Consider the following 72,089-nt stretch of genomic DNA (forward strand, 5'->3'; position numbering starts at 1 on the left):
TTATAAAGTGATGTGCATGACAATCCATCTACACACCTATCTTTGTACACGTGAACTCAAAGCATGATTTGTTCTTGACTACTTCGTTAGAATACAACTAGAATCGTTAGTCAAACAAACTTGGCGTATATCGCCCTTCAAGGTTCCTGGCTTCATGAAGCATTATCTTATATTACTCTTATGTCTATTGCCTTAAGGTTCCACCATAGGCATCGTTGGGTAGGTAGAACAACATCACTTTGTTTTCCCCAACTTGTTCATGCAACAAATAATTCACCAAAAGCGCATGCTCACAGACTAATTTCATAGTCAATTACAACACTTTACTTAGATAGAACATATTCTCTAAATCTTTCTTCTTTGGACCCTACCCAGTATCAAGGACTTTGCTGGGTAGGGTATTACAACTCTCTCCCTAAAGGCATACCATTACGAAAGCAACTCGACCAGTACTCGTCCAATGACCTTGTCATAAGTGTGTTACCCTCATAAGATATCTTTAATATCTTTGGGATAAATTTTTTCACCCAAAATGATCCTATTTTATCTCAATATAACCATTAATCTTCCTTTATGAAAAATCAATTACTATCAAGTAGTTATCAACTCATTCATCACAAAGAAAAATGACTCATTGCCACGTTTACTTTTCGTCAACCATGTAATTCTAATGAGAGTATAATTTACCCATATCACAGGCTATGAGTTCCACTATTGTGGATGACTCTATATATTGCAGAGTTGTATATCTAATGTGTAAACTAATACTAAGTGATATTACGTGGTCAAATCATAACATGGAAAGGCAAATTATATTAATAGACAAACCTAAACATATCTTTAGTCTAATCAGAAATAAGGAAATCGATGAAAGACTAATATGTTATCTATCAAGTCTAGTTGGGGAGATGTTTTGTCTTGGGCATCAGAGCAGATGACTCCCAGAAGATAGAGACATAGATGTGACTGGCTTGATAGACAATACATCAGATTCGACCCAAGAAGAATAGATACTGAATCCATTTATGAATTTATTCACTCGTGACATTCATAGTGTGGCATACTTAAATCCTAAGTGGACGACAGACTATGTATACGTGACTCGTATACTTTGAAGTAAGTAAAAACCTTAGTTCAAATAGATAAGGAACATAAAGCTGGTGCGTTGGATATATGACTTCTGCAGTCTATAGTGTCATCCACAATAGCAGAATTCATAACCCAAGACATGGGTAACTGATATCCTCTAATTGGGATTACATGGTTGATGAAAAGTAAATGTGGTCACGGGTCGTTTATCTTTGTGATGAATGACTTGATTACTATTTGATACTAATTGACTTTTCATGAAGGAAGATGTGCTGATTACCTTGAGATAAAATAGGAACACATTTGGAGAATGAATATTATTCCAAAGAGATTAATAATATCCTATAAAGGTAACACACTTATGACAAGGTCATTGGAGAAGCACTGATCAAGTTGCTTTCGTAATGGTATGCCGTTAGGGAGAGCTCAATCAATATACTATAGTGGAATGACTATGTGACTAAATGAGTTTATAATTAATAGGTGAAAAATTGGAACTTAATTATAAATCATTTGATCCCAAATCACATATGTCCAATTGGTCAATCTGCTAGCTCCTTGAAACTAGAAATGAATTGCATGTTGAATCAAATGAGAAAAAATAAATAAAAATAGTGAAAATGGAGAAATGGAAAACATTTGGAAATGAATGTGTTTTCTCCAAATTGCAAATGAAAATGACCTTGAAATAAATTTATGTTTTTCAAATTAAATGAAGTTCGAAAATGGAAATAAATCATTTGGTAATAATGAACCGTTGAATATAGAAATATTAAATATATTTTCTCATAGATTCTTTTATGGTAAAGTTGTCATGATTTTAGTGGAATTAGAATTGGGTTGAGAAGATTATTTAATTGAAAAAATATTGAGATAATTATTTTGGAAAATAGAATAAAAAAATATCGGGTTGGATTGAATTATAAAGTATTGAGTTAAAAGTCCAGGAAATACTTTTAATTGGACCCGATATAGGAGAAGCCCAAAAGCCCCTCATGTTAATAAGGGGGACGACAAGCCCTAGTATTATTAATTTGGGTTGCCGCCCACTATAAGCCTAGATAAATTAGGAGTTCATTTTTCTAGTTGAAATAAACATATACAATTCAACAAGGGTCCTACTTCCTCTTCGTATAAATAGATGATATCGATAGAGCAAAATTCACAACTTTAAGATATTGTTACTCTACCCAAAAATAGAGAGAATTTATTCTCAACTATTAAATCTATTTTTCAGAATAACAATTTTGCTTGTTTTCCATTTGAGAAGAGAATTTTCGTTTCCACACTAAAAGTTAAGAAAACTATTTCTGGTTTTATGTTTGATTCGGATCATTCGTGTAACAACTCATTTTTAGTGGTACTAGAAATGGTGGTTTCAGAACCCCATTTTACAACGACCGAGTCAGTAAATATTAATTATTAATATTTATGAGTCTATTATAGCGTTATATTAAATTAGAAAAAAATTTCAATTAATCAACCTAAAGTCAATTACTCTTACTCTTGAAAGAGATATTAGCATAACTTAGGGATTTTTACATACCCAATTACTAAGTAAAGAAATTGCGTAATTTAGATTGATAGTGACTGATGAAATCTAGGTGAATTCTTTCCTAGGTACTATTTCGCTTCTTAGTTGTTACTTGATTATTTTTGTGTTTTGTTCTTTATCATGTTCGTTAGTAATTAATTTAGTTAATTTTAGTTTTTAATCAATAACTCGATTTATTCAGTTAAATAATAGAAAGACAGTAATTTCTAGTCTTCATGGGAATGATATCTTTGCTCACCGTAGCTATGCTATTAATTGACAAGAGCACTTTCCTTAGTCAAAATTTTAGTTAGTTTACGACACATCAATTGTATATATGTGTATATGATAATTTTCAAATGATTGAATGGTATGGAAATAAATTGAGGCCTGTATGAACTTAGTGAATGACTAGGATACAAATGACATGTCATTAGGGTTTATAAGATACATGGTGTTGGTCTTGGATGTTTTACTGATGGCTAAGGTTTGGCATGTGTTGCGAATCCTTCACAGCTCATGTGAGCAAATCGAGTAAAGTTATCATCCCGACCCACAACTCATATGAGCAGGCCCATATTCATAGCTTGTATGAGCAACTCTATCTTGAGTATCCAAGGTTAATTCACTATAGTTCTTCGGGTGAAAAAATTGTTTATGAAATGGAAATGGTATTAAAATTTAATTATAAAGTGAATGGTATTATATGAACCAAGTATTTTTGCATTTTATTTGATAGAAAATCATTTAATATGTTCTATGTTTAATTGTGAAGGAAGTAATCTTGTTGGGTTTGTGGATTTTCATAGGGTATCAGAGAATACCATGTTTCATATCTATATATATGTGTTCAATTCTTAAGTTGTGTTAATGTTTGGTAAGTTATGTTAAATTCCATATGAACTTACTAAGCATTGTGTATGCTTACTTCTACTTTGTTTGATTTCTTGTAGATTATCAAAAACTGCACAATCAGATGGAAATCAAGTCAGAGCTCACACTATCCATTTAATGACTCGGTAGATTTTTAATCATTTTGGCTAGGTTATAAGTGGCAAGTAGATAGGAATAAATGGTTTATCTATGTAAGTTTAAGATTGAAATTGTGTTTGGTTGTTCTTGGTATAAATATATGTGAAATGTATACAATGTTGGTGATGGCTGTGAGACTTGTCTTTTGGTCTTAATATGTTTTGAAATGCTAAAGGGGTGGTTTGATGTCTAAATGGTTAAAGTAAATGACAAGTATGCATTTGATGTGGTGTATGAATTTAGGTAAGGTTGCTTGATTGAAATAAAAGTAGAATGGTAGTTAGATATGTTTGATGTGGTGGCATGAATGAGACTTGAATTGGTATATTGAAATAGAAGTGCTGATAATGTTTTGTGTTGGTATCGAATGTAAGTGCAATGAATGAAAAGTTTTGATGTTGAAAAGGTGCCAATGAGGCATATTGGTTAGAATTTTAGGCAATTTTTTAAAGTGTATTTTGATATTTTGAATAGGTAAACCATTGAGTATAAGCATTGGCATGTGTTTGGAATGTTTGAGTTAGGTAACTTGCATGTAAAGTCACTTTATGCTGCACACGGTCACTTTATGCTGCACACGGTCTGGCACACAGCCTTGTGTCTCCATACAGGCTGGTGACATGGTCATGTGACCACTAAAGGAGATAAAATTTTGTTCAACACGGTCTCATTTAGATACACGGCCTAGCCACACGACCGTATGAAATTTTGTGAATTGTTATATTTTAATCCACATGGCTTTAGTGAGATACACAACTTGGATACACGGTTGTGTAACTCAGGCACACGCGGTCACAGTTTGTCACACATCAGTGTCACCCTTATTTACTAAAATTTCCATCTTTTTGTTAAGTTTAAAATTAAGTCCTTACATGTTCTCGAATTGATTTAAGGGCTTTCTTAATTCCATTTGAGACCTGGTTAGACTATAAATGGTATGAAACATGATGTTATGAAATTTTTGCAAGTAATCTTTTAATTTTTAAAGTGTTTACGATTGTTATATGTCCTGTTATTTGTTGTGGCATCCTATAGCTTGGGTTTCGTGACCGAACTAGTTTAAGCGAAGTTACTTGAACACCCTATACTCAATCCGATTGTCGAACCCAAGCTATAAGATGTTACGATAGTTACAACAACTATCATCTTATGAATTCAACTTAATATTCAATCAAATATTAAAGCATTCAATAATATAAGTATAATATGTTTTATAACCAAAACCAAATCTCAATCGAGCTTACAAAGCTTTTAAACCAACTTGGAATCAATTCAGGACTAGTTTGAAACTTCTACTAAAAGATAGGTAAAAAGGCAAAATAGGGGTCACACGGTAGTGTGGTCAGGCCATGTGATAGGTTAATGCCGTGTGGAGCTAGAAAACATGACTATGTACCTAAATCATTCAACAAACTGAATCCGTGTATAACAAGTGCACACGACCATGTTTCCAGGCCATGTAACAGACTGAAGTTGTGTGGACCTAAATTCAAAATTACTAACAAAAGTCACATGACCGTGTCTTGGATCGTGTAATAGATTGAGGCCATGTAAGTTGGAGTCACATGGCCATGTATTCAAACCGTGTAACTCACTGAGGTTGTGTACACCAATCATCACTCAGATCATACAGACCACACGACCGTACCACATGCCCATGTGTGGCACACGACCGTGTATCAGATCATGTATACCAAAATGAACCTTTCAAAGCACGTCATATAGCCTTAAGTTCATTTAAGCCACAAGAAAGCATCACACCAACTCTCAACCTATTCAAAAACATCAATACAAGGAAAAAACACCACTTATATCATCCATCCTAAGTGTCTAACCAATATGCCACAACTGACACTTCAAATCAAGAATTTACAACCAACCATTCATCATCATACATAGCACAATTTCATCCTTAAACATTCACACATAACCATCATTTCAAATGCTAATGTATCATCAAGCAAATTTCACCAAATGATCCAAAATATAAATGCCAATCCATGCCACAACAAACCATAAGAACTATTAAGGCTTACATCCATACAAATAGTTCACATCAAGATGATATAAAACATAATTCAACTACTTATTCACACATTGCTATTAACCTATTTACATGCCACTTATAATCAGGCCAAAACGAGTAAAAGTCTACCAAAAGGGGTTGATGGATAGTGTGAGCTCCGAAAATGATCCAATAGACAGTGCGTTTTCTGTCAATCTACAAAAGAAAAACTAAACAAAGTTAAGCTTGCTTAAAGCTTAGTAAGTTCGTATAAATTTAAACACAACATACCTGTCAATTACGTATCTTAATATTTGCAAATAACACAATTGAACTTAGCATTCCTTGTCATTTTACACATTCATGCCATACCAAAAATGGTTAGTTTGTGATCATATAATGAAAATCTATACATATAGATAGCATAATGAACATAAGATTCACATTCATTTCATGAATAACATCTTATACCATAGGCTTTCATTTCGATTCATTTCCATATCTTGTTTTGCCTAGAGAACTATAGTAAATGAACTTCGGATACTTGGGATTATTTTTTTCACTCAAGTTGTAAATTGGGACATTAACCATTACCCGATGTTGCTCACATAATCTATAGAGAATCCGCAACAAATGCTAGATCTCGGCCATTGATATGGTTTCCACCACCAGTACATAGTACCAGATAAATATAACACCGGAACATAGTGCTCGATACAACTTGAACACCAATACATAATATCTGATAATATGATCACCGGTACATAGTACCTAATAAAATAGTTATCGGTACATAGTATCTAATAAATATAATCACCAACACATAGTGCTTGATAAACCCTAATAACATGTCATTTGCATCCTAATCATTCACTAATTTCTCACAAGCCTAAATTCAATTCCCATATTCTTTCCATCAAGGTAAGATAGTCACATATACAATATGACTATTTAACATTTCGTATCATCTATAAATTCATTTCAAACACATATAATTACCATACTTTACAATGCAGTCCTTCAATCTCAATTTCAATATTTGTTTCAAACAATCATGCCAACACATTTATACATAATGCAAGCATAAATAAGTATTAATAAAAATGAACCTAATACGAACTTACCTAAACAAAACAACAATGAACACAACACCGAGGACTATTCAGAATTTTTTTCCTTTTCTGCGTTTATCGACTGGTTGATTTGTTTCTTGATCTATATAATAATTTAAATCAATTAACAATTCCAAATACCTTATAATCTATAAACATATGCATATGGCCTAAGTCCTTTTATTTAATTAAATTTTACCTTTTATAACATTTCACTTAACTTTTACCTTTTATTCAATTTAGTCCTTAAAATCAAAACTTACATATTTTCACATTTAAGCCCAAGTCCTTTAATCTGACTTCAATATCATCCCTTAACAACTCCCAATCAACTAAATTTATAGGAAATTCATACCAATTTCAACATATTAACATTTTAGTCCCTAAACTCAAAACTAACCAAATTCACTTTACAAAATAGCCCTATTTCAACACCAAGCATCAAAATCAACCATTAACATTCAAAAAGCTTGAAGAAAAACAATGCAAACTTTTCAAAACTTTGACAGTATTACAAATAGTCCATGGTTCAGCTAGATTAAGCTACAACGATCACAAAAATATAAAATTTACTAAAAATGGACTTGAAAATCACTTACATGAAAGGGACTAGAGTTTGCCGAACTTCCAAGCTTTCCAAAATGGTGAAAATGGGTGGGAGTGAAACAAGAAAGAAGAAGTTGTTTTGTTTATGTTTTAATTAATATTATTATTAACATTATTTTAGATATAATTTAAATCAAAATTACACCTAATAATCATCAACTATAAGTAAATATGGCATAATTTCCATTTAAAACCATTCAATTATTCTTTTAGACCCATTTAGCCCATATAAACTAATAGCGATTAACTTTTACAATTTTTACGATTTAATCCTTTTTCCTTATTTGACTAGCCAAACGTCAAAATACCGAACCAAAATTTAATACTAGACTTTAATAACTTCCTAAATATTAAATAAATAATATCTATAGACTCACACGTCAGAATTGTAGTCTTAAAACCACTATTTTCAACACCACTGAAATCAGATTGTTACAACTATCCCCCCTAAAGGAAATTTTCGTCCTAAAAAATCTTAATAGAGAAAAGGTTCGGATACTGTAGTATCACAGTTTCCTCCAATTCTAGATGGCTTCCTCGATACCATGAATCTTCCAAAGATATTTTACTAATGCTATTCATTTATTTCTCAACTATTTAATTTCTTGAGCCAAAATTTTTATCGATTCCTCGCTATACTTCATATCAAGATATAATTCTATTTCAATCGAATAAATCACATGGGAAGGATCAGATTTGTATCATTGCAACATTGATACATGAAATACATTATGAATTTTGTCAAGTTTTAATGACAAAGCCAAACGATAGGCTACCTTCTCTCGAGAACCTTGTATAGACCAATGAACCTCGGACTGCGTTTCCCTTTTTGGCCAAAATGAAGAATTTTGTTTCAAGGTGATACTTTCAAGAATACCTTCACCTCCAATACCTTGAAAATTACCACAGTAAGAAAGTAAGATAATATCCTTGAAATAGTAAAATAAGGAAATAAAGTGATAAAAAGGGTAATATTGAGTTGTGTCAACATTGGGAAGTATACTATGACATATTAATTCAAGAAAGGATTAAATTGAAAAAGTAAGAAAAAGTTTTGTTGCCTAAGAGTAATACTCAAAATTTGAGGGGTTAAAGTGTAAATACAAAAAAGTTGAAGGACCAATAATGTAAATATTTTAAGGGTGGAATAATCTAGAAACTAAGGAAAATGGATGAATTAGAACCAAATTGAAAAGGTGAAGAATTTTGAAAGACTAAATTGCACTTTTACCAAATTAAGTGATGACTCGAGGCTGGAATTTCAAAAGATTATAAAGGTTAAAATGGTCAAATAGAGAGAGAGAGAATTCTATAAGGTAATGATGATGTTTGTAATATTTTTAATTAATTAATTAGATAAATGTTATTTAATTAACATTTTATTATGATTTTTAATATTATTTTATTATTAAATGATTAATATAAAAGGGAGGAAAGATGATGAAAAATCATCATCTTTCCATGCAACCAACGTTAGAAGAGAAGAGAAGAAAGAAAGTTTTGCTTTCTCTACAATTTGGTCCTTTCACCAAAAATTCACTATTTTCACCTAGAAATCAAAAGAATTTCCATAGATTCAAAGAGAGAAAAATAATAAGGAGATAATGGGGAGATAGAATGTCAAGTTAGATTCAAGAAATACAAGCTGGAGGAGAGAAAAAATCAAGTTAAAGATTGAAATCAATAGCACAAGGTAAGAACATCAAGGTTTCAATATATTTTTAAGTTTGTTATTGTTGAAAAAAGCATGAAAATGATGTTATAGTAGAGTTATATTAAATAAATTCTTATGTTATTGATATATTAGTGAAGGAAATAAGTAAAAATGATGCGAAATATTATAGAGAAAGGGAGTTAGGGAGTTATAAACTTAGTAATCAGCATCTTACACTAAAACAGTTTTGAACAGCAGCAGTAGGTTAAATTTGAAAAATCACCATAAATTATGGAAATCGAATTAGAGGATAAAAAAATATGGAATTAAATCTTATAAAGTCTAGTTTCTCATAAAAGAAACGGTGTAAGTAATGGAATTGTAAATCATGAGATATAATAAATTTTGTGAGACAAGGTCAGAATGAATTCGGGTTCCCCTATTCTGACTTTGGAAAATCATCAAAAATTGAATAAAAATAATTATGAGTTATAATTTATATGCTTAGAATCATTATTGAGTAAAAGGAAACAAACAGAAATATCATCTGAATTCTGTACAATGAGATAATTAATTTTTAGTGAAGAAGGGTCGAAACTGTCAAACAGTGAAATAGGGGAAACTTTAAAGATTAAACTGTACTTATTGGCTAAATCAAAAATTTTGAAAATCTTATGGTAAAAATATATGTGAGTCTAGTTTCATATGAATTTAGCGGATCTTAATTTGGAGTTCTGTAGCTCAAGATATAAACAATTTAGTGACTATGACCAAGTGGACAACTTTGAATTAATATATAAATAAATGGTGGAATTATGGATAATGTTACATATAAGCATATTATACATTAAGAATGTGGAATGGAGAGGAGGAGGAGGAAAATAAATGATTATTCAACTAGCATGAGTTCTCATTAAAAAGACCAATTTGCATGTTTTAGGTTCAAGGACTAAATTGAATAAAAGTAATATTTTAAGGGTAAATTGGTAAAAATGTCAAAAAGTGACCAAATTGCATGAAATGAATTTTTATTATTATTTAAATTAATAAATTGAATGAAATATTAATTTATATCAAGATTGGGAGGAAATTCAAGGAAAATAGAATGTTACCAAAATGTCCTTGAATTTTGGTATTTCAAATTTAGCCTAGTAAGTTCATGTAACTTGAATTATATTCTTAGATGATTGAAATATATATATTAGATTGAAAAATTGATTTGAATTGTGAGCATGAGAAATTATGAATTGAATGAAATGGAAATGAAGCTTTGAATTATATGAGTAAATATCGGGTCTCGTAGGCCCTATTTATTATGAATATAATATTTCGAGGATATGTTGTAAAGAATTATAAAAGCACGTTAATAATTTAAAAGTTTTAATTTGAATGAAATTTTGTAACTCTGTTTAATACGTATGCAAATGTATGTCTTCTAGTAATGCCTCGTACCCTATTCCGGCGTCGAATACGGGTAAGGGGTGTTACAATGTGACATCGCCAGATTCGGTCATAACGTTTAGACCAGCTATGGGGTGTTACATTTAGTGGTATCAGAGCTATGGTTTAGTCGGTTCTCGGACTAACATAGCGTATGTGAGTTTAGCTATACATGTCATTTTATTACTCGTGATAATGTAATATCTTCCGACTCCAATGAAATTGTTTTGTAAGACGGAGATGAGTTTTAACCGAGTTGTTTCCAATAATGCTAAAAAAAATTATGTTGAGGTGATTGAAATGTGTTTATGATGAAACAAAATTTAGAAAGGTGTGAATAGAAAATTCATGATAAGTATGTGTTAACGTATGAAGTAAGACAACCATGAGTTGAGAAATGTAGAAATGTAGAATAAAATAAAAGTTTATATGGTGATATGCTCATCCGCGTTTGCTTGGCGCGCATATGATGTTATGTGCTCAACATATTTGATTAAGTAACTATGGTAAGTAAATATACACAAATAGATGGAATGTATGTTTATGTACACTTTCTTGAATAAGAGTAATCATTATGTTTATATGATAGAATCTTATGTTTAATTGTTAAATTAAAAATAATATGATTTTTGTTTTATGTCTTTGCTATTGAACCATGAATATTATAATAGTATGAAAATTGAATTCAAAGATCAAATTGAGTAGAACACAAGAATGAGTACTTTCGTTCAGTGATATGTGATGAATTGACGGAAAAGACCATGGTTGGACCGTGGCAACATGTGATATGTGATTTCTGTATAAGATCATATTTGGGATATGGCATCGGCGTGCGATCTCGTATAAGACCATGTTTGGGACATGGCATCAACATCGATATCTGAGCCAGTATAAGACCATGTTTGGGACATGGCACTGGCACCGAGATGAGAGGTCCCATGTAAGGCCATGTCTGGGACATGGCGTTGGCACCGAGATGAGAGGTCCCATATAAGACCATGCCTGGGACATGGCATGGGCACCGATATGAGAACTCCCATGTAAGACTATATCTGGGATATGACTTTGGCAGTACAGGAAACATCCCATGTAAGACTATGTCTAGGACATAGATTTGACATGTTATATTCAGATAAGAGACCTGAGTATCCTTAGTATTCCAAGTAATTCAACGGGCTAGTAAAGAAATTATGTTACATGAAAGTTCAGGTAAAAGTACGATAAATAGTTTCAGGTGAGTATAAGGATTAAGAATATTTCAGTTATCAGTTGAGAAAATAATTTCAATAAGGAATGAGTAAGTTATAATCATGAATTGTTTAAGCAAGCAAGTAAGTAAACAAGTAAGAGAGTAAACAAAGAAGAAGTTAAATTTGATGAGACAAAATATTCAGGTATGATACCTAAAAGAATATATGTATTAATTGGAAGTTTTTTTTAGTGAATGGAATAAAGTGAGGTTCGTGATAACAAAATTAGTCAGAGAAATGATAATTATGTGGTAAAGATGTCTGTGTGTGAAGGTTACAGTCAAAATGAACATGATGATCTTTTTTGGATATTATATATATTCTTTTATTCTCAGAGATATGTATGTGTAATTGTTCAGTTCTGATAGAGTTCTTATGTTGTGAGAATGTTAGCTAATTATAATGTTAGACGAAAGCCCTGTTGGTCTGGTCGGTTTATGACCGGTTATTGTTCTGTTTTGCATGCATATTTAGAAAGTGTATTGTTTTGCTATAAGAAATATTGGGTTGATGACTAAATTACAAAACATGTAAACGTGATATGTGAAGTACATGATATGGATTATTAGTAAATTACGGATGAATAATGAATTTTGAAATATAATTGTAATACCCGAAAATTACTACAGAAGAAAGTAAGATAATATCCTAGATATAGTAAAATATGGAAATAAAGTGATAAAAGGGTAATATTGAGTTATGTCAACATTGGGAAGTATATTATGACATATTAATTTAAGAAAGGATTAAATTGCAAAAGTGAGAAAAGTGTTGTTGCCCAAGAGTAAATACTCAAAATTTAAGGGGTTAAAGTGTAAATACGAAAAGTTGAAGGACCAATAGTGTAAATATTTAAGGGTGGAATAATCTAGAAACTAAGAAAAATGGATGAATTAGGACCAAATTGAAAATGTGAAGAATTTTAAGGGACTAAATTACAAATTTACCAAATTAAGTGATGACTCAAGGCTAGAATTTCAAAAGATTATAAAGGGCAAAATGGTCAAATAAAGAGAGAGAATTCTAGAAGGTAATGATGATGTTTGTGATATTTTTAATTAATTAATTAGATAAATGTTATTTAATTAATATTTTTAGTATTATTTTATTATTAAATGATTAATATAAAAGGGAGGAAAGATGATGAAAAATCATCATCTTTCCATGCAACCAACGTTAGAAGAGAAGAGAAGAAAAAAAGTTTTGCTTTCTTTACAATTTGGTCATTTCACCAAAAATTCACTATTTTCACCTAGAAATCAAAAGAATTTCCATAGATTCCAAGAGAGAAAAATAATGAGACAATGCGGAGCTAGAATGTCAAGTTAGATTCAAGAAATAGAAGCTGGAGGAGAGAGAAGATCAAGTTAAAGATTGAAATCAATAGCATAAGGTAAGAACATCAAGGTTTCAATATATTTTTAAGTTTGTTATTGTTGAAAAAGTATGGAAATGATGTTATAGTAGAGTTTTCTTAAATAAAGTCATATGTTCTTGATATATTAGTGTAGGGAAATAAGTGAAAATGATGGGAAATATTATAGAGAAAGGGAGTAAGGAGTTATAAATTTAGTAATCAACATCTTGTACTAAAATAGTTTTGGACAAAGAGCAGAGGTTAACTTTGAAAAATCACCATAAATTTTGGAAATTAAATTAGAGGATGAAAAAAATATGGAATTAAATCTTATTAAGTCTAGTTTCTCACAAAAGAAACAGTGTAAGGAATGAAATTGTAAATCATGAGATATAATAAATTTTGTGAGACAAGGTCAGAATGAATCTGGGTTCCCCTATTCTGACTTTGGAAAATCATAAAAAATTAATTAAAAATAATTATGAGCTATAATTTATATGCTTAAAATCCTTATTGGGTCTATTTTCAAAGAAAACAAACAGAAATATCATCAAAATTTTGTAGAAGGAGATAATTAATGTAGTGAAGAGGGGTCGGAACTGTCAAAAAGTGAAATAGGGGAAACTTTAAAGAATAATCTCGAATGTAAGTGCAATGAATGAAAAGTTTTGATGTTGAAATGGTGTCAATGAGGCATATTGGTTAGAAGTTTAGGCATGTTTTAAAGTGTATTTTGACATTTTGAATAGGTACATCATTAAGTATAAGCATTGGCATGTGTTTGGAATGTTTTAGATAGTAACTTGCTTGTAAAGTCACTTTATGCTGCACACGGTCTGGCACACAGTTTTATGTCTCCAAAAGGGCTGGTGACATGGCCGTGTGACCACTAAAGGAGATAAAATTTTGTTCAACATGGTATCATTTAGATACATAGCCTAGCCATACGGCCGTGTGAAATTTTGTTGAATTGTTATATTTTAATCCACACGGCTTTAGTGAGATACACAGCCTAGATACTCGGTCGTGTAACTCAAGCACACGCAGTCACAGTCTATCACACGATTGTGTCACCCTTATTTACTGAAATGTTCATACTTTTTTCTCAATTTAAAATTAAGTCCTTACGTGTTCCCAAATTGATTTAAGAGCTTTCTTAAGTCCGTTTGAGAACCGATTTGACTATAAATGGTATGAAACATGATGTTATGAAATATTTGCATGTAATCTTTTAATTTTAAAAGTGTTTACGAATGTTATATGTCCTATTATTTGTTGTGGCTTCCTATAGCTTGGGTCCGATGATCGAACTGGTTTAAGGGATGTTACTTGAACACCCTACACTTGATCCGGTCGTCGGACCCAAGCTATAAGATGTTACGACAATTACAACAACTATCATCTTATGAATTCAACTTAATACTAAATCAAATAGTAAAGCATTCAAAAATATAAGTATAATATGTCTTATAACCAAAACCGAATCTCAATCGAGCTTACAAATCTCTTAAACCAACTTGGAATCAATTCAGGACTAGTTTGAAACTTTTACAAAAAGATAGGTAAAAAGGCAAAATAGGGGTCACACGGTAGTGTGGTTAGGCAATGTGACAGGCTAATTCCTTGTGGAGCTAGATAACATGGTTGTGTACCTAAATCAAGCAACAAACTGAATCTGTGTATAACAGGTATATACGACCATGTCACCGGGCCATGTAACAAACTGAAGCTGTGTGGACCTAAATTGAAAATTACTAACGAAAGTCACACGGCTGTGTCTTGGATCATGTAACAGATTAAGGCCATGTAAGTTGGAGTCACATGGCAGTGTATCCTGACCGTGTAACTCACTGAGGCCATTTACACCAATCATCACTCAAATCATACAAACTACATGATCATACCATATGCCCATGTGTGGCACACGGTCGTGTGTTAGACCGTGTATACCAAAATGAACCTTTCAAAGCAAGTAATATAGCCTTAAGTTCATTTAAGCCACCAGAAAGCATCACACCATTTCTCAACCTATTCAAAAACATCAATACAAGCCAAAAACACCACTTATATCATCCATCCTAAGTGCCTAACCAATATGCCACAACTGACACTTCAATTCAACAATTTACAACCAACCATTCAACATCATACATACCACAATTTCATCCTTAAACATTCATACATAACCATCATTCCAAATGCTAATGTAACACCCCTTACCCGAGACCATTGTCAGAGTCGAGCTCGAGGCATTACTTTACTTAACTTAAAAATTCGGGGCATAAAATTTTACTTTTGAAATTAATTTCACTATTCACAACAAAGCTGTCCACCTACGCAGTAGTTATTAATTTAGTTATAACTCGAGCTACAAAATTTTAAAATTAAATCTGTAAATTTTACCTAAAACTAGACTCATAGTTCTTCTTATCATAAATTTTTCAAAATTTTTGGTTCAGCCAATTAGTATAGTTTATCAGTTAAAGTCTCCCCTATTTCACCACTCGACTATCTTGACCTCTTGTCACTAAAAATAAGCTTTCTCATTGTAGCGTTTTCATATGGTGTTCTCATTTGTTTCTACAGAAAATAGACTCAATAAGGAATCTATAAATATAAAATAAAACTCATAACCATTTTTTTACAATTTTTAATGATTTTCTAAACTCAAAACAGAGGACTCAAAAAATAGTTCTGACCCTGTCTCACTAAAATTCACATATCTTAAAATATAAAATTAATTTTTCTACACCATTATTTTTCTATGAAAGTATACTCAATAATATTTAATTATATATATCATTCACCTTCTAATTCATTTTATACTATCCTAAGTGATTTTTCAAAGTCATGTCACTGTTGTTGCTTGAAATCTGTTTCTCTGCAAATTTTACCCTTTCATGATTTCTATGCATGATTTATCACCTAAACATTTGTAACAACAAACACCTTCATACTTAGCCATTTTAACAACCATTCATCATCAAATACTTACATATCATTCTTTAGCAAAATCATAAATACAAACATTCAAAATAACTACGTCCCTATACATGCCATAACCCAAACATGGTTCATCATAAAATACCGAGTTGTTGTCGTTGATAGTGTGGACGATCTCCGACGTCTTTAAGTTCCCGAATGTCAAGATCTCTAGTTTACTAGCAAATAAATAACAACATTTAACACAAATAAATAAACTCAAATGTCAAGATCTCTAGTTTACTCTTTATTTAATCTCATTCTCGTTCTCTTGTTGGTTTACTTAGTTAACTCATAATCGTAACTTATTCTTCTCTTGCTGAAACATTGAGTATCAATTGATAATATAGTAAGTTCTGAACTCTTATAACTCATCTGAGCTTTCCATTTAAGCTTTTAAATGAACTTTCATTAACATGATTCGTTTACTAGCCCGTTGAGCCACGTTGGAATAATAAGGATACTTGGGTCTTTTATGATAATAACATGCCAAAGCCATGTCCCAGACATGGTCTTACATGGGATGTTCTCATATCGGTGCCCATGCCATGTCCCAGACATGGTCTTACATGGGATGTTCTCATATCGGTGCCCATGCCATGTCCCAGACATGGTCTTACGGGGGACCTCTCATGTCGGTGCCAACGCCATGTCCCAGACATGGTCTTACATGAGACCTCTCATCTCAGTGCCAACGCCATGTCTCAGACATGGTCTTAAATGGGACCTCTCATCTTGGTGTCAACGCCATGTCCCAAACATGGTCTTACATGGGACCTTTTTACCCAAATGTCATGACATTTGTATCCGATACATTCCTCATGTTTCAACGGGGCTTTTTAACACCAATTCTTTGTCATCTCATACTTGAGTCAACATTAAATAAATTCAAACAATAAATGCATAATTGTTGGAAAATAACAATATTAATAATAATTATTGAAATATTGTATTTATTTACCGTAAACTTACCTCGGTACAAAATATAGCCAAATTCACCAACTTAGCCTTCAACTTTTTTCTTTCCTTTGTCTAACCTCGAATTCCGTTCTTCTTGATCCATAATCGCAAATTTAACTTATTTAATACTCACATTCATTAAAACAGCCCTCGACTCTATCTTTGGAAAAATTACAATTTTGCCCCTAAACTTTTACATAATCACACTTTTTCCCCAAAGCTCAGAAATTAAACTTCTCTCTTATTCTTATGTCTTACAACATGCTGAACATTTTTCTCTTCTATGACAACATCAAATTCTCACTTAACATCTACTTATGAACATTAGGTATTTTACCGATTATGGAGTTTTACTCGTTTTCGCTTAAAATCTTCTAGCAAAAGTTGTTTAACATAATTTCTAGCTTCATATTATACCTTAAAACATCAAAATAAACACTTTTCACCTATGGGTATTTTTCCAAATATAAATCCTAGGTTAAATTATTGCTAGAATAAGCTAAATTAAGCTACTGGGATCTCAAAAATGTAAAGAACATTAAAAACGGGGCTTGGAATCACTTACTATGAGCTTGAGAAAGTGTGAAAACCCTAGCTATGGTGTCCTTCAAATTTTGCCAGCAAGCTTTTTGGAGAAGATATTTTTGCCATCTTTTTCCCTTTTTATTCTTTTTATTATTCAATGACTAAAATACATTTCATTAAAATTTTAGTTATTTTTATCTATGCATGCCTATTTTTGTCCATGGAAATTTTATGGTCTAATTACTATTTAAGGACCTCTACTCTGATTATACACTTCAAATAAATCCTTTATCATCTAAAACTCATATTTACCCACTTTTGCAATTAAGTCCTAATAGGTAATTTAGGCATGCAATCAATAAAATTTCTTATCAATACTCTAATACTTATATCTAATCACTCGATAAATCATAAAAATTAATAATAATTTCTCTTTAAATTGTATTTGTGGTTACGAAACCACTATTCTGATAACCTTAAATTTGGGCCATTACAACTAATGTATCACCAAGCAAGTTTCACCAAATGATCTAAAATATTAATTCCAATCCATGCCACAACAAGCCATAACAATGATTAAGGCTTATATCCATGCAGATAGTTCACATTAAGATGATACAAAACATAATTCAACTACTTATTTACACATTGTCGTTAACCTATTTACATGCCCTTTATAATAGGGCAAAAACAAGTAAAATTTGACCAAAAGGGGTTGATGGATAGTGTGAGCTCCAGAAACGATCCAATTGACAACATGTTTTCTATCAATCTACAAAGAAGAAAAACGAAACAAAGGTAAGCTTGCTTAAAGCTTAGTAAGTTCGTATAAATTTAAACACAACACACTTGCCAAGTACATATCTTAATATCTGCAAATAACACAATTAAACTTAGCATTTCTTGTCACCTTACACATTCATGCCATACCAAAAATGGTTAGTTTATGATCATATAATGAACATCTACACATATAGATAGCATAATGCACATAACATTCACATTCATTTCATGAATAACATCTGATACCATTGGCTTTCATTTTAATTCATTTCCATATATTGTTTTCCCCAGAGAATTATAGTAAATTAACTTCGGGTAATTGGGATAAATTTTCTCACTCGAGCTCTAAATTGGGACATTAACCATTACTCAATGTTGCTCACAAAAGTTATAGAGAATCCACAAAAGATGTTGGATCTCAACCATTAATATGGTTTCCACCACCAGTACATAGTACCTAATAAATAAAGCACCGGCACATAGTGTCGGATACAACTTGAACACTAATACAAACTATCTGATAATATGATCACCGGTACATAGTACCTGATAAAATACTCATTGGTATGTAGTATCTGATAAATATAATCACCGATACCTAGTGCCTGATAAAACCTAAGGACATGTCATTTGCATCCTAATCATTTACTAAGTTCTCAAGGGCCTAAAATCAATTCCTATATTCTTTCCATCAAGGTAAGATAGTCACATATGAAATATGACTATTTAACATTCTGTATCATCTCTCAATTCATTTCAAACACATATAATTACCATACTTTATAATGTAGTCCTTCAATCTCAATTGCAATATTTATTTCAAACAATCATGCCAACACATATATACATAATACAAGGATAAATAAGCATTAATCAAAATGAACCTAATTTGAACTTACCTAAAAAAAACAACATCAAACAGAACACCGGGGACTATTCAGAATTTTTTTCCTTTTCCACGTTTATCGATTGGTTGATCTATTTCTTGATCTATATAATAATTTAAATCAATTAACAATTCCGAATACCTTATAATTTATAAACATATGCATATGGCCCTTTAATAACATTTTAAAATATTTCCCTAAACTTTTACCTTTTATTCAATTTAGTCTCTAAAATCAAAACTTACATATTTTCACATTTAAGCCCAAGACCTTTAAGCTGACTTCAATATCATCCCTTAACAACTCCCAAACAACTAAATTTATAGGAAATTCATATCAATTTCAACATATTAACATTTTAGTCCTTAAACCCAAAACTAACCAAATTCACTTTACAAAATAGCTTTATTTCAACACCAAGCATCAAAATCAACCATTAACATTCAAAAAGCTTTAAGAACAACAATGTTAACAGCAAATCCATTGATATGTGAAAGACATTATGAAATTTTTCAAGTTTGTATTATTGCAACATTGATGTGACAGACATTATGAAATTTTTCAAGTTTTAACTACAAATCCAAACGATAGGCTACCTTCTCTCGAGAACCTTGTATGGACCAATGAACCTTGGACTGAGTTTCCCTTTTCGGCTAAAACCAAGAATTTTCTTCCCAGGTGATACTTTCAAGAATACCTTATCACCAACATGAAATTCAATGTCATTTTGTTTTAAGTTGACATACAATTTTTGACGATCCGACGCAACTTTCAAAAAGTCTTGAATTATGCCAACTTCGTCTTCAGTTTCTCTGATAAATACTATTCTGACTAACTTTCTTTCACTCAATTTTGACCAGTAGAACAGAGTTATGCACTTTTGTTCGTATAAAGCTTCCAATAATGCAATTTTAATACCCGACTAGTAACTATTATTATTAGCAAATTCATATAATTAGAGAAACTTTTCTCAACTACCTCAAATTCAAGAATACAACACCGAGGCATATCTGCGAGTACCTTGATTAATCTCTCAGACTGACAGCCTATTTGTGGGTGGAAGGCCATACTAAAATTCAACTTCGTGCCTACAGCTTCATATAACTTACCCAAAAATCTAGAGGTAAATCTTGAATTGTGATCATAAATGATTAACAACAACACAACATGCAATCTGACAATCTCCGAGACATACAATTTTGCCAACTTCTCAAGTGAGTAATCTCTCCGTACAGGGATAAAATGTGTAGATTTATTTAATCGATCACCTACAACCCAAATCACATCTTTCTTTCTCAGCAATAGTGCCAATTGACCTACCGTCAAATGTAATAGTCAATTCAGATCAATTCCACACTTAAGGAGTCTGTTTTCTGAGCAACATAGTTTTTTATATTTCGTTTTAAGTATTTCAGTACTAGAATTAAATATTTAAAAAATAAGTATTTTTAACACATTTTAGTATTTTTAACACATTTTGTAAGTGTTGCGACCTAATAGGCCGACACGAGCCTTAGGTTGTGCTAATATGTTTAATTGAGTGTGAAGGATGAAGACATAAAGGCCCAATTGATGTGGAAGCAAGGGACGAGTGATGCAAAAGCTTCCTGAGATGTCAAAGCACCAAATGAACAACCAATGTAGATTTAGGTATCAAGTTGCAACATGCAAGGGGTGTGGCGTGACACATATTGACGTGTTTCCCAAGTTTATCGGGGTTATTTTCGTATGTATAATCAAACTTATACAAAGATCTAGGACGTGCCAAAGACCTAATTTAGGCTGCCAACACTTTTATAAATAGGACATTAGGGGATTGATGTAACTAAGCCGTCCTAGATGCCTTCAAAAACCCTAATAATTGAGAAGTAGATTTAGATTATTTTCTTTCGGGTTTTGAATACTCTTTTGTATTCCTCTTGAAATCAGTTTTTATTCAAGAGTTTATTTATATTATTAAAGTATTTCAATTTATGTTCTATCACATTCATTTTATTTCTTTATTCCAATCGAGCGTTTTGATACTCTGTTTACATTCATGATTATTGAATTCTCTTTTCTCTTCTAAATTGATCATGTTCTTCACATGATTTATTCAATTGAGATTTAGAGTATGAAAAACATGAGTGGCTAAATCCATTTGGAGAGACTAAAGAGTGGATAGGGGTATGATTAACGAAGGATTTAGGGTTTCTCGAGAGGGATTAGTTGGTATAAATTACGTTTGCTTAAACCACTAGGCTTGAAAACCCTAGAAAGTTATAATAGTCAAAATGAGGTTGGGAGATAAGTTGAACCGAGTAAATGGCAATTTATCCTTGTTGAGAAAGTGAGGTCAGGAGATAAGCGAGCATCAATCAATTGATTAGTTAATTAGAGGCCAGGAGGTAATAATTTGTTAATTGATAGCTAATCCACTCTAAAACCCTAATCCAAAGTTAGTTACAAACCGTGAAGCGAGTTAATCTTCCTGATTGGTTTTTTTATTTTTTTTGTTTATTTTTTTGTTTATTTCTTTTGTTTATTTATTTATTTTTATTCTCTTGATCTATTTTATGGTTCATTATAATATAGGAAAGAGTTAGTGCTACTTAGACTTGTTATTGTAAAAGTGTTTCCATAGTTTATTCTATCCTCCCTTGGGTATGATCCTCACAATACCTCCAAGGTATTTTGTTGTACCAAACTATATTATAATTTAACTTGTGCACTTACGGACACCCCCGATTTTAATTCTTATATTTTTGGTGTAATATTTTATTATAAACGACAGATCATTTATAGGCGGTCAAGTTGTTGGCGCCATTGCTAAGGAGGTTTTGGGAATAAATTTTGAAAGTATTCTTTTTTTTTTACAATTAATAATATAAGTAGGAACATTGAAGCCTACATATACAATGTTTTTAATTTTATTGTTAGTATATTTAGAGGAGGAAAATTATGGCAACTCTAATTGGGAAAAATATATTCAATACAAATTGGCTAAAACCCAACATTGCCTGACCTGTAATGAACACAATTCCATTTGAGATTAATCCTTCCTTATTAACATGGTTATCAACTAATATCCAGTTTAACAATGAGTCAACCATGGAACTAGTGGCTTTTCTTAGACGGTTTAAACAAATATGTGGCACTATAAGCTATGCTAGAGTTTCAGAAGAAGCAATCAAATTGCTATTGATCTCGTTTGCCCTAAGAGGCCAGATATAAGAATGGTTAGAAGTGTTACCTCTGGGAACCATTACAATATAAGAAGATTTTGTGTAATGGTTCCTACAAAGGATCATACCCATGCCCGTATGGTTAAAGAAAAATGAGGAATTGTTATACAGTTCAAATAGAGCTTGGAAATCAAGTTGCATATCATTTATCATGATTGGAATTAGAAATTGAAGGAAAGAAGGAAATGGAAATAAATGAGACCTTCATGAATGAGAAGTTATTCCAACAAAAAACAAGCTCGAGAACACCTTGGTATGCAAACATTGTCAATTACTTAGCCCAAGGTATTTTCCCAGTGGATGCAACATAGGCATAGAAAAAGAAGACTAAGTATGACGCTGGAAAATATACATTGGAAGAACCATATATTTTCTAGAAATGTGCCGATCAGTTAATTCAGCGTTGTGTAGTTTAAGAAGAGGTTGAAGATATTCTAATGGGATTCCATACATCTCCATATGGAGGCCACTTCAAAAGCAAGAGAATGACATAAAAGGTACTACAATCCAGATTCTATTGGCTAACTATAAACAAAGACGCTTATGAATTTGTACAAAGATGTGATAGATGTAAAAGAATAGGGAACATTTCGATAAGGGATGATATCCCGCAAAATGGGATTTTAGAAGTAGAGATCTTTGACGTCTGGGGCATAGACTGTTGGAAAAATCATGATTTGAAAACAATTTTCTTGCACAGTGAAAAATTAAAATTTTGAAAATCGACCTGATTTGTGATATTTATAGAAAGAAACCTTAACCAAATTCATTCCTCTGTTTTAGGCTTAGTGGACATTCGTCGTTCCCAGCTTTCAACCAAATGATCTTCTCCATTATTCTTGTACCACGAACTACTTTGAGTGTAGGCTTGAACCAATTAAATTGAAACATAGAACTAGAAAAAGTTTTCTCCTTTTAGGGTAAAATGAAAATTCTCTCTTTTTAATAGAGATGGCTAGAATTATTATTCCAGAAAAATATATGTACTAGTTGAAAATAAATCATCTCTATTTTTTAGCAAAATAACAATCTCTCAAAGTTGTCTTAATAGCTTTACCGATACCATCTATTTATAGGAAGAGAAGGTAGAACCTTTGTTGAGTTGTAGTGGTTTATTTCAAATAGAAAAACAACATATTACTTTGAACATGACCAGGGTGGATGACACACTCTAGTATTCCTACTAAGGGTGTCGCCCCCTTCATGTCCATCAGGGGATTTTTAGCCTCTCGCACATCGAGTCCAATTACGAGTACTTCCTAGGCCCTTTTGACCAAATACTTTGTAATGTGATCCATCCTGATTTAGTTTTTCTATTTACCAAAATAAAAATAAATATTTATATACAAAACAATTTTCTCACACCTATTTTACCCCTAAAAATATTTTGACGATTTTTCCCTTGATAAAATTTTGAGAAAATATGTTCAATATTTCATAACTTAACATGTTCACTATTGATGAATAGTTTATTTTCATTTTCGGGCTTCAAAACAGTTCGAAATATAAACTCATTCTTCCGATTATTTTTAAGTAATTCATATAAGATTACAAATTGATCATTTTCATTTTCATTTTTAGAAACCTACATTCATTTCCAAATGATTCCATTTCTCCATTTCATAGCCATAATAATTCCTGATTGTTTCCCATTTCTCTTTTCCTATTCATTCCATCCATTTCTATTCAAACACAATTCATTTCTAGTTTAAACGAGCTAGCGAAGGGACCGATTGGAGATATGTAGTTGAGGCAGAAATGATTTATAATTAAGTTCTTACTTTTTGCCTATTAATTATAAACTCATTCAGTCACGAAGTCATTCCATTATAGTATCGTGACTGAGCTCTCCCCAACAACATAACATTATAAAAGAACCTACTTAGTGCTCATCCAAAGACCTTGTCATAAGTGTGTTACCTTCATAGGATATCCTTGATCTCTTTGGGATAATACCCATTCAACAAAAATGATCCTATTTTATCTCATGGTAACCATTATGTTTTCTATTTTTAGTGAAATTGGAACAATGGTTTTGGGACAACAAATTCGAAGTTGAAAAATTTATTTTACTATTATTTTATGGTCTACAGCATGATAGTATTACCGTATAAAAATTTTGTTAAGAAATTTGACCATTTACATGTTCAATTTGATAAAGGGGACTAAATCGCGTAAAGTGCAAAAGTTGAGTTCTATTAGCTAAAGGTATTAAATAGCCATAAAACTTTAAAGTAAAGGTCCTTATATTGTAATTAGCCCATTAATGAGTTATTGGATGACAATGGCTTGGCATTTAGTGTAATTATTAAATGTTTTAAAGGTTAATTTTGGAAATTAGTGAATAAAGGTTAATTAAAATAAAACTAAAAATTTCATCATCTTCTATTATCTATTTCGCAATCAAAAATTCAAGGGAGGAAGCCATTTTTGAATGCTTCATTCAGCCATCTCATTTCTTCATTTAGGTATGAAATTTTAATCCGTTTTTGATAATTTCTATGTTTCCAGGATCGTTGTAGCTTAATCTAGCTAGCCCGGGGACTAATTTGTGAAACTGTTTAGGTATTTGAGTTTTACCATTGATGAACATGTTAGGGTTTTGAAGTTTAATGATAGAAAATAAATGGTTTTTGTTAGATAAGCAACTTTTGTAAAGGAATTTTTGATGAAATTATCAATTAGGGATTAAATTAAAAAATGTGATAAATTGTGTGGTAAAATTTTGAATGTGTGAATATATGGGTTGCTATAAATATGTTTATAATTCGGCTAGGCTTGGGTAGGGATAAAATTGAATGAATTTCATTTTTCGAGCGTAGGGGCTAAATTAAGAAGAATGAAAAATATAGGGGAAAATGGTAATTGTGTGAAAAATGTTTGTTGGACTGAATTGAATATGAATTATATTTAATTGAGCTAAGTTCATTCGTATAGATCCAGTTAGACCTCGTACGGAGTTAGATCGAGGCAAAGAGAAAATCTCGAATTAGTCACCTCCGTATCTACGAACACTCGTTGAGGTAAGTTCGTGTAATTAAATTATGTAATTATATGATTTAATTGAATTATAAGTATGTAATTTGCATTATTGTCATATATGAATACCAATCACATATCCGATGATGTACGATGATTACAGAGCCCCGTTTGAACCTTAAGAATTCATAGGATATAAATGACATGTCATTAGGGTTACCGATTTCAGCTTGTATGAGCTTATCGATACTCAGCTCGCATGAGCTTACTGTTATTCAGCTAGGAGGAGCTTACTGTTATTCAACTCAAAGGAGCTTACCGTTTATAGCTAGTAAGAGCATACCGATTTAGAGCTCGTATGAGCATACATGTATAGGAATTGACGGATTATAGTTTAGTACACCTGGTGTGTACTACCCGCGAATCCAATGATATTCTAAATGGTTCAACGGGCATAGTTATGTTATGAGATTATATGAGTTCGATATGAACTATTACAAGTATTTACATGAAACACATGAAAGTGATGTTAAATGAACATTGATATATTAAATGGATAATACATGTATATGAAATTTGATTACTTGTTGAATTCATCCATGGGTATTTGATTATGTATGTGATTTACATGGCTAATATGTTGGTGAAATGTGTTTAGGCTTTTTGCCAAATTGGTTGGGATATGCTATGTTTACTTACCTAAATTGTGGTTAAATGGTAAGTTAAATTCAATGTTATACGAACATACTAAGCTTAAATGCTTACTCTGTGTTATTTTCTGTGTTTTATAGTTATTCGGAAGCTCGTTCAGGTTGGAAGCTTGTCAGAGCTATACCACACTATCCATTGGTTATAATAGCATGTATAGGTTATTTGGGCTAATATTATCCATATGTTTGGTTATTAGAATTGGTCACTTGATGTGGTTGAGTTTTTGGTATCTTAATAATATAATGGTTTATTTTGGTATGAATATAAGTTGCCTTATATGATAGATGAATGTCTTGATTTTTGATGGAATAATGAAAGGTGAATAAGTAGTATAATTGGTACCAAATTGTATGTTTTGGATTGTAAGTGAATTGGCATGAAGCGATGCAAAATGGCTTGGTATATTATTGTCTTAATTGATTTAATGGTGTACATGATTATACATGTTTGTATATTGTCATTTGAGGTGCCTAAGGGCATATTGGTTTTATGTGAATATACTACCTGTTTAAAGCTTGATTTTACTTGTTTTGGATGATTGATTATAGCTTGTGTATATGTGCATTTTTGGATGTAGGTGAATGCAAATTTGGGTGAGAAAAACGGCTTCTAAAATGACCTATTTTCATCCACATGTGCAGAGAAAGGGGTGTGTGTCTCAGCTGTGTGTGACACACGGTCTAGTGACGCGACCGTGTGTCCCTTGAAGCTCCCAAAGGGTTGCAAGTCAAGATGTTACACGGCCTGGCACATGGGCATTTGAGGTTACTTCAAAGGGTACACGGCTTGGCACACGGGCTGTGTGACCCAAATCAGTAAGTTACATAGGAATGGACACGGGCTGGGACACGGTCGTGTGTCCCTATTTCGAATGCCCACAAGGCCTAAGACACGGGCGTGTCTCTTGGCCGTGTGACCCCTGCAGTTTTGAAAATTTTATAAGTTTCTGAATAATTCTCTAAATTTTTTATTTAGTCCTGAATTGTTTCTAAAGCCTATTTTGGGCTTTAAGGGATCGTATTAGGGACAATATGCATGACTATGATTGGTTTCTGACATGAATTCTATAAGTTATGAAATGTTTGAATTTTATGTCCGTCTAAATTGTAAACTTTGGTAATACTTCGTAACCCTATCTTGGTGACAAATTTAGGTTAAGGGTGTTAGATTTACTGGTATTAGAGCTACGATTTAGTTGATTCTCAGACTGAACGTAGCGTGTACGAGTCTAGCTATACATGCCATTATATAACCTGTGATAGTGTGATATCTCCTAACCATTTTAAAACATGTTTTCATATAGCAATGACATCCAACTGAGCTGATTCTGATGAAGTAGAGAGTAACTCTCAAGCCTCCATTGACCAAGTAGCTTCGAGTGGTATGAGGCCCGTATTTGAGGGCTGGGAAGGAGAGGCTAAGGAAACCTTCTTCTAGATGATGAATGATTGGTTCACCGAGTTCATACGGACGAACCTGGCTGCTCGACAACCTCCACCCCCTTCTGTTCCTCAACTGGTTCCCGTTATTCCTCAAGGTACGTAACCTATCTAAGTTAGTAAGCTTCTGTTGATAAGATCCGTAAGTACGGGGCTGAAGAATTTTGAGCTATAGCTGAGGATGATCCCGAGAGATCTGAGTTCTGGTTAGAGAATACCATCAGATTTCTTGATGAATTATCTTGTTCACCGATTAAATGTCTTAAGTGTGCAGTATCTCTATTAAAAGATTCGGCTTATTAGTGGTGGAATACATTGATTTCTATTGTATCGAGAGATCGGGTCACTTGGGAATTCTTTCAAACCGAGTTCTGAAAAATTATATTAGTCAGAGGTTTCTGGATCAGAAACATAAAGAATTTCTGGAGCTTAAACAGGGTCGTATGACAGTGTCTGAATATGAACGGGAATTTGTTTGATTGAGAAAATATGCTTGAAAGTGTATTCCAACTGAAACTGCAATGTGTAAGCGGTTTGAAGATGGATTAAATGAGGATATAAAGCTTTTAGTCAGGATCTTTGAGGTAAAAGAGTTTGCTGTACTAGTTGATCGGGCACATAAAGCAGAAGAGCTGAGCAAAGAGAAAGGACACGCTGAATTTGAAGCTAGAGATTCGAGAAAGAGATTGACAAGAAATTCGAATCAGTCAGTATCGAAGAAATATAAAAAAACATCACTACCGTTTTACTACTTCTGTGGGATACTCCAATAGAGACAGAGGTGCCCAATGCTCTAGTCCTAAACCCCAGGCTACATCTGTAACGAGTGTGGGTAGTGTTAGAAACACCAGACCTGAGTGCAAGCACTGTAATCAACCATATTATGGTGAGTGTTGAATAAAGAGCGGAGCGTGTTTCAGATGTGGTTTCTTTGACCACTATCATAGAGATGGCCCTGAGAAATCTGAGAAAGATAATATTCAAACTTTGATGCCGAGCAACATAGCTGCGAGAGATAGGCCACCCCGTAATCCTAGAAATACGAGTGGCAGTCGTGACATGATGAAAGACTCTACTGCAAGATTCGAGGCATGAGCACCAGCTAGGGATTATGTTTTTCATACACGGGAAGATGTTTCTGTGCCAGATGTTATTACCGATACTTTCTCTCTTTATGATATTGATGCAATTACTTTGATTGATCCTGGATTGACTCATTCATATGTTTACACGAATTTAGTGTCCAGTAAAAATTTACCTGTTGAGTCTACTGAATTTGTGGTTCAAGTATCGAACCCCCTAGGCCAGTATGTGCTAGTCGATAAGGTTTGCAAGAACTGTCCATTGATGACTCAGGGTTATAGTTTTTCGGCTGATTTGATACTATTACCATTTGATGAATTCGATGTGGTTTTGGGCATGGATTGGCTAACTCTGCATAATGCTGTGGTAAATTGTAGATAGAAGCTTATCGTATTGAAATGTTAGAATGGTGAGATGCTTCGTACTGAATCAGATAATTCGAGTAGGTTGCCTATTGTGATATCAGCTGTGTCAGCACAAAAATATGTGAGAAAAGGTTGTAATGTTTACCTTTCTTATGTATTGGATACTAAAGTGTCTGAGTTGAAGCTTGAACCAATACCAGTGGTTTGCGAGTATCCCGATGTGTTTCTAGAGGAGTTACCTAGATTACCACAAATCAGCAAGGTCGAGTTTACTATAGAACTTGTACTGGGAAGATCACCGATATCGATAGCACCTTATAGAATGGCTCCTACAGAGTTAAAAGAGTTGAAAGCACAGTTGCAAGAATTGACAGACAGGGGTTTTGCTCGACCTAGTTTTTCACCATGGGGTGCACCGGTTCTGTTCGTTAAGAAAAAGGACAGATCGATGAGATTATGCATTGACTACCGTCAGCTCAATGAAGTTACAATCAAGAACAAATATCCATAACCTCGTATAGACACTCTATTCGATTAGTTGAAAGGTGCCACAGTGTTCTTGAAGATTTATCTTCATTCTAGCTATTATCAGCTATGAGTGAAAGATTTGGATGTGTCGAAAACTGTATTTAGAACTAAGTACGGACACTATGAATTTATTATGATGTCGTTTGGTTTAACTAAAGCACCTACAATATTTATGGATTTGATGAATAGAATCTTTAGACCGTATTTAGAAAGATTTGTTCTGGTATTTATTGATGATATTCTGATATATTCTCAAGACGAGACTGAACATGCCGAGCATTTGAAAATTATTCTACAAACTCTGCGAGATAAACAATTGTTTACTAAATTTAGCAAATTTGAGTTTTGGCTTTGAGAAGTTGGTTTTCTGGGACACATAGTATTGACTGAAGGCATTAGAGTTGATTCGAGTAAAAATTCAACGGTTGTTGACTGGAAACCACCGAAAAATGTATCTGAAGTCCAAAGTTTTCTGGGATTAGCTAGTTATTACCGAAAAATTTTAAAAGGGTTCTCGATGATAACTACACCGATTACGCAGTTATTATAGAAAGATGTGAAGTTTGAATGGTCTGATAAATGTCAGCAAAGTTTTACCAGTTGAAAGCACTATTGATCGAAGCACCAGTTTTGGTTCAGCCTAAATCGGGTAAAGAATTTTGTGATATTCAGTGATGCGTCATTGAACAGTTTAAGCTGTGTTTTGATGTAGGAAGGAAAAGTAATAGCTTATGCCTCCAAACAGTTAAAGTCGCATGAGAAAAACTATCCGACACATGACTTAGAGTTGGCAACTATTGTGTTTGCATTGAAAATTTGGCAACACCATTTGTTCAGTGAAAAATGTCACATATTTATCGATCACAAGAGTGTAAAGTATCTGATACTGCTGAAAGATCTGAATCTGAGACAACGTAGATGGCTCAAACTGTTGAAAGATTATGAGTTAGTTATTGATTAGCATCTGGGAAAAGCAAATGTAGTTGAGGATGCTCTGAGTAGAAAGTCTTTGTTTGCTTTATGAGCGATGAATACACGATTGACATTGTATGATGATAGCTCGATCTTAGCTGAGTTAAAAGCTAAATGGATATTTCTACAGCAGATCTGCGAAGCTCAGAATTGTGATAATGAGTTACGAGCTAAATGAGTACAGTGTGAGTCGACGTCAAATTTAGATTTTTGGATAGGGCTCAATGATTGTTTTTCATTTAGAGATAGAGTTTGTGTACCGAAGAATCCAAAGCTTATACAGAAAATCTTATATGAAGCTCATAGTGGTAGCTTTTCTATTTATCTGGGGAGCAATAAAATGTACAACGATTTGAGACAAATGTATTGGTGGCAGGGAATGAAATGTGAGATTTTTTATTTTGTATCTAGATGTTCAGGTACCTTCAGGACTATTACAACCAGTGATGATACGTGAGTGGAAATGGGATAGGTCACTATGGAATTCGTATCGGGGTTACCCCTATCTCTAAGAAAGAAAGATGCTATCTGGATTATTATTGATCGTTTGACGAAGTCTGCACATTTTATTTCGGTGCGTACAGGTTTTTTACTTGACAGATTAGCTGAGTTATATGTTTTTGAGATTGTCAGATTACACGGGGTGCCAGTATCCATTATTTCGGATAGAGATCCGAGGTTCACATCATGATTCTGGAGAAGGTTACAGGAAGCTTTGGGTACGCGGTTGCATTTTAGCACTGCATTTAACCCCCAAATCAATGGTTAATCCGAGCTAATAATTCAGATTCTTGAAGATATGCTTCGATGTTGGATAATAGAGTTTGAAGGCAACTGAGCGAAATATTTGTCATTGGTCGAATTTGCGTATAATAATAGTTTTCAGTCGAGCATAAAGATGGCACCGTATGAAGTTTTATATGGTCGTAAATGCTAAAGTCCGTTATACTTGACTGACCTTAGTGAGAAAAAGATACATAGGGTTGACTTATTCGAGAAACTAAAGAAAAAGTGAAAGTGATCCGAGATAGCTTAAAAGTAGCTTCAAATCGTTAGAAATCCTATGCGGATCTTAAACATAAAGATGTAGAGTTTCAAGTCAGTGATAGAGTATTTTTGAATGTTTCGCCCTGGAAGAAAGTTCTTTAGTTGGGTCGTAAAGGAAAGCTGAGTTCGTGATTTATCGGGCCATATGAGATTACTGAGAGAATCAGACTTGCTGCGTACCGATTAGCTTTACCATCAGAACTTAAAATAATCTACAATGTATTTTACGTGTCTATGTTAAGACGATGTCAATTTGACCCATCACATGTTATCTCTCCGACAGATGTCGAGATTCAACCTGATATGACATACAGTGAAGAACCGACCAGAATTCTGGTATGAGAGGTGAAAGAGTTGAGAAACAAAAACATAAATTTAGTAAGAGTTCTCTAGCAACAACACAGAATAGAAGAAGCTACTTGGGATCCCAAGGAATTTATGAGAAAGCAATATCTAAACCACTTTTCTGGTAAGATTTTCAGGGACAAAAATCTCTTTAGGGGGAAAAGTTGTAACAACCCGTTTTTAGTGAAATCAGAACAGTGGTTTTGGGACCACAAATTTGAAGTTGGAAAATTTATTTTATTATTATTTTATAGTCTACATCATAACAATATTACCATATAAAAATTTCGTTAAGAAATTTTACCGTTTACATGATCAATTTGATAAAATGACTAAATCGCGTAAAGTGTAAAAGTTGAGTTCTATTAGCTAATGGTATTACATAGCTATAGAAATTTGAAGTAGAGGTCTTTATATGGCAATTAGCCCATTAATGAGTTAGTGGATGATAATGGCTTGGCATTTTGTGTAATTATTAAATGTTTTAAAAGTTAATTTTGGAAATTAGTGAATAAAGGTTAATTAAAATAAAACTAAAATTTTCATCATCTTCAATTATCTATTTTGCAACCAAAAATTCAAGGGAGCAAGCAATTTTTGAATGCTTCATTCGACCATCTCCATTTCTTTATTTAGGTATGAAATTTTAATCCGTTTTTGATAATTTCTATGTTTCTGGGATCGTTGTAGCTTAATCTAGCTAGCCCGGGGACTATTTGTGAAACTGTTAAGGTATTTGAGTTTTACCATTGATGAATATGTTAGGTTTTTGAAGTTTAATGGTAGAAAATAAATGGTTGTTGTTAGATAAACAACTTTTGTAAAAGAATATTTGATGAAATTATCAATTAAGGATTAAATTGAAAAATGTGATAAATTTATGGTAAAATTGTGAATTTGTGAAATATATGGGCTGCTATAAATATGTTTATAATTCGGCTAGACTTGGGTAGGGATAAAATTGAATGAATTTCATTTTTTGAGCCTACGGACAAAATTACAAAGAATTTAAAATATAGGGGCAAAATGGTAATTTTGTGAAAAGTGTGTTGGACTAAATTGAATATGAATTATATTGAATTCGGTTAAATTTATTCATATAGATCTGGTTAGACCTCATATAGAGTTAGATCGAGGCAAAGAGAAAATATCAGATTAGTCGCCTCTGTATCTACGAACACTCGTCGAGGTAAGTTCGTGTAGTTAAATTATGTAATTATATTCTTTAATTGAAATATATATGTAATTTTCATTATTGTCATATATGAATACCGATTGCATATCTGACAACGTACGACGATTATCGAGCCCCATTTGGACCTTAATAATTCGTAGAAACAAATGACATGTCATTAGGGTTACCGATTTAAGCTTATATGAGGTTACCGATACTCAGCTCGTATGAGCTTACCATTATTCAGCTCGAAGGAGCTTACTGTTATTTAGCGCAGAGGAGCTTACCGTTTAGAGCTCATAAGAGCATACCGATGTAGAGATCGTATGAGCATACATGTACAGGAATTGACGAATTACAGTTCAGTACACCTCGTGTGTACTACCCGCATATCCAACGATTTTTTAAATGCTTAAACGGGCATAGTTATGTTACGAGATTATATGAGTTCGATATAAGATATTATAGGTATTTACATGAAACACATGAAAGTAATGTTACATGATACATTGATATATGAAATGAATAATACATGTATATAAAATGTGATTACTTCTTAATTTCATCCATGTGTATTGGACATGGTAAGTTTAATGGTGGTTAAATGGTCAGTTAAATTCGATGTTATACGAACTTACTAAGCTTAAATGCTTACTCTGTGTTATTTTCTGTGTTTTATAGTTATTCAGAAACCCGTTCGTGTTGGAAGCTCGTCGAAGCTATATCACACTATCCATCAGCTCTTTTTGTACTTTTGGTTGGTTACATTTTGGTTATAATGACATGTATAAGTTATTTGGGCTAATATTATCCATATGTTTGGTTGTTAGAAATGGTCACTTGATGTGGTTGACTTTTTGGTATCTTAATGATATAATGGCTTATTTTGGTATGTATATAAGTTGTCTTATATGATAGATGAATGTCTTGATTTGTGATGGAATAATGAAAGGTGAATAAGTAGTATAATTGGTACCAAATGGTATGTTTTGGATGGCAAGTGAATTAGCATGAAATGATGCAAAATGGCTTGGTACATTATTGGCTTATTTGATTTAATGGTGTACATGATTATACATGTTTGTATATTGTCATTTGAGGTGCCTAAAGGCATATTGGTTTTATGTGCATATACTACATGTTTAAGACTTGATTTTACTTGTTTTGGATGCTTGATTATAGCTTGTGTATGTGTACATTTTTGTGTGTAGGTGAATGCAAATTTGGGTGAGAAAACTGGCTTGTAAAGTGGCCTATTTCCGTACTCACGGGCAGAGACACAGACGTGTGTCTCAGCCATTTGTGACACACGACCAAGTGACACAGTTATGTGTCCCCTGTAGATTTCAAAGGGTTGCAAGTCAGGCTATTATACGGGGTAGCACACGGCCTGGCACACGAGTGTGTGAGGTAACTTTAAAGGGTACACGGCCTGGCACATGGACGTGTGGCTTGGCCGTGTGACCCAAGTCATTGAGTTACACAGGCACTGACACGGGTTGGGGCACGGCCGTGTGTCCTTATTAAAAATGTCCACAAGGCCTGAGACATAGGCGTGTCTCTTAGCTGTGTAAGTCACACGGCCTGGCCACACGGCTATGTGACCCCTGCAGTTTTGAAAATTTTATAAGTTTCTGAAAAATTCTCTAAATTTCTGATTTAGTCTCGATTTGCTTCTAAGGCCTATTTTGAGCTTCGAGGGCTCATATTAGGGACAATATGCATGATTATGATTGGTTTCTGACATGAATGCTATATGTTATGAAATGTTTGAATTTTCCATCCGTTTAAATTGTAATCTTCGGTAACACTTCGTAACCCTGTTTCGCCACAGATTTGGGTTAGGGGTGTTACATTTGGTTCCTTATCTATTTGAACTCAGGCTTTTACTTACATCAAAGCATATGAGTCACGAATACATAGTCAACCTGACACATCCTAAAATAGGCCAATCCAAGAGTAAGGCATATAGTTGTGAATGTTATCTATTTTGGCATGCTCTAATGGTAAGTCTGCCAATTTTTAAGCCTCTAATGTTTGGCACATAGAGTATTCACCCAGAAAAGTATATCAAGATTTAGTTCTCATAGCAATCTCCATTTGAGAAGGAATAAGACGAGTGAAGAGTGCACATCGGAGTTTTAGTTGAATATTACAGGACATATATAAGTTATCACCAAATGTATAGTACGCCTAGTTTGACTAAGTATTGTGTTAGTTGGGTTGTAAAATGACCTGGTTAGGAACCAACTAGATTGACTGGTCTAATATCCATTATGCTAGATTTTCATTTATGTTTCTCTCGAAATCTATAGGCCATTAAGAAGGACAAATCTAAATTATGTTCGACACTTTCAAATTCAATTAAAGGGAATTAAGGTTATATGTGTGTGTGTGTGTGTGAAGAGTTTGTAGGGAAGTTTCTTCTTCCTTCAATATTACTCTATAATTCTTTCATTTTGTTAAACTTAAATGTTATCTCTTTCTCATTAAGTTGGAAACCAAGGTTCTGGATTTAATTAGTGGTGGTTTCATCTTCTGATAAGTAATATAGCTCTGCATGTTATGTTTTTGAAAAAATAAGAATGTTAGAGCTTACAAATAATAGGATATGAATACAAGGTTTTGCATAGGGTTATCTGTGATTGTGATGTTAGCAGTTTGTATCTAAATGAGTTGTAATAGTGAATCTATCTTTAAGAAATTGTTGCTTGGGTCGAGATGGATGTTCGAGTTTGGAACCCAGAGCTGCAATTTTCGTAAGTATCAGGTGAGTCTCTATACTAACTCTTGCATGTGAACTATGCAAGTAAAATTATATAAATGCTGATGATATATCGCCTAAATGGTAAGTGTCTGAAGTAAAGAAAAGATGCTATATGTGAAAAAATGATATGTATGAAGTACTGACTGAATATATAGTTGGGTGTTAAGCATGTAGGTAAAGTATGATATGGGAGAGTACGAATCAAGTAAGAGTGTGAATGAATTTTTGTAAGTGAAAATATGGGTAAAACATACTTTTGTGATGCCTCTGGTAAGGCAATTATATTGCTAACCAGACTGGCAGATCACAATATGAAAATAAGTGCAAGACCATGTGGTTGAGACTCATGGCTTTGTATGATGTGAACACTTATGGTGATGCCTCCATTAAGATTAAGGCTGGACTGGTAGATCACGACATGAAAGCGTGTGAGTGAGCACCTCCGGGTGCACCAACATCCAGAGTAGAAACCCTACAAAAACGATGTCAAAAAGCGGTATCCGCAAGCATACGAGTCAGGTTGTAATATAGTTACAATGGAGTAGGTAAGTACTCCAAGGATCGTACCCAATAGAGGCGAGCACAAAATTAATTATAATCTAAGCATAAATAAATCTAATTAATACTCTAATTGAATTATAGTACAAAGAATTAAAAGGAAGGTTTTTTTTATAAATTACACTAAAAATAATAATGAACTAAATAAATGAAAAGTAAGAAATCAAATAATTGAATATATATCAAATCTAGGCATGGGTGATTAGCTCGCTTTGGTAGTCATAATCAACTATCATCTTAGGATTTCTTATTCAATCAACTAGTCAATACCCTAGCAGGATCTTCCGATATGTCCACTGAAATATTGAGTCGGTAAGAAATACTTATCTTCTGACCTTAAAGTTAAGATCGGTTTAGGGTTAAGGTGTTCACGGATAGGTGATCTGGCATAATTTGATGTAGCATATTAAAATAATTTCTGCACTTTAGGAGCCTGAAAGGAGGTATTTTTATTAAGTTTTAATTATGCTTTCTTAAGTTCTTTTTAAGTAATAAAATGTGCAAATTAAGTCTTTTATTGACCTTAGAGGTCGAATGAGGCCTAAGGGTGAGCCAATGAAATCTAAAAGTTTGCAGGAGACACTTAGAAGCGTACTAAATCAATACTGGTCACTATGTCACAACACGGAAGGCTCGATGTAGCAACATAGGGAACAAAATGGAAAATTTATGAGACTGCCTTCGATGTCATGACACAGACTAGTGGTATTGTGACATACCCTGGAAGATATCCTAGGAGGAGTACACTAATTACTATGTCACGACACAGGTCCTAGTGTGTTGCAACATCAACTCTGGATGGGAGATAATCACGACACAAGGGCATTTTGGTTTGCACAATCAAACTTAAAGCTTGAGAATGTCAACTAACCTAGTGTTAAGGACGACAACCACTAAGAATCTATAAATAGGCTCCTTTGGGACATGTTATGGGGCCATTCGTTCTATTTAGAACTAGTCTTTTAATTTTAGTTTAGTTTTCTTTTTTTCTAAGGTTTTTAGAATTTATTTTTAGTTGTTCTTTTTTTTCAAGATATCTAATTTGGGGAGATCATCAAACTTTGTGGATTCACAATCAATTCTTAATACAATTAGGTTATTTTGTAAACTCTATACTGGCAACTTATTTAGCATATTCGTTCTTTATATTGATCTTATATTCTCTATAGAAGCTATGAGGAACTAATCCCTCTATGGGGGATTAGCGAGTGGAGGTATGATCTATTAACTGTTTTGTAGGGTTGTTTAGCAGATCAGCTATTTGGGAAAGGAAAAAAGTGAAACAAATCCTAGGCTTGACAACCCTAGGAAGTTATTAAGGTGGGAATTAACCCAAAATTGGTATGGCCCATCCATGAACACCTTCACCCCAAACTAGTCTAGACTATGAGGTTAGAAGATAAGTAGTCCTTGTGGACTCATTATTTTAGTGGAATATTGGAAGATCTAGTTAGGGTAACGACTAGTTGATTAACGAGAAACCCGAATAGACAGTTAATGGGGATTACCGAAGCGAGCTAATCACCCATAATCAAGATTTGCTTTACTCTACTCTTTAGTCTTTTGAATTTTATCTTTTTATGTTATTTTATTTTTACTATTATAAAAACCCTAAAAATCTTTTATTTTATATTATCTTACTATAACTAATTTAAAGTACTAATTATATCTTTTAGTGTTTAGGTTAAAATTGATTTAACACTTGCCTCTCTTGGGTACGATCCTCTGAGTACTCATTTTGTTGTAAAAACTATATTACAACTCGACCCGTACACTTGCGAATGCCATCTCATATTAATATATCTTATTACATTAGTCACACTCTAGATGTTAGTACGTTCGGAGGCGGTTATGTTGTTGGCGTTATTGCTAGGGAGGCAACGTTTCTAAATTAATTTTAATTTTTTGCACTTTTAAAAGAATAATTAAGATAATTTTTTAACTATAGCTATGATTTTAGTTTCTTTATTCTTATTAACTCTTCTTTCTGGGTTTAGTGTATGACTCGTAGTAAGGGAACACCTATCAAGCCAGTTACAGATCTAGAGTGAATAATTTGTAGAAATCATCTACAGCAATAATAGCAGTAGATGTAAGATCATCCACCACCTACTGTAGGCAACGTACCACATGAGAATCTATTGCTCTACGAAGCTAACAATAACCTGCTAGGAGTAGTACCACCATAGCTACCCGCGAATGTGCATATGGGTTGGAACGAGAGAACCCTAACAGATTATGCCTGGACATGATTTAGGAAAGTATAGCAAGGCTGACAATTTTGGCTAATAATTTCGAGATCAAACTGACGATGACTCTAATGATCCAAAATAATCTGCAATTTAGAGGCACAATGATAGAGGACCCTAATCAGCATTTAAAATTGTTTCTCTAACTCTGTGATACTTTTAAGTATAACGGGGTCACTGATGGCGTTATTTGTCTTCGTTTATTCACCTTTCCTTTAATTGATAATGCCTTTTCTTGGTTAGACTCATAGGCACCATGGTCTATCACGACATGAGATGAACTTGCTGGACAACTCTTATGAAAGTTCTTCCCGATTAGCAAAGCAAACTATCTAAGAAAAAAGATTGTTGTCTTTAGACAGATGGAGGGAGAAAGCTTCTATGAGGCGTGGGAACATTTGAAAACATTGATTCAAAAATGCCTGCACCACGAATTTCCTGAGTAGATGCGACTACAGATATTCTATAACGGATTGGATGCGAACGCACAATCTAGATTAGACGGAGCAGCAGGAGGAGCCCTTATGAACATGACATACGAGGATGCTTACAAAATTATTGAAAATATGGCATTAAACTCCTATTAGTGGCCAATTGAACATTTCACATATGGCCAGCAACCTGCTATGGTCAAAGCTATCCAAGAGGATGACAAGTATCAACAAATAGTGGATAGACTCAACTGTATCAAAACTGCTTCTACATCGGCTATGCATGGAGCAGACAAAACACTCTTCCACTATATCAATAATCCCACCAAGAATGTAAACTACATCGAGAATAGGGGTGGAAACCCTTATTTGAATCCATATAATCCCGACTGGAGGGACCGCCCAAACTTAAGATGGGAAGGAAACCAAGGAGGAGGTAACTGTTCAAATAAAGCTAAAAATACTAATATTCAAACTTCTTATTTGTAGAAACCTCAGGATAGGGTCAAGCCAAGTGACCATACTGCATGTGGTTCTCTTCTCTGCTCGTTGAAACCTCAGTATGTGATTCTCTGAAGCCAGACTAGTGCACTCCTCTTCTTCTTTCCTCGTTCTGTTGATCCAAGATTTTCATGAACACTTGAATGCTGCTATTCCAAGGGACGTGCTAGCTCTTTTTCAAGAGGGAAAATCGACAAGGAAAGGAAGACAAAGAAAATGGGAAAACAATAAAAGGAATGGAAGAGAGAAAAGGGAGAATGATGTGTCAAGTCAAGGATGAAAAATGAGGGAGTGTAGGGAGATTTTATAGTGGGATATGGCAACTAAAATTATTTAAAAGTAACATCCAATCCCCCATCTCATGGCCGGCCATGGTAGGTGGAAGGAATGGTTGACTTAAATTTACTATTTTTAGCTTGTGGCTAAAAATAAAAGGCATGAAAAAGGGAGGGATTTGAATGACATTTAGGAGAAGTTCAAGGGCTGATTTGCAAGTATAAAAATATGATAAAATAAGTTTATTGGGTCAGCTATATGGGACAGTTTGGGTTGCTCTTTTGGGCTTGTCCATCCTCCCTCTTTACTTGTTCAATTCAGGCCCTTTCTTCTATTTCAAGCTAGTTGTTTTTCCCAATAAAAATTAAATCGGACCAATTGATTTGAGGAAGTCTAAAAACTTAAATTTAAGTCCCTCATGGCTATTAATTCATCATCTTGTGCTCCCAAGGTGCCTCGTAAATTAATTCTTTCAATGTGTCTGCAGAGTTGATTTTTCTCCCTTTTTGCAAAACTGCTAAAATTAACCTAATATCTGTAAAATTATTATATCAACAATTTAATTTCAAAATGTTTTATAAACGAAGTTTAAATTAATTATTTTATAATAAAAGTATAAAATTTGATAGAAATTACTTAGGAATTGCATGATTTAGTGCTCAAAAGGTCTTCAAAAGGTGTTTATAATAAAAGAGCTTATATTTTAGTGTTTCCACACCCCAAAATTAATTCATTACTCATCCTGTAATGCACAAATTCTAAAAAGAAATTTTAATAAAATCACCTTTGAAAATTTCTTCAAAATAATTTCTTCCCACAATTATGAGTTTAGTGTAATTGTGCTCAAGAAAAAATTTTGAAATTATGCAACTCAAGTATATATATATTGCTCGAATTATTCTCAATTATTATCATAATAGCAAGAATAGACTAAATTCTTTCTCAATAAAGATATGTTAAATTCTTACCAATTAATTTTTGTTTCCTCATTTAAGACTAAACTATAATCACTAAGTTTAATTATGTTGTCATAAGTTGAGTTTAGCAATTTCTCTCCACTAATGTAGTTAGCACAGAAATTTGAATCAATAGGTATTTTAAATAGGTTGTAACGTGGCTTTGCTAGGGGTAGGTAAAAGATAGATAATTTTAAGCTAAAAACCCTAGATTCAACTTTCATTGAACCTTCAAAATAAATATCTCCGAGTTCACCAACTAATTTTGCATTTGATTTCACATGCTCTTTGTACATCTATTCTTTTGAGTACATATGCTCTTTTTTTTTTACATTCGAGCATATTACTGCATGTACTACTATTTTTTGAGCATTTGATACTTCTTCTCAACTACCCCAAACTTATTTTCAAAAAATATTTGGATAGACTGAGTCTAGTGTTTGGGACAATTTAGAGATAATTATGAGAGAAAAGATAGCTTATTATTGCAAGGTTCAAATAAAATCGGGCCATATAGTCTCAAAATTGGGTTTCGAGGGATAAATATTCAATAAGGTTGGCTTGAAAGGCTCAATCAATCCAAACAAAAGTTTGCCTCAATCATTTTCAAAATTTTATGTCTCCTAGGATTTCGCCTCAAGAAATTACTAAATCAATTCTAAAGACTTAAACTTTCATGCAGGCTTAGCTTTCCTAAGAAATTAAAAATTTTATGATTCAATTTACAAACTTTATTAAGAGTAACATTTATGTCATAATTCAGCTAACATAGCAATTATCGAGAAAATAGAACTTTATTTATACTAAGTTTAGCATAATTAACAAAAATTCAAATTTTTTAACAAAATATAATTTAATCATAATTAAAATAAAAATATACTCTGAAAAAATCAATTTCAATATTTGGTTCCCTTACTTAAGATGAACAAGGTCCCCATTGTTAAAAACAATATATAAGGAATAAAATATAGAACTGAATAGATACTATATACATCAGGTTGGATCCCAGGAAAAGGAGGTGAGTCAAATTTGGTTGCTTAAATACCATGATTTCCTAGAAAAATCCAATCATAGACATGTACATATATATTGTCACACTTCTTATTTTGCAAAATGTTCAATTTGATCAATGATTTCAGCCTCTTATCTTATTATGCGAGAAATAGAAATTTCCTAAAAGAACCTAAGCCTAAAAATTAAAAATATCCTATGAAATAAAATAAAATAAAGTAAAGACAAGATCCCCCCGTGTTTTATTTATTTGTAGACCCCTTAGAATCTGACCCATCTTTTGCTTCATCGTCCTTGTTTTTGCTCAAGGCGCCTCATTCCTTCTTCGACATTGGAGTCCATGGATCGAATATAAAGTCTGGAATTTCAAGCACAAAAATAAACGGGTTGTGAAAGATTTTCTTAAAAGCATCTCTAATTGAGTCATCCTCTATTTTTGAGTATCTCCAATAAGGTTGTTGTTGCGACTGCATATGTTGCATTAAATCCATCATCTTTGACAGCTCATATCGAAGATTGGGCTCGGTGAAGGAGTTCTAAACGTTGGGGTTGCCATGTCAGGTTTGAAAAAAAGTTCAATTGACTCTATCACGTCAGGAATTTCAATTGGTTGCACTGGTTCTAATTCTATAAGAACTTTATCTTTTTCGGCGTCATCCATCGACATAGCTTGCGTTTGAATGGTAGAATTTCCTGCTACTTCGACAAGGTCTCAATCTATGATTGTGCCTTGGCTATATCCTGTCCTCTTTACGTTTGCAAGAATTTTAGCTTTCAAACATAAAATAATTATTGTAAAGGGAAAATAAGTTAGACCAGGACGTCTAGCGGCATAGTTTCAAATTTCTTTAAGAATGATCTTGCCACATTAATAGTCTTTGCTGTCATAATCGAGTATAAAAAGACTATTCATTCTACTGAAATCATAGTCCCATGTGAGATAGTCATAAGACTGAATCAGACAAAATAAAACCATACCTTCGCTAATGAGGTCAAGTATTCTCTGCGACAAGTATGAGTCTCGTGTTTCGACATAGCCCATTTAGAACCATGAACTGTGAGTTCTTGTATAATTTCTTGCAATTTTTCCGTCTCAATATTGTCTATTAAAGAAGAATATTTGTTGTCTTCAAAATTAGGTAAATCATAAAATTCATTAATGGAACTCGAGTTTAGAGGTACCTTTATTCCTCGGACAGAAACTTCAGTTAAAGAACTTGAGGTCAAATTTGCATAAAGTTCTCGAACTAATTCGTCTTTCGCACTTGGTCTATTCTCACAAAACACTTCCCAGTTTAAAGCTTCAGCAACTTTTCGAATGCTTGTCATGACATCAGTGTAGTTACTTTCTATCAAAGTAAAACCTTTCTCTGAAAGCATTTGTTGATTTTTAAAAATGTTCTCGTATCTTGCCTTAGCTTCTTAGGAAAAGAATTTGTTTTGTGATTCTTCGGCTTGGACCGAGGATCGAGTTCTTTTACAAGGCATGATTCGACCTGAACATTATATAAGGTGGAAACATTTAATAATTTTCCAAAATTTTAATTAGAATTTAAAATTAACAATTCGTGTAAAATTCAAAAGTTAAATAAATTAAATTAAAACTTTGAAAACTAAAATTCTTAGCACCTTTGTTTAGGATTGATGAAAACTTAGTGGACGAATTGATGGTTGCGAGGGGTAGATTAAGGGTGACTAATGGCGGGTTGTGTAGTGGAATTTAGGTGGTGCATCGGCTTTTGGTGGTTGTCGGTGGGTGGTTGAATGGTGGCTTGAAGACGCCGCAAGGAGCAGCAGTTTGGGGCAACGGCTTGGTACAAGGGAGCAAGGGCCCGTGGCTAGGTAGAGGCTTGGTGCAATGGAAGCAAGAACGTGCGGCTGTTGCTGGGTGCGCATGGCTACTGCCGCTAGCAACTTGGGGCATATGGCACTAGGATTCTTGGAGGATAGAGGGTGTTAGGACCGACAGTGGAGAAGATGTGTGGGAAGATAGTGAAGGTGGTGGTATTTAAAGTGTGAGTAGGGAGGTATTTAACTCAAACTCTTAAGTAAATAATAATACAATATTGCAACTCCTAATGCTATATAAAGACAATAACAATTAATAAATAATATAAAATATATTAAAATACTATTTGTAATTATCTTATTTATTAAAAATTAAAAACTCTTGTTTTAGCTATTTTAAAATATTTACGAAAAGACGACTAATTATTGAAATAATTCAATTAAGTACATGAATTGAAAATAATTTGAAAATAAAATAGAAAACTAACACTTGGATCAAAATTGACCCTTTTATTTAACAAATCAAAAATTTATTGTCACTTAGGAAATATTTTCTCGGAAAATTATGTTAAAATAAATTCTCAGGAAAGATTGGAGGGGTCACAAGCGGTCCCGCTTTAATTCTAATATCATCAATAGAATTTATTTTAATATAATAATCCAACAAAAAAATTATCTAAGTCTTCCATTTTATTCAAATAAAATAAAATAAAATAACAAAACTGACAACATAAAATAATGACAAAGAAAGAGAACTCCCTTAATGTTATTAGGGATCATCACTGACCAAGGAGGTGTCAAATGGTCATTTGTCATACCAATCATACCCATCTAAAAAGAAGGAATAATCTTGCCTAGTAATTCTGTTAAGTATTTGATCCAAGAAAAGAAATAGGAAATGATCTTTCCTGGTAGCCTTTTTTTAGCTTCTTATAGTCCGCAAAAAATTGCCAACAAGTAATCATCCTTATTGGAATCAACTCACTATTTTCATTTCCCACAATCATGATACCTCCTTCCTTCGGTGCATATTGAACAGGGACCACCCAAAAAAATTCATAAATGGGATAAATGATCCCTGTTTTTAACCATTGAGACTTGAGTTTTTCGGGATCAAATATTCAAGATTGGATCAAACTCCTCTGCCCTTCGATAGACACCTTTTCAGGTTCTTCTTGCAATAACTTGTGAGTGCACAAAGACGGATAATCACCTCGAATATTTTGAATGGTCAACCTGATATCCTCCATATGCCTTTTCACAACCTTTATGTCTAACACGAATGGTTCTTCTATTGACAGTTTAGGTTGCTTGTACTCACAGGATGACAGCTCTAATGACTCGAACTGAACTTTTGAAGTGAATCATTTTGAGTTAGCTTTTAGTAAAGCTAAATATTCCCCCCATTCCTCATCACTTGTGGGGTCTGACCTTAAGACTTATCTTAATGGGTCCTCGTTAGAATTGACTTCCCATTTTACAGCTAATTCCTCTAACTCAGTCACTGTAGAACACTAATCAATTGCATCAAGAATCACATAGATTAAATATGCTAACGTTACCTAGTCATCCTAAACACACATGGTAAGCTAGCCCTTTTGCACATCAATCAAGGTCCTTTCGATTACTAGGAAAGGCCTTCCTAAAATGATTGACACCTTATTATCTTCTTCAAAGTCTAAAACAACAAAGTCAGCAGGAAAAATAAATTTATCCACATGTATCAATACATCCTCGATTTTTTCCTTCCAGATGTGCTAAAGATCAATTTGCTAACTAAAGCGTAACCGTAATTGGTTTAACTTCCCCTATCCCCAATTTTTGGAACACAAACATGGGCATCAAGTTGATGTTTGCCCCTAAGTCACAAAATTTCTTAGCACAATAAGTTGCCTTGATATTGCAAGGTATGATAAAACAACCTGGATTCTTCAATTTTTGGGGTAGTTTTTCTTGTAGGTATGCGCTACATTCCTTTGTCAGAGCTACCATCTCAAATTCTCCAAGTCTCCATTTCTTGGACAGGGTATCTTTCATGAGTTTGACATAGTTTGACATCTACTCAAGAGCTTCTACCAATGGGATGTTTATATGAAGTTGCTTGAGTACGTCTAGGAACTTCTTGAACTGGAATTCCTATTTCTACTTCTGAAGTCTTTAAGGGTAGGGTGGTGAAGGATTCTTTATTTGAACTTGGAAATTTATCTATTGTGGCACTTCTACATCTAACAAAGGTGTTACTTTATCATAATTGACTGGGTTAGAAGTTACCTTATCAGATTTTATAGATTCTGTTTCTAGTGAAGCTGGATTTTCAACACTTGGTTGAACTTCCACTTTGAGCATCAGCTGGCTCTTCTTCAACTTTGACAGTATTGGGCTATAACGTCTTTCTCTTCCTTAAATTCAATGCTTTATAGTGCTCTTTCCCCAAATTTTTTAGATTTTCAGTTTCACTAGGCAACGCACCTTATAGTCAGTTCCTAAGTTCAATAGCAAGTTGACCCACTTGATTTTCCAAATTCCTTAAAGTGGCATCATTCTTTGCCATATATACCTTCAATAGGTTTTCTAGACTATTGAAAGGTTGGACTTGTAGTGGTTTCTAAACTTTTTGGGTAAATCCAAGCGGCTGGGTCAGTTTGGATTGTGCATAAATGTTATTGGGTTCAACCCCTTGGTTACTCCAAGAGAAACTCGAGTGGCTTCTCCAAGATGGGTTATAAAAATTAGATTGCATTCCCTGCCTACCTCAGTTCTGGTTACCCAAGTAATACACAGACGCTGCATTTGATGGACAATTTTCAAACAAGTGTCCTTCCCCACAATAAACATAGGTTATATTCTCAAATTGATTAGGTGGCTGAGCTACAACATTTTTAAACCCATTAGTAGTAAAATTTTTAAACACTGAGGATATCGAAGATACCTAGGTTACAAGTGAAGTGATGGCGTCCACTTCATGTACTCCTGTGACTCATTTTGAACCTGCTCAGTTGGTTGGCCATTGGTAATTATTATTGGCAATTCTCTCAATAATTTCATAATCCTCATTATAAGACTTAGAAAGGAGAGCACCATTGATAGAAGCATCTACTATCATCCTCGTGTGAGCATTGAGACCATTGTAGAATGTCTCTAATTGGATGCAATGTAGGATTCCATGATGAGGACATTTTTGTAATAGTTCTTTAAATCTTTCTCATGCCTCATACAAGGACTTGTCATCCATCTGTTGGAAAGTAGTGATTCCATTCCGCAACTTAGCATTCTTTCTAGGTGGGAAATATTTCATAAGGAAGCGTTCTACCAACTCCTGCCATGTGGTTATGGAATCTGATAGCAATAAGTTAAACTAGGCTCGAACTCTGTCCTTTAATGAGTATGGGAACAACTTTACTCTTAATGCATCTTCGAGTACTTTGGCTAACTTGAAAGAATTACTCACCACCATAAACAACTTGAAAGAATCACTCACCTCCATAACATAAGTATGATTTTATTAATTGAACAATTTACCAAGACCTAATAACAACACAAACACATTTTTAACAATCTAAGTGGATAGAATGCAATGAATCTAGTGCAAAAGAATTTTAAGTCATTTTAATTAATTCAAGAAAAGAACACAAAAAATATTCATGTTCATGATCACAACATAAACAGGAAAAAATAAAGAGAAGGGAACTAGAAAACAAATCTTGGTGTTTCTCCGAAGCCAGACTAGTGCGCTCTTCTTCTTCTGTGCTCATTCTGTCGATCCAAAACCTTCATGACCTCTTGAATGCTTCTACTCCAAGAGGCATGCTAGCTCCTTTTCAAGAGGGGAAATCGGCAAGGGAATGAAGAGAAAGAAAATAGGAAAACAAGGAAAGGAATGGAAGAGAGAAAGGGGAGAATAATGTGTCAAGTCAAGGATGAAAAATGAGATAGTGAAGGGGGATTTTTATAGTGGGAGGTGGCTGCTATTTTAAAATTAGCTAAAATAGCAGCCAATCCCCTTTCTCACGTTCGGCCATGCTAGGTGGAAGGAATGGTTGACTTAAATTTGTTATTTTTAGCTTGTGGCTAAAAATAGAAGGCATGAAAAGGGGAGGGGTTTGAATGACATTTAGGAGAAGTTCAAGGGCTGATTTGCAAGTATAAAGATAAGCTAAAATAAACTAATTGGGTCAGCTATATGGGACATTTTGGGATGCTCTTTTGTGCTTGTCCATCCTCCCTATTTTTTTACTAAATTCAGGTCATTTCTTCTATTTCAAGTTGGTCATTTTTCCCGATAAAAATTAAATCGGACCAATTGATTCAAGGAAGTCCAAAAACTTAAATTTAAGTCCTCCATGGCTGTTAATTTATCATATTATGCTCCCAAGGTGCCTCATAAATTAATTCTTTCAAGGTGACTGTCCAGCTGATTCTTCACCATTTGTGCAAAACTACCAAAGTTAACCCAATTTACGCGAAATTATTATAAAAATAATTAAAATTCAAATTTTTTTATAAACTAATATTAAGTTAATTATTCTATAATAAAATTATAAAATTTTACAGAAATTACTTAGAATCTACATGAATTAGTGCTCAAAAGGTGCTGAAAAAGTCTATATATTTTAGTGTTTCTAGGTGTGGAAAATTTAAGTATAAATTCCACTATGACTGCATCTAATCCCTATGGCATGCCAATTGTACCCTAGCTAATCTACCAAGCTCACAAGGGCATTTCATATCATTAATCAATTACAAGATTCAAAATTCACATAATGAGTTTCATATAACACATATCACATTATTGGTGATTAATGGCACCCAAATATCACATATACTAATTAGTATCATTAAATTGTCGCATAAGTGACCTGTATCACCACACAAGGCATCATATGATTATGGAGTGCTTAACAAAATATTTCATTTCATATACGACACAACTTATTCTTATTTATTAATTCACTTAATCAATTGATCGTTATGTGACCATGTTACTATAACACACTTTTACAGTAAGTCATGGTATGTATTACCAAATTATTGAGAGGTTATTCTAAATATAAGTTCTAATTAAACCATTCATTGTCTCATCATTTTCTATGAAAAATGAATTCTCATTTTCATAATTCATAGTTATCACATTAGACCTAAACAACTATTAGCCATATCTTAATCTTACATTTTCTATTGTACACACGTCAAGAAAATAATAAGTAATATAAAATATTTATTTAAATCACAAGATCAAATGAGAACAATATAAACATTTATATATATCATTAGAAAAGAACATAAATAAAGATTGGGTCAAAATATTATACTCATAGGTAGGCAAAAATATAGACTGCTAGTTGAGGTTTGTTTTCACAGTTTCCTTAAGACAGATTCGGCCACTCCTTTGGTGCTGAAGAAACGTCAGTCAAATGTCTCCCAGGATATAACAACAAGATGAGCACGGCAATAGCACTGTTACAGTGATTGATGAACAGTAGCCTTGTCTTTATCTATCACCGAAAACAGTTCGAAAAAACTATGCAGGGAAAGGATCTCTCGAAATGGAAAATTTTAGCATATCTATTTTCCTACAGATTATTTGGTTTTAAATAAATTCAAATGAAGAATTTTTGGAAATCTTTGACTAATGGAGCCAATAACGTGTCCATTAATTAAGGAGCCATTTAAACCTAAATTAACATTTTAATTAAAGGAGCCATTAACTCCTTTTAATTCCAAACATATAAGCTCTGCTGAGAAAATAATAAGATTACGTATTGGGCTAAAATATCCGCAGGCCTAGAAGACCCGGCCGGTCCAAACATTTCGCGTCACCCACGTTGTGTGGGTGCACCCCTAACCCCGGCAGGTTTGGGTTTGCACCCCCTTGCGTGTGAAGTAGAGTATTAGTTTAGTCATTCAATAACCACCAAGTTGGTTCACATATATAAACATATTCCACATTTGATATCTAACCAATGTGGGATTAAACTTTTTATTTTCCTCAACATAATTCACAAGTGGCTTACTTTAAGCATCAATTTCTCATTCATCACTCAACCATTTTGAGTATATATATACCGTTATAAAGGTATTATGGATTAGAATATAAAACCATAATGTTATGATTTAAATCTCCACCTTTACTAATCGAGAATATGCCTCAAAGTATCTTAAAAATCCATTTTTTCCAACAATCCCCCACATGAATGAAAATTGATAATTTTAATGAAAAACATTGACTTGATGTGGTGATAGAATCTACGTTCGATAGTTGCATGGGATAGGTAGGCATCAACCCTTGAACCTTCCCTTATGAAAGTATATTTACTTTACTAGCCAACTAGTAGACACGATGTCCTTGAACTCTTCTGTCCTTTGTGTAAACGATGATATACCTCACACAACTACCTCCCTGGCAAGGTTTTAGTTCTCATGTGTATGTACATATCGTTGTGAACATCTCTTGGTTCTGTAAGATTTTGAGAGAACTATGCCCCAATAGTATCCTCGAAGTGGTCCTACTATCTTTTACATAGGTGACTTTTGTTGCTCGGCTTATCGAAACACACAACAGTCATTAAAAGCATTGTTTAACCTATCCCAGTTTTAATCACTGTTTAAATCATAGGAATGGACTTCGGGTAACAACCCCTATATGACCTCACAAGGTCTATGCAAGTAAGTTGTCCCTTTAAACCTAGATCTTGGGATCTCCAGTCAACTAGGCTGGGTTTTCCTTCACATAGAACCTTTAATTTTCATGGGCTTTAGTCCCATTCCTTTTGATGTTTTATCAACCTAATCTCAATTTAATCCTTTAGTTAGCAGATTCGCAATGTTATCTTTTTATTTTACAAAATAAATAGAGATAACTCCATTTGAGATCAGTTGTCTAACGGTACTGTGTCGATGACGCATATGTCTCAACTTACCATTATACATTACATTCTGTGCTCTACCAATTGTTTCTTAGTTATCACAATATATGCATATTGTGGGCACAGGCTTTGGCCAGTTAGGAATATCCTCCAAGAAGTTTTGAATCCATTTAGCCTCTTCTCTAGATTTGTCTAGAGCTACAAACTCAGATTCTATTGTAGATCTGGTTATAATCGTTTGTTTTAAGGATTTCCATGACACAACTCCTCCTCCCAATGTAAGTTGTCCCTTTAAACCTAGATCTTGGGATCTCCAGTCAACTAGGTTGGGTTTTCCTTCACATAGAACCTTTAATTTTCATGGGCTTTAGTCCCATTCCTTTTGATGTTTTATCAACCTAATCTCAATTTAATCCTTTAGTTAGCAGATTCGCAATGTTATCTTTTTATTTTACAAAATAAATAGAGATAACTCCATTTGAGATCAGTTGTCTAACGGTACTGTGTCGATGACGCATATGTCTCAACTTACCATTATACATTACATTCTGTGCTCTACCAATTGTTTCTTAGTTATCACAATATATGCATATTGTGGGCATAGGCTTTGGCCAGTTAGGAATATCCTCCAAGAAGTTTCGAATCTGTTTAGCCTCTTCTCTAGATTTGTCTAGAGCTACAAACTTAGATTCTATTGTAGATCTGGTTATAATCATTTGTTTTGAGGATTTCCATGACACAACTCCTCCTCCCAATGTAAAAAAATATCCACTTGTACCTTTGGCATCTTGAATACCATATATCCAACTGGCATCAGAAAATCCTTCTAAAATAGTAGGATCTCTGGAATAATGCAATTTATAGTCCCAAGTATATCTGAGATATCTCAATATCCTCATAATTGCTTTCTAGTGGTTTTCCCCTGGATTGCTTGTGAATTTGCTTAAACTGCTTATAGTGAAAGCAATATATGGTCTAGTATAGCTCATAAGGTACTTAAGATTGCCTATGACCCTTGCATATTCCACTTGGTCAATACTTTCACCTTTGTTTTTGGACAGATGTTGGCTCGTATCTATTGGAGTTCTGGCTATACCAGAATCATCCTTGCTAAATTTCCCAAGAATCTTGTCCACATAGTGTAACTAAGTCAATATGAGACCTTCAGATGACCTCTTGATTAGGATGCCCAAAATCACATCAACTAGTCTCAAATCTTTTATGTCAAATCTTGAACTTAACATGTCTTTGGTACATTTTACCATTTCATTGTTACTAACAACAATGAGTATGTCACCAACATATAAGCATAGGATTATATATCCAATGTCGATAGTTTTGACATACACACATTTGTTACACTCATTAATTTTAAAGTCATTTGCCATCATAAAATTATCAATCTTTTCATGCCATTGCTTTGGTTCTTGCTTAAGTCCATACAAAGACTTCACCAATTTACAAACTTTCTATTCTTGTCCATGAACTACATGACCCCCAGGTTGTTCCATGTAAATTTCTTCATCAAGATCTTCATTTAGGAAAGCTATTTTAACATCCATTTGATGTACTTCTAGATTTCGTAAGGCGAAAATTGAAAGTATCATCCTTATAGAAGTTATCCTGAATATTGGAGAAAAAGCATCAAAATAGTCAAGGCCTTCCTTTTATCTATAGCCTTTTATAACCAATCCGGCCTTGTACTTATCAATTGTTCCATCTGCTTTCATTTTCTGTTTGAAAATCCATTTAAAATTTGATGGTTTAATTCTCGGAGGAAGATCCACTAATTCCCACGTATGATTTTGCATGATGGAGTTAATTTCACTTTTAACAGCATCTTTCCATGAGGTGTTCTCGGATAACCGTATAGCACCATTATATGTTTAAGGTTCGGCCTCTAGCATAAAGGTTAGAAAATTCGATCAAAAAGATTTTTCCACCCTTGCTCGTTTACTCATTGGCTTTATCTCAGTTTCACCCTCTTGTTGAACGTCTTAACTATTTTCATCTATAGTCTCTGAAGTTTATTTCGTTGAACTTGAATCAACTTCTCTAGCTTTATTGTAACAACTCATTTTTTAGTGGTGTTGGAAACAATGGTTTTGGGGCCACAAATTTGACGAGTGAGTCCATAAATATTACTATTTAATATTTACGAGTCAAATATTGTATTATATTTGATTTTGATATGGTAATTTATGTTATTTTAATGAATAATTTAGTTTAAGTGGTGTCGCTAAAGTCAAGTGGGTTTAGAAAATGAGGCATCAGGACATCGTTTATATAAATCGAGCTTGTAAATATTAAATATTTATGGACTGTTATTAAGGTCGTATTAAAATTTGCTTAAGAAATTTTAACGTTTAGATAGTTAATTAAATAAAAAGGACTAAATCGTAAAAGGTTCAAAAGTGGAATTCTATTAGTTAGAAGGGTCAAATGGTTATGGAATCTATAAATAATGGACTCAAATGGTAATTACACCATTCATATTTATAGTGGACAATTATGGGCATGACTTTGTCATTTCATAAGTTGTTCACATAAGGCCAAAATGATAATTTAATTAATAAAAAACATAAATAAAAAATATAAATCAAAACTATTATCTCCTTCATGGAGATTTATCAATCTAAACCATGGTAGGAAGAAACAAGGTTCAGCCATTGATGTTTTCAAGCATGGTCAGCCATTTTTCACCTATTTCTTGTAATTTTTATATTTTTAAGATCGTTGCAACTAGGTCCAGCTAACCCATGCCTTTGTTTTTGAAACTGTTAAAAATTTTAAATGTTTTCATTCATGAATATTGATTGTTCTTGATGTTAATGATGATTTTGAAATCATGGTTGTGATTTTGGATTGTTTTGACAACTGATTTTTGATATTTTTTAGTTAAAGGATTAAGTTGTTAAAATGTTAAAAAATCTCATAGTCTAATTTTGAAATAGTGATATTTTAGGGACTGATTTGTAGCCTTAAATATTGGGTAGATGTGGTTATTTTTATAAGTGGCTAATTTGATGATTTTCGGAATAAGGGACTAAATCGCATAAAGTGTAAAAGTTAGGGGCAATTATGTATTTTTTGTAAATAGAAGGGTACAAATTTTAGAATTTACTAATATATGAAATTTAAGCTAATAAATGAAATAAATTATATTTTATATCAAGATTCTATTGATATACGGGGAAAAGGAAAAGTAACGGAGTAGTCCCCAAACTTCTGTAATTGCTACAATTTAGCCCAGGTAAGTTCATCGTATTTCATTATGTAAATGTAATTTTCTAGTGAATTTTATTAATTTTCTTTAATTAATTGGTAAATATATGTAAGTAGGTGAATTTAGTTTGGATAATTCTATATAAATACGAAAGTTACAAATATTTTGTATCTATGAAATTGATTGAGAATATTGTAGTGTTTCTCTTGGAATGGTGTTAGAGTTATATAAGAATGAAATGAATTTAAATATGTATTCAAAAATGAAGAAACTACTATTGAATGCACATATGTGCCCCTGTTTGTACTTTGGTACCCTTGAACGCACATACATGCCCCTGTTTGCACTTCAGTGTCCCTGAATGCACATATGTGCCCCTGTTTGCACTTCGGTGCCCCTGAATGCACATATCTACCCCTGTTTTTACTTTGGTGTCCCTGAATGCACATTTTTTCCCCTGTTTGCACTTCGATTCCATTGATCACACATTCGTGCTCCTGATTGCACTTTGGTGCCCCTTTTATGCATTTATAATGCCCTTGGTGTGATTTTTGTTACTTAAAAATTTGAGTCAAGTTATTTGATTCGATGAACTAAATGATAGGGAGATTTACAAATTATTTATATGCTTGTATGTTTTGGGTTATTTATATGTATGGGCTTGATAAGTGAAAATATAACAATGTATGATTTATACAGTTAGATGGAATGTCACTTTGAGTACGTGTGATTTCACTACGATAAGCCTTTGAGAAGTAAAAGGTTAAAAACCATTTGAATATGGGTACAAGTAATATTATAATTCATGTTTTGGTATTGATGATTTGGGATGGTATGATATTTCTTTAAGTATTTGTTTTTATGATGTAAGTCAAGTCAACGTTTATATTATGAGCTTACGAAAAGTCAAGTCAAGTCAATTCAACGTTTCTTTTATGCTATTTTGTAGATGCTAATTCTAAACCAAACAGACGGATTGACCAAAAAGCTCACACTATCCAACTCCTTTTTGTGGTAGCTCTTGTATCTCTGTTTGGGTTGTGGCATGTGTATATAGGTTTTGTTTGTAAGTTATTAATGTTAATGGTAGTGGATGATTAAGAAGATTTGTTAGCTTCTTTTGAGTATGTTTTGTAATGTTGGAATACGTAATCTTATTTATAAATGGAAATCCTAATGTTTATTTGGTAAAATTTGTAGCATGTTCAAAAGGTAATAATAATATAGTCAGTTTTGGCAGCATAAATTGGAAATTGGTATTAGACAAAGTCTTGTTAGGTTATTTGAATGTTTAGTTATGAATTGAGGTGCCTATGAATGGTACATTGGTTAGAAGCTTTAGGTTGATTGTTTTAACATGTTTAAGAATGTATTAAGAGTGTTTTGATCATAGGAATGTATATGATATTTAAGTACCTTGTTGGGCAAGATTTGGTATTGAATTGACTTGAATTAGGGGTTAAATGGTGAGTACACAGCCTAGGACACGGGCTGTCACACGGTCATGTCTCACACATGGTTATCCCACCCGGCCATGTGTGCTTTATTATTTTAAGTGAAGGTTTCACATGGTCTAAGAAACGGTTTGAAACACAACCGTGTGCCTTAAGTCAGTAGGTTACATGGGCTAGCACATGGCCTGTGATATGGTCATGTGTGCCTAGCCAATGAGTTACACAGTCAAACACAAGAGCTGGGATACAGTCTTGTGTCCTTATTTCAAATGCTCACATAGTCTAAGTTATGTCATACAGCCTGACCACACGATCGTGTGACCCTTGCTTTTCAAATTTTCAATTTTTTTTAATTTTTTTCTATTTTGTTTTGATTTAATTTCGAATTGTTCCTAAACTATTTTTAGGGTCCCTTAAACCCAATTCAAGGCCCATAATTGTATTTATACCTTGAACATATATTGTTTGTTATATGCTTATAAATTAATTATTTAACTGTTCTAAATTAAAGTGAAATGATCTGTTTTCATCGGTAACACTCTATAACCTTAATCTGAAAACGGAGCGGAATAGGGGTGTTACATTTACAAGGGAAAACATTTTCAAAGAATGAAGCATTCTTTGATTCCAATATAGTATTCTTGTAAATGTTAGGATTCTTTGATTCATACACAAGAAACCGATATGCATTGCTATGATCTGTATAGCCAATGAAAATACAATCCACCATTTTAAGACCTATTTTCATTTGCTTTGGTAACGGAGCCATTACCTTTGCAAGACACCCTCACACTTTCAAGTAGTTGTAGGAAGGTTTTCTACCTTTCCATAACTCATATGGTGTTTTGTCCCTTTTTTATGGGGAACCTTATTTAAAAGGTAATTAGCTGATAGAATAGTTTTCTCCTACATGTTCTATGATAACCTAGAGCTTCCTAGTAATGCATTCATCATTTCCTTTAGAGTCTGATTTTTCCAGTCGACTACTCCATTTGATTGAGGAGAGTATGATGGTGTCACTTCATGAATAATACAATGTTGCGCACAGTATTCACCAAATGGTTCAACATATTCACCACCACGATCACTTCTCACCATCTTAATCTTTTTATTAAGTTGGGTTTCAACTTCCTATTTATAGAGAATAAATTTCTCTATATCTTTGTTTTTTCTCTTAAGAAAATATACATATCAATATTTTGTGCTATCATTAATGAAGGTAATAAAATATTTATTCCTTATCTGGTTTGAACGAACTTTAAGTCACAAACATTGTTATGTATTAGATAAAGTGGTTCTATATTTCTTTCAACAGTTTGAAATGAAGACCTTGTTAATTTTTCCTCAACACAAGTTTCACATTTATGATTATAATTAATGTGAAATGAAGGAATGTGCTCTAAATTAATTAACCTACATAAAGTATCATAATTAACATTTCTGAGCCGACCATGTCATAAATTAAATGACTCAAGCATATAAACAAAAGAATAAACAACATTTTTATTTATTCTCTTTACTTTTACAAAGATTGCATTAAGTTTCCACATGTCATTTAATACATATCCCCTTCCCACAAACATTCCCCTTTAGAAAAAAACTAGTTTCTAATATGCAAACACCATCCTAAAGCCATGTACATTGAGGAGTGTCCCAGAAACAAGGTTCTTCCATACGCCAGGCACATACAACACATTTTGAAACTTGAGTTCTTTGTCAGAAGTCGTCTTCAATACCACAGTACCCTTCCCCTTGATCTTGGAAGTCACAGCATTATCCATATAGAGCTTCTCCCCTTTGTCACAAGGCACCAACTCAGAAAAGGAGTCTCTGTTGTAGCAGATATGACGTGTAGCACAAGTATCAAGCCACCATTCTCTTGGATTTGAGTCAACCATGTTGACTTCAAAAATCAAAGCAAATAAATCCATATCAGACACTTCCTTCAAAATTTCTTCCACGGCATTGTCCTCATTAGTTCTGACTTTCTTTGGAAGCCTACAGTCAGATGACTTATACCCTATCTTGCTGCAATTGAAGCATTTCCCTTGAAATTTTTTCTTTTTGGAAACTCCACCTTTTGGTTCCAATTTAGACCTATTCTGAGGTTGCCTTCCCTTCTTAAAGTCAATTTTGGCTTCTACCATGTTTAACTTAGCACCATTGACATTTGTTGCTTTGTTGAGGTTTTTGCCAGTACCTCTATTTTCTCCTTCAATCTGAAGTCTAAAAATCAATTCTTCCACTAACACTTCCTTTCTTTTGTGCTTTAGGTAGTTCTTAAAGTCATTCCAAGTAGGGGTAACTTCTCAATAATGGTCGCCACTTGGAAGGATTCACTTATGACCATCCCTTCAGCAAGAATTCCGTGAATGATTAGTTGAAGTTCCTGCACTTGATTTACAACTAGTTTAGAATCAACCATTACAAAATTTAAGAATTTAGCAACTAAAAACTTTTTAGCTCCAGCATCTTCGGTTTTGTATTTATGGTCCAATGACGTCCATAATTCCTTAGTTGTCTTCTTGACACTGTATACTTCATACAATGCATCTGACAACCCATTCAGGATGTAATTTCGGCATAGGAAGTTAGAATGCTCCCAAGCTTCAACAGCAGTGAAGGCAGTAACACCATCTACCTCACCCTCGTTAATAGTAGGAGGGTCATCCTTCAAAAATTTGGCTAAGTTCAACACGGTCAACTAGAACAACATCTTCTGTTTCCATGTCTTGAAATTCTGTCTAGAGAATTTCGTAGGCTTCTCATTGTGGCTTACAACCACTGGCAACATTGAGTTTTGATTTGAAGCCTGAGTTTGAACCAACGCTCCAGATTGCGAATTGGGTGAATTGGTGAAAGTTTCTATTTTTTTTTAAGATTTCAAAAACGGAACAAGAATTAGTAATAATAATAAACATAAAATTTAATTTCCAGTTTATACTACCCATTGATCCTGTTGCGACAGAATTTAAAAATTCTAAAACAAAATCAATAACTAATTTCTGGTAACATAATTGTTACTCTCAAACGATTACTGTTAACAACAAAAATCGAATAAATTTTGCTGAATGATAGGAAAAGAATCTTGAAACATAATTGTTCAATCGATTTCTATTTGAAACAAGAAATTGAACAAATCCTATTAAATGACAAAAATAAAATCCTAAAACAGAATTGTTCAATAGATTTTTTGTTTGAAACAAAAATCGAACAAATCCTGTTAAATTGCAGGAATAAAATCCTGAAACAGAATTGTTTAGTTGAATTTCTATTTACAAACAATATACAATTTCTCATCGGTGTCCTGTTCGTCTTGGATTAGAAAGTGTTAAAAGATTATGTCTTAAGATTGTTGCACACACGTTAGTAAAATAAACAATAATATAAAATATTTATTTAAATCACAAGATCAAACGAGAACAATATAAATATGTATATATAATCAGAAAAGAACAGAAATAAAGTCTAGATCAAAATATTATACCCGTAAGTAGGCAGGAAAAATAGACTAGTAGTTGAGGCATGTTTTCACAGTTTCCTTAAGACAGATTCAGCCGCTCATTTGGTGTTGGAGAAACGTTGGTCAACTGTCTCCCAAGATACAACAACAAGATCAGCATGACAGTAGCATAGCTAATTTGATCGACAAATAATAACCTTGCCTTCGTCTATAATCAAAAACAGTTTGAAAAAAAATATGCAGGGAAAGGATCTCTTGAAATTTTGGAAAATTTCAGTGTATCTCTTTTCCTACAGATTATTTGGTTTTAAATAAAATTCAAATGAAAAACTTTTGGAAATCTTTGAATAATGGAGCCAATAACGTGTCCATGACTTAAGGAGTCATTTAAACCTAAATTAACATTTGAATTAAAGTAAGCTCTGCTGAGGAAAAAATAAGATTACGTATTGGGCTAAAATATCCGCAGGCCTAGAAGACCTGACCGGTCCAGACATTTCGTGCCACCCATGTCGTGTGGGATTTAGCCAATTGTCTTGATCGTGGGATATCATTGAGAAATAGGAATCCATGTTATCAAAAGATTTCTTGCTATTATTTCTAGTATGGAATGATTCAATCATCCACTTTGGTATCTTATTGACCAAAAATGGTGATATTGTTCCTCCATTGATCAAGAATTTCGGTTTTTGAGACTATATTAGTAACAAGTAAATCCTTTGTATGTAAAAAATCTCGATATACTTTTGGGATAAAGGTGAATCACAAGGCCTAAGACGACCCATAAAGCACTTGATCACGATCAAGTTTGTACGCCCACTTGGGTATTGAGCATTTACCTGTAAAAATGAAATTCCTTGGAATGTATAATTGCAACTCCGTAAAATGGAATCAGGTAACTTTTTTCTTACATATGGAACCATTCATATATGTGGGGATAACATATAGATTTATTTTAAACATATAGAATATAGATTTATTTTATAGGTATACGTTTGTATCCATTTGATTCGATTGACTTTTGCTTGAGCCGGATGATAAAAAATTATCATGTTCGGTTCCTTTGGGGGATGGATCTAGAAAAATTCACCGATCCTAATAACAAAAAAACTGACTTGAATGATCCTGTATTAAGAGCCAAATTAGCTAAAGGTATGGGTCATAATTATTATAGGGAACCCGCATGGCCCAATGATATTTTATATATTTTTCTAGTAGTGATTCTCGATACTATTGCTTGTAACGTGGGCTTAGTAGTTCTAGAACAATGATTGGTGAACCCGCGGATCCATTTGCAACTCCTTTCGAAATATTACCTGAATGGTATTTCTTTCCTGTATTTCAAATGCTTCGTGCAGTACCTAACAAGTTATTAGGTGTTATTTTAATGGTTTCAATACCTGCGGGATTATTAACAGTACCATTTTTGGAAAATGTTAATAAATTCCAAAATCCATTTCGTCGTCCAGTAGCAACAATCGTTTTTTTATTGGTACTGCAGTAACCCGTTGGTTGGATATTGGAGCAACATTACCGATTGATAAAAAAAATATATCATGATGTGCGTATCTAAGGAGTAGTCACTTCAAAGGCAAAATGAATTCTCCCTAGATACATTTATTCAATTCTGATTCGAATCTATGGATTGTGCTAAAGGTTCAAAATCCATTGGATAAAAAATTTTGATAAATCAATTTCGAAATGCTTTTTCTACTTCTTTTCTAGAATGCCCAATATTTGTTTTACACCTTTTATGCGAAAGTGTTCAATTTTTATAAGGTCTTTTCGACTGTTATTCAAAAGGTCCAATAATGTATGTATATTGGACTTTTTGAGACAATTATAGATCCTGAGAGGCAATTCTGATTGGTCAATAAAAATAGATTTCAATGCTATTTCTTTTTTCTTTTTTGTTAGTTTAACTAATCTATCATGAAACGGAAAAAAACTAAAGTAACATCGTGTTGATTGTTTTCTAAATGTAAGTTTTCTTCTTCCGCATGTAGAAAAGGAATCAATCAATCAATCAAATTGCAAGAGGCTTCATGAAGTGCTTCTTTCAGAGTTAAACTTCCATTTTTCTATATTTCTAGAAAAAGTATCTCCTATTTTTCATTATCATTACCATAACAATGAATACTATACCAGCTAGCTCTGGGTTCAAGTGGCATTTTATCCCTAACCACAACTCATCTGCTGATTCTTCAACATCAATTGATTCGGACCTCCACTTAGTTTCACCCAAGTTTCATCCTGGTCATGATTCTATCACCCAGGTTTGGGTCCATAAGTAATAACAATTTCCCTATGAAGACTCGCTTTCGCTACGGCTCCAGTGGGTTCCCTTAACCAAGCCACTGCCTATGAGTCGCCAGCTCATTCTTCAAGAGGCACGCGGTTAGTGCACCCCCAACCCTTACAGGTTTGGATTTGCATCCCTTGCGTGCGAAGGAGAGTATTTTTTTAGTCATTCAATAACTACCAAGTTGATTCACATATATAAACATATTCCATACTTGATATCTAACCAATGTGGGACTAAGCTTTCCGTTTTCGTCAGCATAATTCACAAGTGACTTACTTTGAGCATCAATTTCTCATTCATCACTCAACCATTTTGAGCATATGATATACCGTTGTAAAGGTCTCATGGAGTAGAATATAAAACCATGATTTTATGATTCAAATATCTACCCTTACTAATCGAGAATATGCCTCAAAGCATCCAAAAAATCTATTTTTTTCCAACATTTTCATCATTTTACTTTACTAAGAAAATTAACATATGTATGTGTTCATTACAACTACCAAACTTATGACATGACGCTTATTTTCTCAAAATATAATACCCATTTAATTTTTATACATATTAAGTCATGGTCGTTAAAGTTACCATTTTTCCATTTATCACAACAAATTAAATAATATTTTCCCACATTTAATACATAATTTATTTAGCCATTTATTTCATGAATTATCACATTCCATATCACATTTTTAATGGAAAAGATAACAAATTCAAGATACTTACCTCTTCGATGCTCTTAAACACAAATTCTTGTCTCCATAAATTTGAATCCATCCACAAATTAACTTAAAAGCACCATTTCCCAAAATTCCTCATTTTCCATATACCAAAATATTAATACATTAACTTTCCAAGATATTGCAAAACAACTTATAAGAAATATCATATTAGAGAAGTTGGAAAACAACAATAAATACCTTATTGAATCTTTCTCTCTCTAACTTCAACTTCTCTCACTAAACTCATCCAAACCCTAGGCTAAAAATGAAATTTTGAAGATGCAAATGCGTTTAAGAGGTAGTTTCCCTAGTGATTTTAGCTAAAACTAAAGTTTGAGTATTGTGTTTTTAGGAAATTTGAAGCGAAAAGCAAAGAAAATGAAGGAAATAGAGAAGAGAGTCTCCATAGGGTTGGCTGACGGTAATATTTCGCAAAACAACTTATAAAAAATTACATATTTTCCCTTTTCTCAGAAAAGTTAGGAAATTTACAATTTAGTTCAATCTTATTTCCAATTTGGTCTCAAAGGTGATTTTCATCATGCTTGTACATATTCCAACTTATTCTTATGTTAATTAATCAATAATAACTCACATTTACCATTTTGGTCACATTGCATTTTAGTCCTCAAACATTTTAAAATTTTCAAATTAGTCTTTTTTGCAACATTGTCAGTTTTAAAATTCTTATCATCAATTTTCATCTCATGTATCAACTTTCTTTCACAAAAATATTTTATCTAGCTCATTTTTCAAATTTCTTACAAATCCACATCTTCGATGCCAAAATAATTCCACGTGTCTAATAAAAAAATTTTAAGGTGTGACAAAAGGGTCATAAGAAACACTTACATGTAATTTTGATAAGAAAATGACTATATATATACTTGATTGAACTCCACTTGACCACTCCATAGGAGTCACTTATCTGAACTTCATAAAGTAATGGGTTAAGAAACCATTAATTTGTAAGTTGAGCTCTTATAATTCTATAATAAGAAATGAGTCTACTCATAATACTAAAATGTGGCATGAAAAACTCTGTAACAAACACTTCTAAGGGTCTCAACATTAACAATGAATGGGTTAAGTAGGTTTATCCTTGTGTACTTACTAAGCTCATCGAGCTCATGTGTTAGTTATTTAAACGTATAGGTATGTACTTACCTGGGAAGTTTGTGATTCTGGCTTGGGAACATTGCATCACTGTAGGAGCTTGACATTATATTTCATTTTTTTAGATATCATTTAGGTATAACTATTAGCATGTACATAATAAGTTAAATTTGAAATTGTACTTGTAAGTTTTTAGATGTTTCCATGGAATGTGAGACATTTTTAACACTTACAGGTCAAGTCTTTTGGGTGTTAAATTGATTTGATCATGTTTCTAACATGTATTATGCTCAAATTTGTGTTGATAAGGTTTTAAAATGAATTGGAACTTAATGGTATGGTTTCTTGATGATTTAAAGTTCTTTTGAAATGATTTTTTACTACAAGGATCCAAGGTATCAATACTCGGCTTAGTTGTCTCGGAATAGCTAAATTAGGGAGAAAGGGATTACCAATACATTTTGGATAGACTTGGCCCACTGTACTATTTTGGCTTGTTTGGGCTTCGACGGCTTGTTTTGGGTCTTAGACACCTTCAATCACTCATAAACCTCTTCTAAATGATTTTAAATTGATTTTAAAGCCTCTAAATTGTATTATACTTGATTTTATTATTTTATAAAATTGTTTGAAGGTTTGAAATTTTAAAAAACTTTAGGAGGTAGATTACGTATATGCTCCGGTAGCATCTCACATTCGCATTGTATGTTAGGAAAGGTGAGGGGTGTTACAATGACTAAATTTTAAATTTTAGCATAATAAAGGAACCAAAACTTAAATTAAGTTCTTGATTAAGTTGGTCTCGTGAGTCAATAAAAGACCAAATTAGTTAGGAAGTGACTAGAAAACCATTTCATTTATAAGTAAAAATATATTTTTATGAGAGTATTTTGACTTTATATAAATTGTAGAATATATAAAATAATTTAAACCCAACATAAATCTATAAATGATGAAGACACCAAAGAGTCCAAGCCTCAACTTTACTATATTTAACCTAAAGATAATTATACATATATGTGTATGTATATAATTTGTACCCATATAATAGAAAAAAAGATTGTATAAAATAGTGACATCATATCAACATATATCAACTACACTCAAATCATATCACTTTTTCATGTCATCCTTTTCTTTACAATATAAAGTAATAAACGAAGTAAAAAGAGAGGATGGTTGTTACACCTTCTCTTTAAAGAATAATTTTGATCAAAGAGGTATGGATAACCTTATGACTTTTTCGGGGCGAAGTCAAATTTTTTTAGTTTAATATAATTTTTGCCTTCTGTACTATAGTTAAATTATTAGTTTTTTTTACTTAAATAATATAAATTAATTAATTAATTACCAAAATAGGATAAAGGCACTAGTATTAACAAATCTAGGCAAATTCTACAGTAAAAAATTGGTGTCACCTGACCAACCAGTGACACCCCTCTTCTCTTTAATAATATTTTTTGGGTGTAGCCTGATCAATTAAAGACACCCGTATTTCACACCCCAAAATACACCCCATTTTTACATGTATAAAAATATTTTTTTATTGGTGCCACCAATGTGTCAAGCAGCACCCTATTATTTTATAATAAAAATTATTTTTTAAAAGATGAAAAACTGGTATATTAAATTTCAGGTATTAGAACCCGAGCTTGTGATATACAGGTCACATCGGTGGCAGACCGTCAGGCTGATGTTATAAAAAGGGGATTGGTTTGGTCTCCCAACCCCCACAAATTAGTTTTTAACTTGAAGTGAGAAAAATAAAATCTAAAGGCTCGCCCCTCCCCCCACTAAAAGTCAAAGTTAAGCTTCTTTGCTATTTTTGTTTGTATTTTTTTTTAAGGTTATTTATTTTAGTAATAGTTTATTAAGGTTAGTATTAAGGTATGTTATTTGTGTTAGAATGTTAATACTAATTATTTTTCCATTTTAATTTTTTTATATTACGATTTATTTTGTTTGCTATGGTTTAAAGAATAGTCAGATCTTCTTTTTTGTTTTAAAAAAAGAGAATAGTTAGTTATTTTATTATAATTGTGTATGCTTACTTTTTATTATTTTATTAAATTTTTTTTGTATATTTGCAGTTTCAAAAAAAATAGAGAATCAATTTTTTGTAGCCATTCATTTCGATGGTGTTATTTTAGAAACAATCTTTGGTTGTATTTTTGAAACTCGCCAAAAAATCGGAATGAGATTCGATAGGAATGTGTCCATTGGTCATATGAAAGAGAATACCAGTGAAAAAATTCCTTGCCGTTGTGGAAGGAGGATGACGAAACTATTCTACAAATTTGTAGTTTTGTTAAATTCTATCAAATTTATCGAGATGGAACTTTTAAACGATGACAACGTCGAGACAATGGTCGCATTGTATTGCCTACCAGGGAGGGTGAACACTGAACCGATTCAGTTATTTGCTAAGTTAGCATATGCGAAGCTTGTTGAAAATGTAACTCAGTTAAGTCAACAATATGTAGTTGAAAACCCACGTACAGAGGTTCCCAGAGCGTCCGTCAATAGGAGCTTGTCTGTGCGTGGTTTTGACATCGATCTCAACATTGGATTTCACATCAGTACCGTAGTGGATTACAGATACATCCAGTCGTTATTAAAACCGATGCACATGGTGAAGATGAATCTAATAATAATGATTGTTATTATCACAAAGGTGAAGATTTAGGTGACCCTAATTTAAACAATGTCCCAGACGATATCGATGACGAAGGACGGGATGATGGAAATGATCACGTCCCTTCGATTGGAAACCCAAGTTATGGCGTCGTCATACGTAATGATCCCGGGGCCCATATGTCAATTTTTTTATCCTGATGTAACACATACTTTCGAGTGCCCGAACATAATACCTGCTCATCTGATGTTAGTAGATTCTAAATCGAAAGAGTTGTTCGTGGGTCAAAGATTCGCGAGCAAAGATGAGTGTGTCGATGCCATCAATCGCTATAGTATAAAGGTGTTTGTCGACTATAGGGTGGCTGACTCTAAACCAATGATCTATGTTGGTGAGTGTTGGAAGTTGACAGAATGGTGCAAGTGGCGGGAACGAGCTGCATTTATCCAGAGGTTTTAGTAGTAGGAGATACGAATAAATGTTGGGCCTCATACATGCACTTTTGCACGTATGACCTAGGACCACTGCAAGTTTGATTCAAAAATCATCTGCAACTGCATATTGGCAATAGTTAAAGACATTCCCACCATTCCTATATCTATACTGATTGTCAAAATGTAATAACGGTTCCAGTACCGAGTTTCATACCGAAAGGCATGGATGGCTAAACAGATGGCCATGGATCAGTTGTATGAAAATTAGGATGCGTTGTACAATGAACTCCAATGGTGGATTACCACAATGTGAGAGTACATTCATGAGGTTGTCATTGAGTTGCAGAAGTTGCATTATTACGACCGGGACAACCAACTACATTCGAAGAAAAGAACTTTTCACCATATGTTTTGAACATTCAATCCATGCATTCGGGTCTTTCCCCACTGTAAGTTGCTTGCACAGGTATATAGGACCTGGCTGTACGAGAAATATATACAGATCCTCCTCATTACGGTTGCACAAGACGGGAATTAGAACTTTCTACTGATAGTGTTTGCCATTGTCGAAGGACAGAACATGGAGTCGTGGAAATTTTTCCTAGAGAACTTATAGAGATAGGTTGTCACTCAAGACAACATTTGCATCATTTCCGATAGATCAAAGGGGCTAATTGTTGCAATTAGGCTTACAGGTGCTTCGTGGAGATCCGTCTATTGCATCAGGCACATTACGACGAACTTCCACAAGGAATTCAAAAATACGGATTGGCGCAGACAAGTTGTGAAGATGGGTAATTATTTGTCTCATTTTTTCCATATGTTTCGAGTTTGTGAAATGACACGTAACATGTTGTAATGGTACGAGCTGGAACCACATCGGTTCAAACAAAGACTAGCTAACTCGAAGCTAATATGCAAAGTCAAACAAATACTAAATTATAGGAGTGATTTAGGAGTATGGAACCCTGGCAATGGGCTCAAAGTTTCAATGACGGTTTGTGATATGGTCATATGACCACCAACCTGGCAAAGGTCGTTAATACGGTATTGAGGCATACATGACATCTCCCAATTGCATCTATATTCTCAGCTGCTTTCTACCAGAGGACCACACTGATGCCGAGAACGGGGCTGAGACAAGTAAATTAGATGAATGCGAGGTTCGTGCATGTCGAGGTGGTTAGGAAGGAAATGGCCGTCAACAGTAAAAAAGAGAGGACCATGAATGTTAAATTATATTTTTGACATTTTAAAACTTTTTAGGTGACAGAGACTATCGGTTGTTGATCGAGTATCCCGCTTAGGTTATACAAAGTTGATATCCTAAACAGGCAATGCGACTGTGGGAAATTCTAGACACTTCATTACCCATGTGCTCACATCGTTGCAGCATGCGTTGATGTCTCTATCAATTTCAAACAATATATCGATGAGGTATACACACTGGAATGCACATTACGTATTTGGGGAATCAAGTTCCCAACAATGTGGGATGTGTCAACATGGGAAGTTCATCTGCCAACTTTCAAGTTGGTCCTAAACTATAGTCTCCATTGAAAGCCCAGAGGTCACTCGCATGTCACTCGGATAAGAAATGACATTGACATAAGGGAGAGGGTCGACACTAAACATTGTGGCGTGTACAGAACAACAGGTCATAATCGAAGCAAATGCCCACATCGAAACTACCACCAGTGAGAGTCTTCTCGACCAGCTAGAATATAAATTATGTACTGAATTTTCATTTTTGTATCAACTTCAATTATTTACATATATTTTCATTATGTATCTCATTTTGTATTGAATTTCCATTCTTGTATCGACTTCAGTTATTTACATATATTTGCATGAACTTGTTTCAAACATTTCGTTAACATGAGATAAATTTTAGCTTGAAATAAAATATGTCAAACTTTAAATAAATTGAGCATTACAATAATCCAAATTATTTGAATTAAAACCATCAAAATCTATGGTTTGACGGGGTTGTCTGTTGGGTGTATCAATGTGGTGGCCTTCTTTCACGTTGTAGGCACTTCTGATGGTCAATGTCAATCTCACTCGAACCGACATTCTCATCACCCATAAGTGATCCCTGAGGTGTATTGAGCAAACTCGAAAAATCATTGGTCACAAACGTTTGCTCAGGAGGGGTGTAGTACTGGGGTGCTAATGGCTTAAATATGTCAAACATTGGTGAGCTCGGTTGTTGATAGGACTTCAACCACCCATCTTTGGGTGTATTGTGTAACCTAAGTACTCAAGGGAAAAATTATAACCCTCTATCTCCAGATGATAGAAACTATCGGTCGAGTGTATGTATGATAATAAAGGTGTCAGCTCAGGCTCGAGCTCTGGTGGTGGAGGAGGATATTGCTGACGAGGACGACTTTGTAGGGGACCTTGTCATTCCATATGTGGAGGGACTATCATCAATTGACCACCATATAAGTAGGGCAACCCATTCCGCATGTACCACTGCTGGTACTCCCTCGAGGGAGTGAAATCAGGAAAACATGATTCCAATAAGGCCTTCTCTCCAACTAGGCGTTCCACAACACAATATATGGTTGATGCTTTAATGCCCAATTCTTTGCATATTCCCTTTCTTGTTAATTTCGTGGACATTTTTTCCCAACTGTATAGGAACATCCGGAATATGTTGACAACACCCGAATTAACAAAGCACCTGATCCCTAGTGTACTACTCCACCATTTGAAAATTGTTCACGGGTGTGTTAACACACCACAAGATTGCATGGGCTCTAGCCGACAGAGGAATGACGGAAGTAATGTTTGGTGCGATATACAACATCCAGATGAACTGCACAATTAAACACATTATTAACATACTAATTACATCGTAATTTAATAAACAAACTAATTACATGATATTAATATAATTTAGTTTTTTAAAAATAAATTACCCCATCCCCAACGTATGCCCCGATCATCTGTCGGTATACAATAAGTGTTTCCAATTTTCCAATATTCGGACAAGTATACCATTTAAAAATATAAACCAAACTCGTTAGAAAAAAATTTCATGAAAGATATCTTGATCCAAATCTAATTTTCTTTTACCTATTCACAAGTGGGAACACATGTACTTGGTGACCCATTGATGCCAGAAATGGCATCATGTATAGCGCTTAAGATTGTAGCACTATCAGGCAGCCACCTATATCGACTGTTCTGTGATTTGTCCCTCGAAAAAGCTCACGATATAGCGTCGTTAGTACTGCCGAATCCCAGTTGTAGGAACGAGCACTTTCCAAATCACTCAATAAAGGTAGGTACATTAAGTGGACTCTGTTATTATTGTCATTCGGTAGAAGTACCCCTTATAAGTTATAGTATATAGGCCCGAGTAGCCTATCTTGGTCGCATAATCCGAAAATGTTTCAAAATTTGCTTTCAACCACGAAAATTTTAAACCCGTAAATTTATTAGTACCATCACCTGAAAAGCGTCCAATCAAGTCATAGGAGAGCGCTGCAGGATCTACTATGCCGCTTGAACCGGTTATTGCATCACTGTCCATGAAGAGCCCTAATTGCATTGCGAAATCCTCTAGTGTGATGGTATATTCCCCACACGGTAAATGAATAGTGTGCGTCTTTGAGTGCCACCGCTCAACTAGTGTTGATATTAAGTCACCCCTCAACTCAAACACACGGATTAATGTCATTGATTCAAATCTTGCGGCATCTAGGTGGGCATAATCCATGCGTCCGATCGGTAGCTCGGACCATGGCCACGCAGTACAAACCCTAGTCATATTACAAAATTGGTTAAGATCTCATAATTAAATAAAAAAATTACATGCAACTATGCCAAAAAAATACGTACAACATTAGAACATTCTCTTACCGGTAAATGGATCATCCTAATTGTGTGATATTCTGCAATAATTAAAGAACACATATCAATATCTGCACAAACAATTAAAATTTTAATAATAGACTTAACAAATAAATAATTTAAAATCACGCTTTGTACTAGTACAAATATCTAAACTAACACAATATATGGTACAATTACAGATATCTAAACTAACACAATTACTATGTAGCTTTCTAAACAATACCTTAATAAGATGATTGTTGAATTATAACTAGATTCTTAGATTGGTTTTAGAGCTTTTTAAAAGAATACTTAAACTATTAATTTTATCTCAATTTACTTTAAAAATAATATCAACCAATAAAATGTGAAATATAGTACTATTTTATATGATACTATACATATTTTGAGTATATGAGATAAAATTAATAGTATATGTACCGCTTCTATCAAAAAAAAATCTAATAATTAGGATATAGTCCAAGGGCTAGTATACTAATAAAGCTGAAAACAAAGCTCTGAATCAAATATCGTTTGTTCTATAAAATTAATAGTTTGAGGTATATATGTTCTGTTGTTAGTAATGGTTTGAAAATAAAACCTTGAATAAAAAAACTAACAGTACTAATATACAGTACTATTATAAATATCTAAACTAACACAATTTTAAGTTTTTTTTCAAAGTTAATATATTGTTACAGAAAAAAAGTTAAACTTTTAACAAAATTCTAAACTATTAGTAATAATTATATTATTAGCAAAAAACATACATACCTGTTTTTCCTTTTTTTTTGGAGACCTTTGACGGTGAGGAGGAAGGAGAGACCATCTAAGTGTTTATAATGTAAAAATTCAAAATGCAAATTAATTAGTACTAACCTTTTAACACAACTATCATACCTTAACACTAAACATCTACTAATATAACTAATTATACTAAAAAATAAAACATGCTTTTGTTTTGATTTTCGAAGATAATAAGTACTAACTTTTTAACAAAATAACATACTTTAATAATACTAAACTACTATTAAAATAACTAATTATACAAATATATATATATATATATATTAAAACGAAGGAAGCTTACCTTCGGTGGGGGGGGGAAGGGAAGACCTTCAACCCTTTTTATAACCAGCCCCTTTTATAATAATAAAAATAATATTTATATTATTTTTTTTAAAAACAATTAAAGTTGAAAAAAATTGGTGTATTAAATTTCGGATATTAGAACCTGGACTCGTGATCGACGGGCGACACCGGCCTGACGGCCTGCTACCGATGTGACCTGTCAATCATGGACTTGAGTTTCAATACCCGAAATTTAATATCCTGATTTTTTTAGCTTTAATATATATATTTTATTATAAAATAATTGAGTGCTGCCTGACATATTAGTGGCACCAATAAAAAAATTATTTTTTCCCGTCATACATGTAAAAAAGAGGGTGCATTTTAGGTTATGAATTACGGGTGTCGTCAATTGATCAGACTGAACCCAAAATATTTTTTTAAAAGGAGATGGATATCGCTGATTGGTCAGGCGACACTAGTTTTTTACTGTAGCATTTGCCTAGATTTGTTAATATTAGTACTTGTATCCTATTTTAGTAATTATTTATTTATTTTATAATATTTAAGTAAAAAAACCTTAAATTATCACTTTGGTACTTGTACTATTTTTTATTAGTTTGGGTACCGTACTTTATTTTGATTATAATACTTTATAATACTTTCATTTTGTATACATTGTTACCCATTTATATATTTTTCGTTAAAAAAGTGCTGTCAATGAAAGAATTAAAACTTAAATATTAAAAATATCAGGACATTTTTAAAAAATCATTAAAATCCAAAAAAGAAAAGAAAAGAAAACCCAAAAATCTTAAAACTTAGAAAACTACTAAAAATCATAAGTATGCGAAACTTGAAAAGAATATTTTTACTATTTTAAAAACTCATTTGTTTGGAATTTTAGGTTTTCTAAAAATCTTATAATTTTCTGAAATTTTTAAATAATGTTTTATATTATTTTTGAAAATTTTAGGATTTTTTGCATTTTAATAAAATATTTTATATTTTTAAGGAATTGTGAATATTTTTAGTAAAAATTTCATAAAATTCATTAAAATAGGTTATAGACCACTCAATAAAAGAATGTCTAATGACTTTTGTTTGAGCATTTTGAGAGTTACTTAAGTTACAGAGTATAAATGTTTTCTTCTTCTTTTCAAAACAAATTATGAGATTAAATGTCTAATTTATTTGCTAATTTATGAATTTTTGATATTTTAATTTCATATATTATAATTTCATACATAAATATAAATTTTAATTAATTTTATTTCATGAATCATATTAGAATAAAACTTCTTATACGTTTATAGAAGGTATTATTTAAT

At 33.1% G+C, this 72,089-nt stretch overlaps 2 non-coding genes across 2 annotated transcripts; one reads left to right on the plus strand and one right to left on the minus strand.

Annotated features, from left to right (window-relative positions):
• Positions 1 to 38,987: 38,987 nt before the first annotated feature.
• On the minus strand, positions 38,988 to 39,093 carry LOC128042621 (small nucleolar RNA R71). Its single transcript, XR_008198136.1, has one exon. It is a non-coding gene; the product is annotated as a small nucleolar RNA R71 (small nucleolar RNA).
• Positions 39,094 to 46,778: 7,685 nt separating this feature from the next.
• LOC128042633 (small nucleolar RNA R71) lies at positions 46,779 to 46,884 on the plus strand. The gene has a single exon (XR_008198148.1). It is a non-coding gene; the product is annotated as a small nucleolar RNA R71 (small nucleolar RNA).
• The last annotated feature ends 25,205 nt before the right edge of the window (positions 46,885 to 72,089 follow it).

The sequence above is a fragment of the Gossypium raimondii genome, chromosome 7 (assembly GCF_025698545.1).
Source record: "Gossypium raimondii isolate GPD5lz chromosome 7, ASM2569854v1, whole genome shotgun sequence".
Lineage (NCBI taxonomy): Eukaryota > Viridiplantae > Streptophyta > Magnoliopsida > Malvales > Malvaceae > Gossypium > Gossypium raimondii.